Source organism: Erythrolamprus reginae, chromosome 1, assembly GCF_031021105.1.
Source record: "Erythrolamprus reginae isolate rEryReg1 chromosome 1, rEryReg1.hap1, whole genome shotgun sequence".
Lineage (NCBI taxonomy): Eukaryota > Metazoa > Chordata > Lepidosauria > Squamata > Dipsadidae > Erythrolamprus > Erythrolamprus reginae.
Window position 1 is genome coordinate 392,379,761 of NC_091950.1, and position 72,089 is coordinate 392,451,849.

General features: G+C 42.3%; 2 protein-coding genes across 2 annotated transcripts in view; one reads left to right on the plus strand and one right to left on the minus strand.

Moving 5' to 3' along the window:
• CLU (clusterin) overlaps window positions 1–226 on the minus strand; it is a 52,862-nt gene extending 52,636 nt beyond the window's left edge. Inside the window, exon 1 of the mRNA XM_070734908.1 lies at window positions 72–226. The gene's annotated coding sequence lies outside the window, so the exon portion shown is untranslated. The remainder of the gene's footprint in view (window positions 1–71) is intronic.
• Window positions 227–9,399: 9,173 nt separating this feature from the next.
• SCARA3 (scavenger receptor class A member 3) lies at window positions 9,400–45,450 on the plus strand. The gene is made up of 6 exons (XM_070734909.1): window positions 9,400–10,034; window positions 22,727–22,783; window positions 25,488–25,607; window positions 31,535–31,633; window positions 33,996–35,039; window positions 42,904–45,450. Exons 1-6 carry the CDS (start codon window positions 10,028–10,030, stop codon window positions 43,341–43,343), a joined length of 1,767 nt encoding a protein of 588 aa, XP_070591010.1. The 5' UTR covers window positions 9,400–10,027; the 3' UTR covers window positions 43,344–45,450.
• The last annotated feature ends 26,639 nt before the right edge of the window (window positions 45,451–72,089 follow it).

The window sequence follows — 72,089 nt, forward strand, 5'->3', positions numbered from 1 at the left end:
CAGCCTTGGCAAGCTGTCTACCCACTTACTAACTCACCACCCCAACGTTCAGATTACGCCCAGCTACCCACCTTGACTCTGCCGCAGTTCGCCCTGGATAGGCTATGGCGCGGTGACCGCCGAGGGCTTATATAGGCCACCGGCCCCTCCCACCGGTCCTGAGCTCATCAACCGGCAGACACCACCCCGCTCCCCACCACCAACAGCACCCTCCTCCTCCTCCTCCTCCGCGTTTCCCCCCCACCCCTACGACCGGACTGGGAAAACCCGCTGTAAAAGCGCAATTTGCGCAGCCGCCGCTAGGCGACGCCCGCGCCCCACAGTGTCGCATGGGAGTGGAGGGAATAAAGCGCGGCGTTTTCAGCCAGCAGGACGCAGAGCGGGAACGAGGAAAAGAGCAAAACAAAAGCCGCTGTGCGTGTTTTTGTGGCGCGCTTGGGTCTGGCTGCGAAGGATTTAACCCGGGTTGGTTGAAACAGCTGCCCTGCCTGCTGCTTACAGGGCTTCCCTTGCTTTGAATGCAGGCGTGTGGAGGGGTGTGTGTTTGTTTGTGTGTGTGTGATCCGGTCGGGCTCCCGGATCGGAAGGTTGACGTCGAAATAGATCGACTACGCAGCTGTGGTTAGCGGTGGTTTTATTATATCGACCGTGGATAAGCGCATGCGAACGCTGATAGATAGATAGATTAACCGAGTTGGAAGGGACCTTGCAGATCATCTAGTCCAGTGTTTCCCAACCTTGGCAACTTGAAGATATCTGGATTTCAACTCCCAGAATTCCCCAGCCAGCATTCGTTGCCAAGGTTGGGAAACACTGATCTAGTCTAACCCTCTGCCCCAAGTAGGAGACCTTACATCTGCCTCTACCTAGGATAGAACTCACAACCTCCTGATTTAGTACCGCAGTCGAGCGGTTCAGCCCTTTCCCCAACCAGAGTCTGGTTTCCCAGGCATGTAAGAAAAAAAGAGGGTTGCTGTATATATGTATGTACAGTATTTATTTATTTATATATGTATGTATTACCTATTTATTTTTATTTTATTTTTATTGTTTATTTATTTGTTTATTTATTTATTTATTAGAGTCGGAAGGGACCTGGTAGGTTGTCTAGTCCAACCCCATGCTCAGGTAGGAGACACTACACCATTTCTCACAAATGGCAGTCCAATCTCCTCTTGAAAGTCTCAAATGTTGGAGCTTCACTCCTCCACTCGAAACAGAATAGCTTCATTCCTCCACTCGAAACAGAATACCCTACGAGACTAGACTTTCAATCCTGGACCTAGAAAGCCTATAACTAAGACGCCTTAAACAAGTTCTAAGTATTGCCCACAAGATCATATGCTGCAACGTCCTGCCTGTCGGCGACTACTTCAGCTTTAACCACAACAACACAAGAGCACACAACAGATTTAAACTTAATAATAACCGCTCCAAACTTGACTGTAAAACATATGACTTCAGTAATCAAGTTGTCGAAGCGTGGAACTCATTACTGGACTCCATAGTGTCATCCCCAAACCTCCAACAATTTACCCTTAGATTATTTATGGTTGACCTATCCAGATTCCTAAGAGGTCAGTAAGGGGCGAGTACAAGTGCACTAGAGTGCCTTCCGTCCCCTGTCCTATTGCTCTCCTATATCTCCTATACCTTTCTTCTATTCCTATATCTCTTCTTCTATTCTTTCATTGATATGTTCTATTACTACATCTTCTTTTCTATTCTTTCTTAGATATATTTTACTATGAGTATCTCCTCTATAACCTTCATCATGTATTTTACTATGTGTATGTATATATATATATATATATACACCCACTAAAACCCTCATTGTGTATTGGACAAAATAAATAAATAAATAAAATTAATAAGCTCTCACAACCTCCGCAGGCAAGCTGTTCCACCGGTTGATCCGCTCTCACGGTCAAAACGTTCCTCCTTATTTCCAGGTTGAATCTCTCCTTGATCAGCTTCCATCCATCCTTTCTTTCTTTCTTTCTTTCTTTCTTTCTTTCTTTCTTTCATATATAGACTGCCTTTCTTGCAGACTCAGGGCAGCTCACAAGAATAAAAATAGATACAATGATAATAAATACTATTAAAGAATTAAAAATATTAAAAACCCACAATAAAAAAAGACAATCTTATTCCTAGTCTGGCCTTTTAGTGCTTTGGAAAAGAGCCTGACCCCCTCCTCTCTGTGATAGCCCTTCAGGTATTGGAACACTGCTATCATGGCTCCCCTGGTCCTTCTCTTTGTTAGATTAGCCATGCCCTGTTCCTGCAATCTCTTCGTATGTTTTAGTTTTCAGTCCCCTAATCATCCTGGTTGCTCTCTTTCTGCACTATCTCTAGAGTTTCAATATCTTTTTAATAGTATGGTGACCAACACTGAATGCAGTACTCTAGGTGTGGTCTAACTAAGGCTTTATAGAGCGGTGTTAGTACCTCCCTAGTCCTAGATTGTATCCCTCTGTTAATGCAATTTAAGATTGTATTGGCCTTTTTGGCTGCTGCTGCATATTGTTGGCTGCAACTTGAAGACTTGTGGACTTCAACTGCCAGAATTGCTGGCTGGAGAATTCTGGAAGCTGAAATCTACAAGTCTTCAAGTTGCCAAGTTTGAAGACTTCTGCTGGTTGTGCACGCGCGGAAGCAAAAAATTGTGCTGAAACACCGGCGCACCTGTATGTTTGTGCACGATTTTGCTACCCGCCCAGGCGCAGTGGCATAATTGCACTGGACTCCACTAGCATTCAGAGCCACGGAGGTGAGCACACATCACCATTCCACCTTGGCAGCCCACCTCTGTATCCAGCCCACATGGGATTGACTCAACCAAAAAAAATATTTTTTTTTTTGCAGAATAAACAAAACCTTCTGAACCCATTGATTCAGCACTAAAAGCAGCTGAGAAAGAACCTGAAAGTTGAGTCATGGTAACAGGATTTTGCTTTTTGCTTTCATGGGAAATGTTTGGCTGCTTATCTAAGTAGCTTCTTCAGTCTGAGAAGGAAATGATATCACTCCATCATGATTGCCAGAATGACACCAAGATTGGCATGCAACTTTTTTTTAAGGAGGGAAAAAAATCTCTGTTCACTTGTGATATTTTGCCAAATCTCCAGGTTTGTTTGCCCTAACTCAGTGGTTGTGTGTTGGTGTGTGAGTGTAGACACAGGTACCTTCAAATCAGTGACTTGTGAGGATTGCCTGGAGTGTGGACTAATCAAAACTAGAATTCCCAGTCTCACATTTTTCTTACTGTCATGCAGAGTTTAGGACTTAACATATCAGATGGCACTTTTCTAAATAGTCATATAGAAACTAGCTATAGACACATCAATGAATGCTCTCTGGAGTCAATGGGAATCACAATTTGATGTGGGAAATTAGTTAATCCAAAGAAACAGTCTTGTCTGTTGAGTGTTCCTATGTAAAGTTTTGAACCATAAAAATAGACGCTCCTAAATTATAACATAAGATTCCTCCTATATCTAGATCATGATTGCCAGAATGACACCAAGATTGGCATGCAACGTTTTTTTAAGGAGGGAGAAAAATCTCTGTTCACTTGTGATATTTTGCCAAATCAGCAATCTGTTTTCCCTTACTCAGAGACAGTGTTCCCTCTAATTTTGGGGGTGGGTGGGTGGGCGGAAAAGTATAGTGTCTGAGCGGCAGTCCCTTCGGGACTGGGCGGCACAGAAATAATAAATAAATAAATAAATAAATAAATAAATAAAATAAACAAACAAACAAATAAAAAACCCACCCTATTTTGCTTAAGAGAATTTCAAAATAAAATACTGTACTGTGTGTCTATAACAGTGAGCTCATAATAGGGCAACTCTATCAATATCAAAATGCCACTTAAATAGTTGAGCTAGTTTCAAACTAGATTTTGATTTTCTTTCTCTCTTCCTTACTCCCATTCTTTTTCTTTTTCTTTTCCTTCCTCTCTTTTTTCTGTTTCTCTCTCTTCCTCTCTCTCTCTCTCCTTCCCTCTCACTCTTTCCCTCTCGGCTTCTGGGCAGGTTTGGAAAACTCTGAGTTGATGATGATTTTTAAGTGAGCGATTGCTCACTGCTCAGCTTAGAGGGAACTATGCTCAGAGATTGTGTGTTGACAATGACTTGACTAGAACAGTGTTTCCCAACCTTGGCAACTTGAAGATATTTGGACTTCAACTCCCAGAATTCCCCAGCCAGCAAATGCTGGCTGGGGAATTCTGGAAGTTGAAGTCCAAATATCTTCAAGTTGCCAGGGTTGGGAAACACTGGACTAGAGCCTGTCCAATCCACTATTCATTCCAGACTGCCTCTGAATGACTCAGCATTCTTAACAGAGGCCTACCTTCTGTATTAAGACATTACCTCAGGATTTTTAATTCCTGATAAAAACCATGTGTTACTACATGTTGGTAATATGGAATCATTATAATATGTAATAAGTTACAAGACAGTCAGGACGCATCCGACGTCTTTTTAAAATGTTTGTCTATATTTGTTTATGTGTATTTATATCTAAATAAAGAAATTTTCTTAATTAAAAAAAAGAAATAAAGCAAAAAAGACAAAAGCATATTACAATACATATGGAAGACACTTCATTTGTTGAATACATTATTAAGCCTTGGTCATACAGAGTATAATATTGAACAATTTTTTCTATTGTCAATAAAGAGCTAGTTTGTAAGCAGAGAACAAATACTGTATGTACCCATGCAGAACCATAAATCTGTGATGGCACTATCTTTCCACCATAAAAGATTAAACTTTTTTTTTTCAGTACCTCTTATTGAATATGACTAGAATTCTTTATATAATGATTGATCTAAACTTCTGCCGCACGAATCCCAGCGACCTATTAGGTCCCACAGAGTGGGCCTTCTCTGGGTCCCGTCAACTAAACAATGTCGGTTGGCGGGTCCCAGGGGAAGAGCCTTCTCTGTGGCGGCTCCGACTCTCTGGAACCAGCTCCCCCCAGAGATTAGAACTGCCCCTACCCTCCTCGCCTTTCGCAAACTCCTTAAAACCCACCTTTGTCGTCAGGCATGGGGGAACTGAGATATCTCCCCCGGGCCTATACAATTTATGAATGGTGTGCTTGTGTGTATGTCTGTTTAATGATGGGGTTTTTAAATATTTTAAATTGTAAATTATTAGATTTGTTATAAACTGTTTTTATTGTGTTGTGAGCTGCCCTGAGTCTACGGAAAGGGGCGGCATACAAATCTAATAAATAAATAAATAAATAAATAAATAAAATATGATTCATAGTTGCATGCACTTATTTAAATCATAAATCATCTGAAGTCAATTTTGTAATCTTGGGCCAGTCACTAGGAAGGAGGCAGTGGCAAACCATTTCTGAGAAACCTCCTTTCATAATCAGTGAAAAGACTTTTCATTTTCATATATCTTGTGTGTGTGTGTGTGTGTGTGTGTGTATTTCATGTACAGTATATTGATTCATTATATATGTATGTAAGATGCCAGAAACCTGATAATTTGCCAAACTATTGTACCAGTAACTTTTGATATATAATGTTAATTATAATTAAAAAGACAATATGGTATCAGCATAACTTTCTATATTATGTGAATCAGAACCTGTCTATGGTTTTATTTAGAGAACCTTCTTTATGTCAGCAGAGGGCAGCAAGCGCAAACCATCTATCCCTGGTGTGAAAAAGAGAAGAGTGAATGAAAGAAGCTGGTTTATTTAGCATCCTGCATTATCTGTCAGACATCCTTTCTATATGGGAAATTTTCCGTAGAGATACCAAGGAGCCACTAATAGCCCAACTGATGCTTAATAGAGCCACTTTTCATAGACTAGGACTTTTACAGAGCAATTTCTGGCCTGACATTCTACCAAATTAGACAAACAAGGTGACTGTGGCTTCTCTTCCTCTTTCCCACTGAAAGTTCTCTCAACATACTTCAATTCAACCATGTCACTTTATTTGAGTCTTAATGATTTGTCCATTTATCTATTTTGAATAACAATAAGACCACTTTGATCCAAGGTTTCTATGTTATTCCAAAACAAGCTCTAGGGGAGTGGTTCTCAACCTAAGGGTTGGGACCCCTTTGGGGGTCGAACGACCGTTTCACAGGGGTCGCCTAAGACCATGGGAAAAGATAAATTTCCCATGGTGTTAGGAACTAAAGCTTCTATTCTGGCGCCTTGGAACTTATTTTTATAATCCGACCAATCAGGCGTTTATAGTGGGGGTGGCCCTCTAACCTTCCTGCCAATCAATTTAAAGCTCACTTGGGAGAATTGGCAATAGACTTATGGTTGGGGGTCACCACAACACGATGAACTGTATTAAGGGGTCACAGCATTAGAAACCACTGCTCTAAGGGTTGGTGTTCCCACGACACAATATTATTGGAGAACTGGTTGATTTACTCCCAACTCAGCTGAAGTGTAACTCACGGTAGAGCTGGTTTTCTTATATGACATCCCCCTTGGGAGTGAAATCTTGTGTCCCCTGCATGAGTTTAAGGTCATGCAAGAAAAATGTCAGAAAAATAATGGGCAGGAATAAAATTCATATGAGAAGTAGACTATTAAGAGGAGACTACCTTTCCTTAATTGCTTGAAATGTTCTGTTCAGTGCAAGGGAACTGCATGCGAAGTGAAAGGCTATTGGGCTTTTATTTATCTTTCCTATTATTCTGTATAGACTGAAGATAACGGGATGTTACTGCTGCAGAATCCCCACTAGCTTTGAACAGAACAGGTATTTTTACCCCTTTTTCTCAATATTTCAAATACACAGAAGTGAAAAATCTCAAAACGCTTTCAAATTTGAAGCCAATTTTTCCTTAATCTGACAAAAAGTTTGGACATTATATCCTATCGTTCCAAGTCAGCATGGCCTTTGGCTGAAGTTGAACACATCTTGCAAGCATTGGGCCAGAGAAACTTCAACCATCCAGATCAATGTTTCTCAATTTTGGCAGCTTTAAAATGGGTGGATTTCAACTCTTAGAATTCCCCAGGCATTACGTTGGGAGTTGAAATCCACCCATCTTAAAAGTTGCTATGCTTAAGAAACAGTGGCATAAGGTAATTTGAGAACCATTAGTCATTTGCTCCAAGTCCTTTGTTATTGGGCATTCAAATGTCCCTTTTTCTATGGTATATTTTATTTAATTTATTTATTTAGAATGCCTGGGGAATTCTATGAGTTGAAACTCACCCATTTTAAAGCTGACAAAACTGAGAAACATTGATCTGGATGGTTGAAGTTTATATACATGATACTAGTAAGGGAGAAACACTAGGAGAGGGGATGGAAGGCCCGCTGGTGCACTTATGCATACCCCTGGCTTAATAGGGCACAGCACTACAGCCACAGAGGGACCCCTGATGTGCCAAACTGAGCTAGGACATTCTTCTAAACTTTTCCCCACACCCCACAAGCAGATTGGCTTTGTTCACATAACACACTTAAGGACATAAACAAAGATGCTGAGCTTGATTCGTGAGATATATTGTTGGCAGCTAAAGGGATTCCAGGACCTTTGATTACTTCATGCAGTGTTTTTCAAATGCAACTAAGATGTGTGGACTCGGACCAGAATATCTCCGGGATGGCATCGGACCAGAATATCTCCGGGACCGCCTTCTGTCGCACGAATCCCAGCGACCGGTTAGGTCCCACAGAGTTGGCCTTCTCCGGGTCCCGTCGACTAAGCAATGTCGTTTGGCGGGACCCAGGAGAAGAGCCTTCTCTGTGGCGGCCCCGACCCTCTGGAACCAGCTCCCCCCAGATATCAGCGTTGCCCCCCACCCTCCTTGCCTTTCGCAAGATCCTTAAAACCCACCTCTGTTGTCAGGCATGGGGGAATTGAAATTTCCCTTCCCCCTAGGCTTATAGAATTTATACATGGTATGCTTGTATGTATGAGTGGCTCTTTAAATTGGGTTTTTTTAGATTGTTTTAATATTAGATTTGTTTACATTGTCTTTTTATATTGTTGTTAGCCGCCCCGAGTCTTCGGAGAGGGGCGGCATACAAATCTAATAAATACAAAAATACAAATACTTCAACTCCTAGAATTCCCCAACCATTCTGGGAATTGAAGTCCACACATCTTAAAAGTTGCTGAGGTTGAGAAATGTTGGCTTTCTGGTTGGGCCTATTGTGCAACTCAGAAAACAGTGTGTCTATGGAGATTCGCCACTACAGAACACTGCACGCCAAGACAACTAGACACAAGAACAGTTTTTCCCGAACACCATCATTCTGCTAAACAAATAATTCCCTCAATACTGTCAAACTGTCTAGTAAGTCTGCACTACTATTACAATCATTATTTATTTATTTATTTATTTATTATTAGAGTTGGAAGGGACCTTGCAGGTCATCTAGTCCAACCCTCTGGTGGTGCAGGAGATCCTAAATCACAGTAGTCCAATAGCAGTCCAGTCTTTTCTTGAAAGTCTCTGGTGTTGGAGTGTTCACCACCTCTGCAGATGTGAATTAAGTGTTATACCTCATAATTTTTGAGAAATCTGTATTTTCTTTTATGTACACTGAGAGCATATGCACCAAAAAAAAAATCCTTGTGTGTACAATCACACTTGGCCTAAAAAGAATTCTATTATATTCTCAGTCATCCACGTCATGGTTGTTCCAAAGATGCTTCTTTAAAAGGCAACTGGACTTTCTCTTTGTTTTTCCTTGAAGACCTTTTGCTTTCCATCCAAGAAACTCCTTCAGAATGGAATGGAATGGAATAGAATAGAATAGAATTCTTTATTGGCCAAGTGTGATTGGACACACAAGGAATTTGTCTTTGGTGCATATGCCCTCAGTGTACATAAAAGAAAATATACATTTGCAGTGAAGGGCTACCAAAATTTTTACTACCACACTGTGGGCATGACTTATGCATTTCCTTTCAACATCTTTCAGTGCATATTGGGTGTTCAGAGGTGGAGCTCCATTTTTGCTACCCCACTGCCCTCCCTCCGGGCAGTAGCCCACCCCTGTACATGAGATACAACACTTAATGATAGTCAGGGTAGAAATAAGCAACCAATTCATATTAGGAACCAGCCATTATAAATGGCAAGGATACCAGCCACAAAATTACAGCCATACAGTCATTTGTGGGAGGAGGCGAACTGAAGAAGCTTCTTGGATGGGAACTTAAAAGGTCTTCAAGTATAAAACAAAGAAAGTCCAGTTGACTTCTGGGGGGGGGGGGGGGAAACACCTCTGGGACCCGAAAACGGAAGTTCATTCAGCAAGCTGATTAAACCTGCCGGGTGAATCTCTACCCCTCTCCCCAACCCTCCCGGGGGCCGTTCTTGGCCTTCCTCGCTCACCCTTGTCAGTTAAGAGGCCATTTGTTAGCAATTAGAGGTGGGTGGGAGGGAGGGACAGCGCATATTTCGGCAGGGCTCCAAAGCCTCCTTCGCCTCTAACACTCCTTCTTCCCCGGCCCGCCCACCCCCTAGATTTGGGGGCAGCGTCTATGGGGGGAAGAGTAGTGGAAGGCGAGAGACACATAAGAGAGCTTAGGAGGAAGCAGCTTGGCACGTAAGAGTAGCCAGCCGTTTTGTTGGGACATTAGAAGGAAGTTTGTCTGGGCTGCGGCCCAAGGAGCGGAGTAAGAGGAGGACGGAGCGTGGCGGGCAACATGCTCGCTGCGCGCTAAACTTTGCGCCCGGGTGCGCCCGGAGGGATGCTCGTGAGGAGACGGCAAGCCGCCGCGGGGCCTTGAAGGGTGGGCGCCTCGCCCCGCCTTTTCGTTCCCTTCACCCAGAAAAAGCGGCAAGTTTTAGCGACGAGCTCCTTTGGATTTCGAAGGCAGCGGAGCGTCCCAGTCACATCCAAGGAACCGCCGCCCTTGTTTTCGAATGAGACGCCCCCGACCCCGGTTGCCTCCTTTCGGCCTCTGGGGCCTAGTCCCATGAGGTCGAAGCGCCAGCCTCTCGCCGTTTGTTTTCCCAGGCTCGGCTCGGACGGAGCGGGACTTCCGACGGGAGGAGAATGAAAGGTGAGTTCCGGCCTTAGCGGGGCGGGAGAGGACGAAGCAGCTGCCCTATCAATGGGCTTTCCCTTACACACATACACCTCTTCTTCTAGGAAACAACACACAACAACACACGGACACACAACAGATACAAACTAAAAGTAAACCGCTCTATCTATCTATCTATCTATCTATCTATCTATCTATCTATCTATCTATCTATCTATTTGTCAAACAATTATAGGATGATAATTTGTACAAATAAAACATTAGATAAGTAATGATAAAAAGTAATGATAGAAGACAATAGGACAGGGACGGTAGGCACAATGGTGCGCTTATGCACACCCCTTACAGACCTCTTAGAAAGGGGGAGAAGTCAATTGTTTAAACTCGACTGCAGGAAATACTACTTTAATAACTGAGTAGTTGATGCATGGAACTCACTACCAGACTCTAATATCATCACATAACCCACAAAACTTTACCCAATGTTGACCTCTCCCGATTCCTAAGAGGTCAGTAAGGGGCGTGCATAAGTGCACCAGAGTGCCTTCCGTCCCCTGTCCTGTTTCTCTTTTACTAATATCATCTCTATAAATATTGTTATATCTTTGTATACCATCAATACATAGGTGACAAAACAATTTTTTTAAAAAAAAACATCCCCAGTCGCCCCCTTGGACTGCTGTAGGTTAGGCAGAGTTGGGGAAAGGAGGCTGCTGCTGTCTTGGGAAATGTGGGTTATCTTCCCATCTTGAATTTTAACTAGACCAGATTTGAAGTCTTTGTAGAAACTTTACAGATGCTTTGGCACAACGTTTTGAGCATGTTGACAAATGTATCTTTTCTTTTATGTACACTGAGAGCATTTGCATAAAAGACAAATTCCTTGTGTGTCCAATCACACTTATTTATTTTATTTATTTATTTTGTTTTGTGAAGTAGGTATTGGTGGTGTACAAAGATATAACAATATTTATATACATGGTACTAGTAGAAGAGAAACATTAGGACAGGGGACGGAAGGCACGCTTTTGCACTTATGCACACCCCTTAGAATTAATTCTTAGAATAGAATTCTTTATTGCCCCTTGGCTAATAAAAATTCTATTCTGTTCTATTCCACTCTAAATTTGGATAGCTGATTGACAGCAGGAACAGGGATAGTGGAAGGAAAGCCATGTGCACCTATTGCCTGGTAGGCTTTTCAGAAAAAGTAGACTATAAATCAATATTGAATGAATTCCTGATATAATAACCTTGATTAGACTTCTGTGCTTAATATGCACTCAGTTTCGTTTGGTTAGTCGCTGCTTTAATAGGCTGTGTTAAATTCAGAAAATCGAGTCCGTTCTGTGATCAGGTTAAACAGTTGTGCTAATAGCTGAAGACTTAAGGAAGCAAGATAGCAATAGCATTTAGACTTATATACTGCTTCATAGTGCTTTTATAGCCCTTTCTAAGCAGTTTACAGACTCAGCATATTGCCCCCAACAATCTGGGTCCTCACTTTACCCACCTTGGAAGGATGATAAAGTTGAGTCAACCTTGAGCCAGTAGTGAAATTTGAACTGCTGAACTATAGCAATTATTTGAAGTAGCCTGCAGTGCTAAACTCTCTAACCACTGCACCACCCCGGATAGGATCACAATTATCCCAAACTGTGGCCTATAGACAATTGGAGAAAACCAGGGATATTTCTTACCGCACAAGGCCGCCTACTCCTTCAGATTCAAGATGGGTTATGATAAAACATCGAAACATCCTATTACAAAAGATACAATTGAAAATACAGTAGTAGTTGTCCACCAAGTGAAAGTCTTCAAAGTCTTAAATGCTTTATGGAAGACGAGTGTCTGTCAATCTCTTGAAGGATAAAAGGATTGGTATTAATCTGCCCTCATGTGGCCAGTTGTTCTGTCGTGTTGGGACTGTCACTGAAAATGTCACTCTCCAGGTCCCAACCTACTTGAGGGATTGAGTATCTGCAGCAGCCTTTCCCTAGCGTTTGCTGGCTGGGGAATTCTGGGAGTTGAAGTCCAAATATCTTCAATTGGCCAAGGTTGAGAAACACTGCCCTAGACAGAGTAGGATGTACAAATTCTACCTGCTGTATAACAACAGAACCCAGCATCTTGAATTGAGCCCAGATGCCGACTGACAATTAATACAGCAGCCACAAATTAGGCTAGCACTGATCAGCAAGTAGGCAATGACGGTATTCTGTTTCAGCTGTAGCTTCCAACTTATCTTCAGTGGTAGCCTCAATGAGAAAAAATGCTGAAAATCTGATAAGGGCACATATCTTTGTTTTCCCTCTCCTGTTCCAGGAGAGGGCACAATTATCAAACTAGTTGAAGGTATATAAAAAACTTTTCTGGCCCTATCCTCACCTGCTACTCTTAACAGAAACACATGATCTTTTAGGGAAGTGTAAACTCATCCAAAGAGGTAGATGGGTCATCCGTATATTGATGCTCACCAAACTCCAGAATAGTGGATGACCTCTCCCAAAAGCTTCATGGGGGTATTAATATTGGCTAGAGTAGGGGTGTCGAACTTGAGGCCCATGGCCTGGATGCCTCACACTCTGGCCACACCTACGTCCAGTTTAGCGAAGGGAGAAAAGGTCGCAATACAACATGTAACGACACCATGATGATGTGAGTTTGACACCCCTGGGCTAGAGGTGCCTTACACTGATGGACTCGAAGTAGCTATGTTTCCTTCTCTACCAAAAACTGGCTGGAATTACTTAAAACAAGCAGAAGCATTTAAAAACAGTAGATACCTTAGGAGAATTTGTATTTGTAGCGGTGCCCTTGAGATTCACAATCTTATTTACAGTCTTGACATCCTTTGCTGTAGGACAGAGAATATTAATTAATATTAAACCAATAGACGTATTGCCTGGTGATGCGAGTTATCAAATATCTGAAAAGCAATGCAGAGGGTGGGGGAGGAAGAACTGCTCTAGGGATGGCAATTGTATGTACTCCTTAACCTCAACTGAAATGAGAGGGAAATATGTACAGTCACATAAAGTAGTAATAGCCCTGCCAGATTTGACCACAATCCATGTAACCAAGTATTTTTTTCCCCAACATTGGCAATTCCCATATCCCACAAAGAGCAGTTTTCATACATCATAGAGGCAACAGCCGTCCCTTGTGGCCGATACTCTGTCTCTGTACCAAAACAGACTTTTTGTGTGGGAATCTGTTCAGATACCATCACAATAAGATTATTTCACCTCTTCCCCTTTGACATATATAGGATTACACTTCACATGAAAATCTCTTGACCTTCTTCAATGTGACATCCTGATGCCTATGCTCCCAACCCTTTCAGGTACTTTAAAGTGCTCTCAGATCTCTACTCTATTGTCATTTAAAGATAAAGGTTTCCCTGTCAGTCATGTCTGACTCTACTATATAGTGCTCACCTTCATTTCTTGGCTGAATAAGGCAGCGTTGTCCGAAGAGTGAAGGCTATAAATCCCCCAATTTTCGTTTCTTCTGATCAATTCTCCTTACCGTTTTCTGTCCCTCTTCTAGTTTTTATCTTATTTATTATTAGAGTTGGAAGGGATCTACCACTTCTGCTGGAAGTTTGTTCCAAGGATCTACTACTCTTTCAGTGAAATAATATTTTCTCACGTTGCTTTTGATCTTTCCCCCAACTAACTTCATATTGTGTCCCCTTGTTCTTGTGTTCACTTTCCTATTAAAAACACTTCCCTCCTGGACCTTATTTAACCCTTTAATATATTTAAATGTTTCAATCACGTCCCCCCTTTTCCTTCTGTCCTCCAGACTATACAGATTGAGTTCATTAAGTCTTTCCTGATACATTTTATGCTTAAGACCTTCCACCATTCTTGTACCCCATCTTTGGACTGGTTCAATTTTGTCAATATCTTTTTGTAGGTGAGGTCTCCAGAACTGAACACAGTATTCCAAATGTGGTCTCACCAGCACTCTATATAGCGGGATCATAATCTCCCTCTTCCTGCTTGTTATACCTCTAGCTATGCAGCCAAGCATCCTACTTGCTTTCCCTACCGCCTGACTGCACTGTTCACCCATTTTGAGACTGTCTGTCACTACCCCTAAATCCTTTTCTTCTGAAGTTTTTGCTAACACAGAACTGCCAATAGAATACTCAGATTGAGGATTCCTTTTCCCCAAGTGCATTATTTTACATTTGGAAACATTAAACTGCAGTTTCCATTGCTTTGACCATTTATCTAGTAAAGCTAAATCATTTACCATATTACAGATGCCTCCAGGAATATCAACCCTATTGCACACTTTAGAGTCATCGGCAATAGGCAATCCTTCCCTACCAAACCTTCCCCTAAGTCTCTGAGTGCTAGATCTTTCAGAAGGCCCTTGCTCTTTTCTCTTTGTCTGTTAGGCACTATCTTCGGGATCACCTTCTGCCACATAGCTCCCAGCGACCGATAAGAGCCCACAGAATTGGCCTCCTCTAGGTCCCGTCAGCCAAACAATGTCGGCTGGTGGGACCTCAGGGGAAGGGCCTTCTCTGTGGAGGCTCTGGCTCTATGGAACCAACTGCCTCCAGATATCTGTATCCTCCCCACCTTACCAGCCTTACGCAAAGCTGTAAAGACCTGGTGTGGCTATGTGAAGAAGCAAAGTATTTGGACTTAAGGTACCATACTGAATCTTTGTTAAGGAAACATGAGGATATCTCTACCTGGCTTTCAAAATGATAATGGAAGCTTTTGAAGCCTGGGAGAAAGCATGAAATGGCTCCTGGTGTGCAACAAATAGCACTTTCGCTTGGGTTGTGCAATTTGCAAAACATTGCAGAGTAGACCCTGCATTTAACCCCACTCTCCTTTCCTGCCCATGCTGCACAATCCGTCTTTCAAGGTTGATAATAACATTGCAAGAAACCACTCTGTGTTTAAGGTGAGCAGATGTTTTTGAAGTGCCAAAAGAAAAGAGTTGGCTTGTTCTTTAGAAATGGGATGATTGCTAGTTTTAGCCTTCAGGATTGATGAATGGGTAGCACAAACTTTTATTTTCATTTTTTAAAAAAGTAATCACAGAAATCCTGCTAGCAAGCAGAAATTCCCAGGATGCAAAAAGGGGTCAATTTGATACTTGCTAAGATGCTAAGGTAGCTCCTTCTTTGAAGTTCTTTGAAGTTACTACTGTAGCTTTTCTCAACCTGGCTCTTAAATTTCCCAACTTTGCTGGGGATTGTTGACATTCTGGTTCAAGAGACCTGGGCTGGGATATCAAAATGAGGAAGTCTATTCTAAATTCTAGCAAAATTAACAGGAATGATTCCATTTCAGCAAAAGACTAGAAGAGTTGAATTTCCTAAAATAAATGATTAAATTTATAACTATTATAGTGGCATATAAATCCAATAAATAAATAAATAAACTTTTCACTGCAACCATAGGCTTTTATCAGGATTCAGATTATTTTATGTTATATGTGTCTGCTCTTCCATTAACATGGAACATGATCCAATAGTGCATTTGCCTTTTTTAAAAAAAAAAAACACCCCACAGATGCAATCATAAATAAACCTTTCAGCACCAGACTATTTTTATGCAATTCTCAAAGTTGGCATGCTGCCCAGTGACAATTTTCTGTTGACATAAGGCAGTCATTCTCAAAACAGAACTGCTTGCATGCATGAGAAAATTAAATAAATATAGGAAGGCCTAGTCCACTTGATAGTATCCTTCCACTGTTTTTCTCAAGTTGTCTGATTGTGGAGCCATAGTAAGCCAAGTTTTGATCTTCAGAATAAGATCGCTTCAAGACACAATGCTCTCTACCCAGAAATATTTCAAACATCCTGAAGATTTTTTTGAGTCGCTGAGATGAAGAGTATGATACATTTACAAAGGATCATTGATGTTGCCCAGGTTTGCCCGGTGCACCAGTTGCGGCCCTATTTGGACAGGGAGTCATTGCTCACAGTCACTCATGCCCTCATCACCTCGAGGTTCGATTACTGCAACACTCTCTACATGGGGCTACCTTTGAAAAGTGTTCGGAAACTCCAGATCGTGCAGAATGTGACCGCGAGAGCCATTGTGGGGCTTCCCAGATTCGCCCACGTATCTACAACACTCCGTGGCCTGCATTGGCTGCCAATCAATTTTCGGGCACAATTCAAAGTGCTGGTTATGACCTTTAAAGCCCTACATGGCATTGGACCAGAGTACCTCCGGAACCACCTGCTACCGCACGAATCCCAGCGACCAATAAGGTCCCACAGAGTTGGCCTTCTCCGGGTCCCGTTGACTAAACAATGTTGTCTGGCGGGCCCCAGGGGAAGAGCCTTCTCTGTGGCGGCCCCAGCCCTCTGAAATCAACTGCCCCCGGAGATTAGAACTGCTCCCACCCTCCTTGTCTTCCGTAAACTACTCAAGACCCACCTATACCACCAGGCATGGGGGATTTGAGACATCTTTTCCCCAGGCTCCTTATAATTTATGTTTGGTATGTATGTATTGTCTGGTTTTAATTATGATAGGGTTTTAGTTATTTTTAATATTAGATTTGTGCCATTATAATATTGTTTTTATCATTGTTGTGAGCCGCCCCGAATCTTCGGAGAGGGGCGGCATACAAATCTAATAAATTGAATTGAATTGAATTGAATCAGAAATTTAAATTCATTTTTGAGATTCCCTCCCTTATTATCTTCTTCAAACATTGTGATGTAATACTATGGCTAAGAAACCAAGAAACAAAGGGCCAGGTCTGTTCTGAATATTGCCTTCCATTCAGCATAAATTTTGCTTTATTGGGCATGTCACTTCTTGCTGGCCCTCGCCCTATGCCCCATGCAAAGTTTGAAGCACTATCATCATTTAACTTTCCATGGTTATTAAATACATCCATGAGCATTATGTTTTCCAAATTGCCCAAGTTTGGTTTTGACATGACATTCTTCAGTCAAGCTTTCCCCTGCATTGATATCAATGCAGCAATTCTAAAAATACATTTCTTTTTCTTTTGGGTTGAGCTCTTGAGAGTTGAATAAGCATACATATTGACATAATCATTCATTTCAAGAAGGAAAAGACAGTGGTGGAAAACATTTGTTGACCACTATTATAAGGTCAGCAATGCATATACCCAGCAATTTTGAAATAATAAAAAATACCATTAAAAAACTTTAGGATCAGGAAAGACTTAATGAACTCAATCTGTATAGTCTGGAGGACAGAAGGAAAAGGGGGGACATGATTGAAACATTTAAATAAGTTAAAGGGTTAAATAAGGTTCAGGAGGGAAATGTTTTTAATAGGAAAGTGAACACAAGAACAAGGGGAGACAATCTGAAGTTAGTTGGGGGAAAGATCAAAGGCAACGTGAGAAAATATTATTTTACTGAAAGAGTAGTAGATCCTTGGAACAAACTTCCAGCAGACGTGGTTGGTAAATCCACAGTAACTGAATTCAAACATGCCTGGGATAAACATATATCCATTGTAAGATAAAATACAGGAAATAGTATAAGGGCAGACTAGATGGACCATGAGGTCTTTTTCTGCCATCAATCTTCTATGTTTAATTTGGGTAAAACGACTAAGTTACATTTTTTTCAGTTTAATACATTTTAAAAAGTGGAAAGTGTCCCTTTAAACATAGTAAAAAGAATGACTTTGATGTCAGTCCAGCATTGGATATCCTACTATGTATGTAAGATAAGTGGCCCAGGGGATTCCTACCACTGGCAGATTGCTAGCTCCATCAAGTCTTACGTTTTGTCATTTGTCTTTAACTTTGATGGCCAAAGCCACTGCCAAATCTCTGGTTTTTCTGTCAACTTGCCTAGCTTGTGGCTGGCAAAGAAATCCCTGGGGCATCCTAGTCTCTTTGGTTAACCACAGTATACATATAACATTGATTCCTCATCCAGAATAAGAAAACAAAAAGCAGGAAAACTAAAGGAGAGCTCATTCCCCCAAGAATCCTGTTCATTGTTTTTTTTCCAAAACATTTGGCAAGAAACTTCAAGGATATCGGGTCTTGGCAAGATCCTAAAACCACAGATTTAAAAATATGGACAGAATGAACACCCAGAAACCTCTTAGTGACGATAGAATTATTTATAAATGGTAGATCAGGCTCATTTGTTGCCCAAAAGCCTTGCAGAATTGCCCCTCAAAAAAAGAGGGGGGGCCATCTTGAGCTATATCAAGTAACTAGAACAATTTAGGGGGGTACAGGAAATCTTTGTGGTGCACCCCAGCTGTGGGCTTGGGCAGCCCCATAAAAGTTTTTCAAAGCAATGCAGTCCATGTGTACTCAAGTACATCTGCTAATATTTAGCCACACAAACTCTCAAGGAGAATTATATACGATGATAGCCAAAGTCACTGTTAACAGTGGAAAAACAAATAAACGAAACCATAGCAATAAAAAGGAAAAGAGAACCAATAAAATTGTAGATTTAAATATAGGCTAGATAATTTTTTTTGAAATTGGGGCAAAGCAAATCTTGAAAAGCATCTGCATGCGATCGAAGAGTGGTAAGATGCATTTAAGGATCGTAGGGATTGCACTGTCAGAAATTGTCAAAGAAAAAGAATAGCCTACACTTATGTTCAGTCATACCAAGGTACCCTGTTCTGTCCCAGCATCGAGCCCTTCAAAATAAGATGCACACCACCGGATTTAGTACTAAAAGTTTACTACAAATAAAAGTCTCTTCTAAAATAAAGTAAAATCTAATAAAGTCTTCACTATGCTACTAATAATGTCTTAGTAGCTGGCCAGAGTTCCAGGAATAGGCAAACATAACAGTAATTACTAGACTGTAGCAGAGTTCTTTATCATAGACTTACAGAGGTTGGTTAGAAGCCCAGAGCTAATGAATGCAAACAGGAATATGGTTCTTTTAAAATCGCAAGCCAAAGAGATTCATCAAGAATCTGGAAAGAAATGGCATTGTCTTCTGCAACGAAGCATCGTCTGTCACAGCCTTAAATAGCCTGAGGGTGTGGCCCAGTAGTAACCACTCTTGCCCCCTATAGGCCCTACAAGTCCTAGCATCAAGAAGAAGCTCCTCCTCTTTTCCTGAGTCACTCATCTCAGGAGGTGCAGAAGTCCTGGTTGCTCTTCAGCCTCTGACACCATGTCTTCGCTCTTAGACTCTGCTACCAGGAATACAAGCCACTTGTACCATGGCACCACTGCCTCTGGGACCTCTGGATCCATTGCTAGTTGCGCAGGACGCAAATGGGCCACAACATACTCATTGTCCCCCATTGTCCATTTAATCAGCAACCAACTCGATAGCACGTGATAGTTTCCTAACAACAGTACACCATCAACAATAAGGCAATAGCCATTGTCTGCACCCATCAGATACCTCAAGGATGCAGAGATTTAATTTTGCTTCTCAGTTATCCACAGGAAGTGTTATGTACTTAAGAGAAACGTTTAACTTGGTTCTGGGAACCTAACGCACTGGATACGGTCTGCTCTTGTGTATTGCTTAGTCAGCTTTTAGGAGCGGTTCCCAACCATGCATTCATTCCACATGTCTAGGGTGAACAGTGCCAACAGATAATTTCTTATGCGCCAAAAGAAATTATATTCAAGGGAGTGAGAAAGTCTTCCTTGGAAGGAGAGGTGTAAGCCAACAAAACGGGTTAGGGGCTTTGACTCTTTTTAAAGAGATTTACAGAAATATACTCTAGTATTTTTTGGAAAGCGTTCCACCCAAAATGACTTCTTTTTAGCAGCTGCTTTGAATTCTCAAAGGCATTCTCAGTTCCAGTGCATAAGTCTTTCTCTGATGATCCTCAGGAGAGAATAAAGCACAACAGTCAGAAGTAGATGTCCCTGCTATTTATGCAATACATTGAATAGGCAACCAAGCAAAACACTACAATTCAGGCAAGGCTCCTGATACAATAGATGTTAACCATCTAAAAGCATACACAGGATGTTTTCCCAATTAATGTTGCTTCATCCAATTAGATGGTGACCCCGGCTAAGGGAACAGAAGATCGCAGAGCCAGATAAACAATGTGAGAGGAATAAAATGCAGATTCAGCAAGTTAATTCCTCTAAACATTCTTGGGTTGTTGCGTTTATGATTTTTTTCTAGGCTCTGTTGATCGCTGCACGAATCTTCTGCTGCACGAATCCCAGCGACCAGTTAGGTCCCACAGAGTGGGTCTTCTCTGGGTCCCATCAACTAAACAATGCCGCTTGGCGGGACCCAGGGGAAGAGACTTCTCTGTGGCGGCCCCCGCCCTCTGGAACCAACTCCCCCAGAGATTAGAATTGCCCCCACCCTCCTTGCCTTTCGTAAGCTGCTTAAATCCCACCTCTGCCGCCAGGCATGGGGGAATTGAGATACCCTTTCCCCCTAGGCCTTTATAATTTTATGCATGGTATGTCTGTATGTATGTTTGGTTTTTTATTATAATGGGTTTTAATTGTTTTTAGTATTGGATTATTGTTATACGCTGTCTTATTATTGCTGTTAGCCGCCCCGAGTCTTCGGAGAGGGGCGGCATACAAACAAACAAACAAACTAATAAATAAATAAATAAATAAATTGTGCCTTCCCAATGCTCATTGGTGAGGATCTCAAGATAAACTGGTACTTGTGGCGGCTCAGCATCCTCAGTTTATATGAGTATTATTCTGATGTTGCTCTTGGGCTGTCTGGAACCTGGATTTGGCTCATTCTGGTATCGTCCTCACATCCTTGTGATCTTTGCTATTATGTAGATCTAGGGTCCCACCCAGTCTCTATCCATCCATCCATCACCTTGGTGCCTCTGCCGAGCGTTCCAGTAAGCAGCTGACATCATTTTTCCCGCCCGGTTCACCATGTCTCTCCAGACCTTCTTGCTCAATAAACAAATTATATTACAGTTTTTACGATGTACTAAAGTCTAAAGCAAAGTTCAAGTCACAATTTTTGATCCAAAATCTCCATGTTTAATCTATTTGTAATGCCAAGCCATAATTAATACACTGTGCTGATGAATAGGGTTTCTGACGAACATCTTAGAAATGTGTAATTACACACGCACATCACAGGCGTGTTGTCCTGTCCGCCCTGTAAACAGCATCAGGAAATTGTTATTGAGTAAAATGACTTTAGGTGGGGAGAAAGGCTGCACTTCTCCCGACCCACCAGCAAACAAACATCGTCACTGAAAAAGGGGATTACAGGTAAGTATGTAATATGTATTCATGAATAAATGTCTGAGCATGTATTGGTGCAACAATGCAGTAATAACTCTAATGGAAATTGGTAGGTTGCATTGATATATTAAGATATAGTTGCATATTGATAATCCTGAGTAAAATTGAACTGGCTCTACAACAGAAGCCAATAATTGTGCAATAGGAGTGGAGTGGGGCGGCATGTAATCAATCAATATTGTTGTTGTTGTTGTTGTTGTTGTTGTTGTTGTTATTATTATTATTATTATTATTATTATTATTATTATTGGATTTGTATGCCGCCCCTCTCCGCAGACTCGGGGCAGCTAACAACAGTGATAAAAAACAGCATGTAACAATCCAATACTAAACAATTAAAAAAAACCTTATTATAAAACGAAACATACATGCAAACATACCATGCGTAATTTGTAAGAGCCTAGGGGGGAAAGAATATCTCAGTTCCCCCATGCCTGACAGCAGAGGTGGGTTTTAAGAACCTTACAAAAGGCAAGGAGGGTGGGGGCAATTCTAATCTCTGGGGGGAGTTGGTTCCAAAGGGCCGGGGCCACCACAGAGAAGGCTCTTCCCCTGGGTCCCGCTAAATGACATTGTTTAGTTGATGGGGCCCGGAGAAGGCCCACTCTGTGGGACCTAAGTGGTCGCTGGGATTCATGCAGCAGAAGGCGGTCCGTGAGATATTCTGGCCCGGTGCCATGAAGGGCTTTATAGGTCATAACCAACACTTTGAATTGTGACCGGAAACTGATCGGCAACCAATGCAGACTGCGGAGTGTTGGAGTAACATGGGCATATTTAGGAAAGCCCATGATTGCTCTCGCAGCTGCATTCTGCACGATCTGAAGTTTCCGAACACTTTTCAAAGGTAGCCCCATGTAGAGAGCGTTACAGTAGTCGAGCCTCGAGGTGATAAGGGCATGAGTGACTGTGAGCAGTGACTCCCGGTCCAAATAGGGTCGCAACTGGTGCACCAGGTGAACCTGGGCAAACGCCCCCCTCGCCACAGCTGAAAGATGGTTCTCTAATGTTAGCTGTGGATCGAGGAGGACGCCCAAGTTGCGAACCCTCTCTGAGGGGGTCAATGATTCTCCCCCATAACTCTAATGGAAATTGGTAGGTTGCATTGATATATTAAGATATAGTTGCATATTGATAATCCTGGGTCAAATTGACTGGCTCTACAACAGAAGTCAATAATTGTGCAATAGGAGCGGAGTGGGGCGGCATATAAGTCCAATCAATCAATAAATAAATAAATAAATAAATAAATGGAGAAAGTAGGCACTGGCATTATTTACTAAAGCCTCTTTACCCAAAAAACTCAAAAGGACATCCAATAAAAGCCAAATATAAAAGATCTAGACAAAAAGCAGCAATATTATTTTTTTTTGGCAACTATTGATACTTACTCCGAGTCCTCGGAGAGAGGTGGCATACAAATCCAATTAATAAATAAATAAAACTTAAAAAAAAAAACTTTTATATTTCAGAAGACGACCTTACTGGAGAAGACGACGAAATGCCTTCCTTCAGATACAGACCAAATGGTAAGAGCAAGTTAAGCCTGGCTGGGTTGTCTCCTCCCTCATTGCCTTTCGTTTTCCATTTCATTCCAGGGCTGGAAAATACAGTGGTACCTCTACTTACAAACGCCTCTACTTACGAACTTTTCTAGATAAGAACCGGGTGTTCAAGATTTTTTTGCCTCTTCTTAAGAGCCATTTTCTACTTAAGAACCCGAGCCAGGAAAAATTTCCCAGGAAATATGAGAGTGGCACGAAGTTCCAGCCATTTCCTGCCATTCCCCCTTTAATCCCGGCCATCGCAGGCTTTTCTGGGCTGCCAGAGGAGCCTTTCGGTGGCGCTTAAGGAGGCTTTGGCAGTTCAGAGCGAACAAAGCGTTTTCCTTTCTCTGGGCGTTTGGAGAGGGAATAAACCTCTGCCAGCACCCAGAGAAAAGAAACGCTCCTTTCGCTCTGGGCAGCAACTGTCCTCCTCCTCCCACCCAAATTCCAAGCTTTTATTTCTTTCCTAATGGGTTTGCACACATTATTTGCTTTTATATTAATTCCTATGGGAAAAATTGCTTCTACTTACAAACTTTTCTACTTAATAACCTGGTCACGGAATGAATTAAGTTCTTAAGTAGAGGTACCACTGTATTGGAAAACTCTACTGGGTTCTCCAAAAACACCCGTCCAACCTCTGATGACTATGTTCTGTTTTCATGCGGTCTCTGCTGTCCCAATCCGTTCTCTTTGGAGTATATTTCAAAAATCTGAGTCATATTTATTGAGTTATTGAGTTGTTTTACTATGAATTTTAATTAGGGTTTTAGAACTTTGATTGTTTTTTCCTTGACTTCTTTTTATTGTCATTTATAATTTATATTGTTGTAAGCCGCTCTGAGTCCTTCAGGATTGGGCGGCATAGAAGTCAAATTAATTAATTAAATAAATAAATAAAATATGAATGAAGTCAGAAACTGCACTCAGCCCTAAATATACATACTCCATATGTATTTATTTAATTTTTTGGTTGGATTTTTATGCTGCCCTTCTCTGCAAACTCAGGGCAGCTTACAACAAAGGAATACAATACAATATAATGAGTGAAACCCAATGTAACATTAAAACTAATAGTTTAAACCCCAATAGTATAAATAACCGTTCACCAAATAACCATCACACAATCACATCTATGACGGGAGCAAGATGTAAAGCTCAACGGCCCCAAGCCTGCTGACAGAGGTATGTTTTTAAAGCCTTGCAAAAGGCCAGGAGGGTGGGGGCGGTACGGATCTCTGGAGGGAGTTGATTCCAGAGGGCCGGGGCAGCCACAGAGAAGGCCCTTCCCCTAGGCCTCGCCAGTCGGCATTGCTTAGCTCAGCGTTTCCCAACCGGTGTGCCGCGGCACACTAGTGTGCCGCGAGACACAGCCAGGTGTGCCGCCAAGCTCCTAGGGAAAAAGGAGAGCTTAAGGAGAGCCCTGCCCAGCTGGAGATTCCCTGGCAGCACGAGGTAGAAGCCGGCAATGCAGCACCCTTTTCCAGTGCCGCGCAAGGAGCTGGGCGTTGGAGTTTGGGGTGGGGAGCGATGAAAGTGCGGAGGCCGGCGCCGCGGCTGCCCCCACCCCCAGTGCCTCCGTTCCCCTCGCGCCCCTGGCTTCTCGCCGCTGACGCCCTCCCGCTCGATCTGCCCCTTTCTCCAGCTCCTCCGGCGAGCGCTCGGAGAAAACCTCACAGCGGAGGTCGGAGAAGGTTCTTTGGAACGTCGGGGGGGGGTGCACGCGCGCGCCCTATCCCCCAGCCAGCCTACCCGGAAAAGCTTTGCCGGCCTCCGCAGAGAAGGAAGAGAGAGAACAAGAGAGAGAAAGGAAGAGAGAGAAAGAGATAGCAAGAGAGACAGAATGAGAGAGAGAGAGAAAGAAAGAAAGAGACAGCAAGAGGGGGGAAGGAGGGAGAGAGAAAGAGAGCCAAAGAGAGAGGAAGGAAGGATGAGAGAAAGAAAGAGATAGCAAGAGAGACAGAATGAGAGAGAGAGAGAAAGAGAAAGAAAGAAAGAAAGAAAGAGACAGCAAGAGGGGGGGAAGGAGGGAGAGAGAAAGAGCAAAAGAGAGAGGAAGGGAGAAAGAAAGAGATAGCAAGAGAGACAGAATGAGAGAGAGAAAGAAAGGAAAGAAAGAAAGACAGCAAGAGGGGGGAAGGAGGGAGAGAGAAAGAGCAAAAGAGAGAGGAAGGAAGGGAGAAAGAAAGGGATGGAGAGAGAGAGAAAGAGGGAGAGAGAGAAAGAGGGAGGGAGAGAGAAATAGAGCGAAAGGGAGAAAGAGAGATTTTTTTTGTCCAAACTTTTTTGCGCCCCCCCCCCCCTCAATGTTCCCCAGGATTTTGAAAATGTGAATAATGTGCTGCGGCTCAAAAAAGGTTGGGAAACACTGGCTTAGCTGATGAGACCTGGAGAAGGCCAACTCTGTGGGACCTGACTGCCCGCTGGGATACATTAGGCAGAAGACGGTCCCGTAGGTAACCTGGTCCTAAGCCATGCAGGGCTTTATAGGTCATAACCAACACTTTGAATTGCGTCTGGAGACCAATTGGCAACCAGTGCAGCTCATGGAGTGATGGCGCGATGTGCATATGCCTAGAAAGGCCTGTTGTTGCTCGCGCGGCTGTATTTTGCACCAACTGTAGTCTCTGCACGTTCTTTATGTACTTTATCATACATGCGTTCATGTGTATTTTATCCCTTGCAGGCCGGATGAGGACCAACTGCAGCCAGTGTGAGAAAAAGCTAACTCTACAGACATCTGTGAAAGTGTTGTATGTCTTTGTTGTCTTGCTGGTAATGGCGGTGGTGGTGCTGGCAGCTTTAGGTGAGTAAGGAACTACTCATTTTTTGTGTATTAGATTCTAGGACATAATAGACAGGGGAAGAATGAACCCAATAGAAGAAAGGTCAACATCACTGGTGGAAACTTGAGTGTTATTTTAGTTCAGAAACAGCTTGCTTTTCTATTAGAAGAGCCCTGACATACTTTTTGTATATAGTCACACTATATGACTATATATAAGATACACAGAAAGCTCTAACTTTGATTCCATAGTATGTTTGCCAGGTTTTTAAAACTCAGATACAAACCCAGAGAATAACATTCAGGATACCCAGCAGCAACTATAGGAAACTTCAGTCAGACAACATCCATGTGGTATTTGTTCTGTCCCAGCGGTGAATCCCCCAAGAAATAGGTCCACACACACGGATTTGACTAGATTTAAGCATACAATTCTAATAGTTTAGTAGTAAGGAGGTTTAAATGTTTTAAAGGCATCAGCAAAGCAAGAAATAAGTCCGTTCGTCTCAGCTGTTCGTTAGAGTCTCAAGCAGTAAATCAAACTCCCCAAATTTTTGCACTGACTTATTATTTTATTATTATTTATTGGATTTGTATGCCGCCCCTCTCTGTAGACTCGGGGCGGCTAACAACAGTAATAAAAAACATCATGCAAATCCAATACTAAAAACAACTAAAATACCCTTATTATAAAACTAAACATCCATATAACAAACATACCATGCATAAATTATAAAGGCTTAGGGGGAAAGAATGTCTCAATTTCCCCATGCCTGACGACAGAGGTGGGTTTTAAGGAGCTTACGAAAGGCAAGGAGGGTGGGGGCAATTCTAATCTCTGGGGGGAGTTGATTCCAGAGGGTCGGGGCCGCCACAGAGAAGGCTCTTCCCCTGGGCCCCACCAAGCGACATTGTTTTGTTGACGGGACCCAGAGAAGGCCCACTCTGTGGGACCTAACTGGTCGCTGGGATTCATGCGGCAGAAGGCGGTCTCATAGATACCCTGGTCCGGTGCCATGAAGGGCTTTATAGGTAATCACGAAACTCATGAAACTCACCCTTAAATAGCCAAAAGGCGTGGCCAAGTGTTCTAGAGATCTATTCACACAGAGACCTCCTCCTGCTCAGCCATTCATGCTTCTCACACTTCTGCGTACTCTGGCATCAAGAAGAGGCTCCCCATCTTCTCCAGAGTCACTCATGGGCACTTCTGGAGGTGCAACAGGCCCTGGTTGGCTTTCAGCCTCTGACTCCACATTCTCTCCAATCTCCTCGCTATCAGACACGGGTGCCAAGTACAACTGGCCTAGGATACCAACCCACACACCCGTCTCTCGATCTTCAAAATCCGTGTTCAGCTGCACAGGACACGGATGGGCCACAACCGTATTGAAGAAGTGGAGTCTGAGCAAGGGATTTATTTAATTATTTATATCTCATCTTTTAATTTTTACAAATAACTCAAGGCTGCCAACTTATCCAATACACCTTCTTTCTGCTCGGCTTAATCAGATCGGAACAAAAAGAAAATCCACGTGCCGAGATTTCAAATCAAACACTTTTATATGAAAAGCAGGATTTATAACAAGCAAAGCCAGGCGTTTCAATCCATCTTGGAAGCTTTCCTGGTTAAAATTGGCTAAGAGATAAAGGTCTGGGCGAGAATCAAAGCTAATTAACATTCCTCAGTGAGATAATGTTTCTTCAGTCACACACACATTCACAGATCTTCAGGTTTCCCTCAGACAGCTGCATCTTCACTCGATGAATTTAGAAAAATAAGAGCAGTTTTCCAGTGAAGCATTTCTGGAACCCTGAATCTGGGACTTCCACCGTTACAAAACTTTGGAACTCCACGTCCCTTTACCCAGAAATCCTCTTTATATCCTGTCTGGGTGTGGTCAACTGTTTCCTAGAGATATAACTGTCTAGACTTTCTTTCATAGACTCACCTTCTGAACCTTTGTTTCTTTCTTTATTTATTTATTTATTTTAGTTAGTTGGTTGGTTAGTCAGTTAGTTAGTTAGTTAGTTAGTTAGTTAGTTAGTTAGTCCAATACACAATAATACACAATGAAGGTTATAGTGGAAATACTGAAGAAGAATAGAGGAGAAAATATAGGAATAGAATATATCAATGAGATAATAAAAGAAAAGAGATAGGGATAGGAGAGAAGAGATGAAATACGGGGTAGACAATAGGACAGGGGACGGGAGGCACGCTAGTGCGCTTATGCACGCCCCGTACTGACCTCTTAGGAATCTGAAGAGATCAACTGTGGATAGTCTAAGGGTAAAATGTTGGTGGTTAGGGGATGACACCACGGAGTCCGGTAATAAGTTCCACGCTTCGACAACTCAATTACTAAAGTCATATTTTTTACAGTCAAGTGTGGAGTGGTTAATATTAATCTTGAATATGTTGCGTGTTCTTGTGTTGTTGTGGTTGAAGCTGAAGTAGTTGTTGACAGGCAGGGCGTTGCAGCATATGATCTTGTGGGCAATACTTAGGTCATCTTTAAGACATCGTAGTTCTAAGCTTTTCCCATAAAGATATTCCTATCTGCTTTGTGACCTTCTGACCCAGGCATCTAATAGGGGCTCCTGATCCCCTATGTCTCCCTCCTCCTCTGAATCAGACATTACCATCATTGGGGTTTCTACCGTCTCTGTAAGTTCCTCAGGTTCCTATTCTCCCTCACTCTCACTCTCTGGCTCAGCTGCCAAGAACACTGTCCTAGGGTACCAAGATGGCCCAGTTCATCCTCCACAGAATCTGTGATTAACTGACTTGCCATGGACACCTTCCACCTATTATCTCCCACAATTACAATCCTGGGAGTTGGGTTGGGCTGAGGGTGAGTGAGTGAATGGCCCCAAATCACCCAGCTGGCTTTCCGGGCTAAGGCAGGACCCGAACTCATAGTCTCTGACTTTCTAGGCTGGCACTTTAACCACTAGACCAAACACGTTCTGAATTTAGTTGAGTGGATTGAGGTGAAAGTTGTAAACTACTCTTAAGAGCATGGTGTGAGGAGCCAAACCTCCTGCAAGTATGGATCCTTTCAGCTACCATCATAAAGCTGAAGCTGGTCAGTTTCAAATCTTTGTCTATAGATAGACCTGTCCACTAATCCATTCAAACAAGAAAAAAATGGCAGTGGGATCCAGGGTTTCTGCAGCCAAAAAGGCAAGTAAAGAAACGAAGCATCAGATTGAAGGGTATGGCCCTATAACAGTGTTTCCCAACCTTGGCAACTTGAAGATATTTGGACTTCAACTCCCAGAATTCCCCAGCCAGCATTCCCTGGCTGGGGTATTCTGGGAGTTGAAGTCCAAATATCTTCAAGTTGCCAAGGTTGGGAAACACTGCCCTATAACAAGAGAATGAATTGGCTGACTGATTTTAATATATATGGGATTTTAGTAGTATTTTTTTAATTATTTATTTATTTATTTATTACTTAGATTTGTATGCCGCCCCTCTCCGAAGACTCGGGGCGGCTCACAACATGTAGAAACAAATCATAAGCAATCAGACAAATTTAAAATATTTAAATATTTAAAAAACCCCATATGCTAACAAAAATTAATTAAATTTTTGTTGTATACTGTGAGCCGCCCCGAATCTTAAGAGAAGGGCGGCATACAAATCTAATAAATTATTATTGTTATTGTTGTTATTATTATTGTTGTTATTATTATTATTATTATTATTATTATTATTATTATTATTAAACTGCTGCCAGAAAAATTAATTAGGAAATATTCTGGAAATATTTTCACATATATAGATTGAATTTTTAAACAGTCAAGAAATCTGATTTTGATTCTATGAATCTTCAGTTCCTCACTTGTAAAACTTACCCATAAGAAGGAAACCTCAGAGGAGACGTATAGAATGTAAGGATCAGATGAGCAGCTGGCTTGGAAGAACCCCAAGGATTTGGTGAATTGCAAAATAAACATGAGTCAGGAAAACCCTGCAGTGGCCAGGACAAGGGAATGTTTGCGGGAGATGTATGGGTCAGAGAACTTGACATTGTTCCATATTGCTTAGTACTTGGCTGGAGGAAGGAACTCTGCCCTTGAAGAAAAAGGAAATAGTCCCGTCAACTAAACAATGTTGTTTGGCGGGACCCAGGGGAAGAGCCTTCTCTGTGGCAGCCCCGGCCCTCTGGAACCAACTCCCCCCAGAGATTAGAATTGCCCCCACCCTCCTTGCCTTTTGTAAGCTCCTTAAAACCCACCTCTGCCGTCAGGCATGGGGGAACTGAGATATTTTCCCCCCCTAGACCTCTACAATTTATGTATGGTATGTTTGTATGTATGTTTGGTTTTATAATAAGGGGTTTTTAGTTGTTTTAGTATTGGATTGTTACATGCTGTTTTTATCAATGTTGTTAGCCGCCCCGAGTCTACGGAGAGGGGCAGCATACAAATCAGATATATAGATAGATAGATAGATAGATAGATAGATAGATAGATAGATAGATAGATAGATAGATAGATAGATAGATAGATAGAAGTAAGTTGACTGTTCTATCTGTATTGGAGAGGGGAGCAGTTATACACTGTTGCAGAATGGAAGATTAACCAGGTTCCTTAAGCCACCGATTTCCTATCAGTAGATCATTTTGATCTCATTTTAATTGGTTATATCAAAAGATAATCAATGTCTTTTTTGATTTAAATATTTCATTGTTTTTTTCAAATATAAACACACACGACATAAAACGGGTGCTTTGTGATTTGTGCCCACCACCAGACAAACATTCACACCCCACCACCAAATCGAGGGTGTTTCTTGTATAAACCATTTTAACCCAAGAGCAAAATATCTATTTACATATTATAAAGTGATTCCAATTTATTTCTTGTAGCTTGGTCTCGGATTCTACTCGCCATATATCGTCTTGCCTTGTCCCATCGTCCCATTAGTTGTCGCAAATCAGTTTCATTAACCAAATTCATCCTTTTATCCATAATCTCAAATTGAATGTGACCCACCATGTACCGGTACCAATTTTGCACTGTCCATTGTGTTGCATCCTTCCAACCCAAGACTATTACCGTCTGAGCGCTTTCTATCGCTGCTTGTTTTAGTTCTCTAAATTCTCCTATCACATTACTTTTAACTAATACTGCCATTTCCTTAGTAATCAATGTCTTGAAGGAAGGACAGACATCTTTTTTGATAGCTAAGGACTTTTTGTGGGGTTGGAATAGATGGCTTCGAGGGTATTATTTTTAAGCTGAATTAGACTTATTTAGGACTGTCAATTTTCATTATATATCAAGATGACAGAAAAAGACTCTCGTCAGGTATATTGAGAGGAAGGGGAAGACAGATAACCAACCTGTGATTTAAAGGAATATTTCCTCATTTTGGACTACTGCAACATTCATGAGAAAGTCTGGAGGCAAAGTACATACATTATATGGATTTGAGTTCTTTTAATATTTGCAGAGATTTATTAAAAAATGACATACAGCAGTAAACATTCCAATAGACAGCCAAAACTCAGTGCTCTAACATCTGATATGCGGAACAGATTTCCAAATATCTGTTCTTCACATGTGTTATATTACACAAATCCCATAATTTTCCTTCGCCGGAAGATTCTCATTACTGAAGACCATTAATTTGTCACTTTTGTAGCAAAGGAGACACTTGAAAATTCCTAGCCAAGATTGTTAAGATGATTTTGCACATGTTATTTTTGGATTAGCCCTTTCCTGTTTAAATTTGCATCATTGTTTGGCTTAGGGTGCAATGGGAAATGAACAAACACAATTAAAATCTTTTAGATGGAGTTTTCTTTCATCCTGAATATTTTATGCTGCCCAACCTTGTTATTCACCTTGAGTTGATAATGAATTATGAAGTTGTAATCTTGAGTCAAAGACAATCACATGCTAATTCATTTTTCATGCTTTTCTTGCAGTTTTCAAGAAAGTGGGATCAATATCTGATAAATTTAACTCAACTCAGACGTACTGTGAAAAGACGATTGTGTCAGTCCAAAAAAATCTTCAGGAACTAGGTAACAACAATGTTGCTACTTTAATGTTTTCAACCCAAAACAGGAATGTTACATTCTAATTACCCTAACTCCATTTATTTTAAGTTCCCATGCTGATATGGTACAGGAGGATAATCAGAACTGCAGAAAAAACAATTGCTAGCAACTTGCCTTCCATTGAGGACCTGTATACTGCATGAGTCAAAGAGGGCTGTGAAAATATTTACAGCCCCTTGCAACCTGGACACAAACTGTTTCAACTCCTGCCCTCAAAACAATGCTATAGAGCAGTGCACACCAGAATGAATACCTAGGCACAAGAACAGTTTTTCCCGAATGCCATAACTCTGCTAAACAAATAATTCCCTCAACACTGTCAAACTATTTATTAAGTCTGCACTACTATTAATCTTCTCCTTCCACAAATGACTGTATGACTGTAACTTTGTTGCTTGTATCCTTATGATTTATATTGACTGGTTTCTAATATGATTGGATTATTTGTACCCTATGACAATCATTAAGTGTTGTACCTCATGATTCTTGACAAATGTACCTTTTATTTTATGTACACTGAGAGCATAAGCACCAAAGACAAATCCCTTGTGTCCAATCACACTTGGCCAATAAATCTTAAAATATGGGCTGTTTTAAAACAGCTTAAATATATGTTTTGCCTTAAAGAACAGTTTAGAAACATGGTGGTTAGAACTTGGGGGTTTTTTATTCAACAACATTTTGGTAACTGAAGTTCAAATGAGACGATGTCAAAAACCTGTGATCCATTTCTCATTTCTCAGGTATTAGCAGATTACAATGATGGGGGGGAAATCCAGATCAAGGACCTTGTAGTAAGAAATTAAGCAATGCCACCAGTGCCTCCAGCTGTTTGTGTGCTGGGTTCAGCCACCCCCAACTTATTGTTTCCAGCTGTGTTTAAAAATAGCTTACATCATCCTCAGGCAACAGGGACCAAGCTTCCTGGACTGATGTGATTTGCAGATAATCACATTGGGAAGCTATTCGGTATCACTTTAGCTTAAATTTTGCAACAAGTGAAACTGGATTCTATAATATGTATTTATTTTCCTGCAAGCATATTATTTTCCTAACATGTTGTTCGGGCGAGGGTTGCCACTCCCACTGCTACCAATGCGCTGCAGTGCAGCTTTAGGTGTCTGGCATGCGCATGCATGCACATCCCAGCAAGATTTTGCTACTGTGCATGTGCAGGAAGCGTAACCTCGTGAGGGTACATGTGCATGTGTGAGATTTCGCTGATTTTATTTTGCTTCCACACAACCCAAAAATTGCCAAAATCTCTCTCTCACGCACGTCTCCTCACAAAATTTTACTTGCTACACATGCACAGAAGCAAAACCTCACTGGGACATGCACCACGCATGCCGGACACCCAAAGCTGCACACACAGCTCCCATTTTACTACTGATGTGCAGTGTGGCCCATGCCGGATGTTGTGAGTGTTCCTTGTCCACCTTAGGTCATGTTAGATTGTGAGGAGGATGAGCCAGGCCCCTCTGGTTACTCTGGGATGGGGGGGGGGGTGCCAGATGAAGCAGAGAACGACAGGAAAGTGAGGTTATAAAGTGAGGCAGAAAGTGACTTGAGTGAGCCTGAGGAACCGTTAGAGGGGTTGATGTGACAGTGGGGGAGTGGTCCCAGTCAGAGAGTGAGGAAGACATGCGAGTGGAAAGCAATTGGATCAACCCTCACTATAGAAGAATGCTCCGAAGGGAGAGGAGTTACAGAGTAAAAGGTATTAGCTTAAAGCCTTAGCCTCTTTGAGGTGTGATGTGACTTCTAGGCAGTATAAAAGGGAAAGGATTGTGGGAAATGGGGTGTGGAGAATCAACGCCGTTCTATGGAAGAGGCGTGAAACTGGGGTGTGCTTGAACAAAGCTTTAAAACCATGATTTCTGCTTCAAAATTTCTGCTTCAGAAAGACAATCCTTGTTGGACGCTGTGCTGGGGAAAGCTTTGATGAGCAGACACTTATGTTTAAATAAATGAATGGGCTTTATCTCAGGAATGCAGATAAGAATGAGTTTCTGGCGCTCTTCCCAGATATAGATCAGAACTAGCTCTAAAGAGAAAAATAACTGCTTCTATGCTTTTTTAAACCCAGTGTTTCATCATGTATGCTTGATTTAAATAAAGATTGGGATTTTTATCATAAAATAAGTGATTTCTGAGTTGGGATTCACTCTGGAGGCCCGTGCCCAGAACACCGGGTAGAAACCCATACTGATGTTGTTTACAATTTAATCATGGGAAGGAACCAAGTGTAATTGCTTATTGCTTAAACTTCAGCATTAAAGCAGAATTATCAACTAAACTGATATGCTTCTGCTCCTTCGTTCAGATCAGAAATCAGTGGACAACTGCTCCTTGTGTCATGACACAGGGCAACTTGGACAGGAAATCAGCAAATTGAAAAAGGAGCTGGAGGAGATTCAAAAGAAGCTCTTGGCCCAGGATGTATTACTTGATCGAGCCGCACAAGCCCACCAGCAGCTCTCGTCTTCCAGCAGCAAGATCACGGATGACGTAGATAGGTGTTTCTTTGCTGTTCAGCAGGTCAACCAGAGTTTGAGCCTCTTTCTGGCCCAGGTGATGGGCTGGCAGGCTGCCACATCTCAGCTAGGTAGCTCACTCAAGGACCTGACCCAGGAACACTTTGATGTTGAGACTGCTTTGCTGCAGATAAACTTTACCAACAGGCAGACCTCAGACTGGGTCCAGATCATCCAAAGAAAGACCAACGAGGAGACCCTCACGCTACAGAAGATTGTGTCTGAGTGGCAGAACTACACCCGGCTTTTTGGCAGCTTGAAGGTCACCTCTTCCAAAACAGCTGACCTGATTAAGAATATTCAAACCAATTTAGCCATTGCCTCGCAAAGGATCAGCCAGAATTCAGAGAGTATGCACGACCTCATACTCCAAGCAACAGGGCTACAGTTGCAGCTAGACAACATCTCCTCTTTCTTGGATGACCACAAGGAGAACATGCAAGACTTTCAGTACCACACCCAATACATACAGAACCGGACCGCTGAGCATTTTCAGACCTTGGAAGGCCGCATGACGTCCCATGAGATTGAGATCAGCACCATCTTTAGCAACATCAACGCCACGGATAGCCACGTCCACAGCATGCTCAAGTACCTGGACGACGTGCGCCTCTCTTGCACACTGGGCTTCCACACCCACGCTGAGGAGCTTTACTACCTGAACAAATCGGTCAGCCTCGTGACGAGCTTCACAGATGTTCTGCGGGAGCGTTTCAGCCTGCTCAATGCCCAGTTAAACTTCAACATTCGCAACCTTTCGATGGTCATGGAAGAGATGAAAGCTGTTGATATCCGACATGGGGAGGTCCTGAAGAATATCACCATCATACAAGGTAAAGGAATGGCAGGATTGGGTTTCCAAGGAGAATATCTCCCCCCAAGTAAAAGCATCGTAATGTAGAATCATTCCATCCATTTAATGGGGCTGTGAGAATGGGAGGGGGGGAGGGTGTCTATTAATGATTTATTAGAAATATATTTTTCCAAATTAAAAAAAAACTCATAAACTAAAAGATAGGGTATGTTTGAGCTTACCCAGGGATGCTTATATTTATTTATTTTATTTATTTATTTTTGTCCAATACACAATGAGGGTTTTAGTGGGTATATATCTATATACACATAGTAAAATACACGATGAAGGTTATAGAGGAGATACTCATAGTAAAATATATCTAAGAAATAATAGAAAAGAAGATAAAGTAATAGAACATATCAATGAAAGAATAGAAGAAGAGATATAGGAATAGAAGAAAGGTATAGGAGATATAGGAGAGCAATAGGACAGGGGACGGAAGGCACTCTAGTGCACTTGTACTCGCCCCTTACTGACCTCTTAGGAATCTGGATAGGTCAACCGTAGATAATCTAAGGATAAAGTGTTGGGGGTTTGGGGATGACACTATGGAGTCCGGTAATTATAGAATGTCTACAGAAAGCTTTCAGTTTGAAAAGCCAGTAAACAGGGTACACAAAATGATTTTTAAAAATGTCTGTTACTTTTCTAACTGTGTAAATCCCTTTTCACGTAACAATTTACAACTTTGATGGGAATTAGTCAAGAAAGCAGGAGGAAAAGGTTAAAGAGGAACTTATTCAAAATTATTTTTTTTCTCTATCATAAATTTGGACATCCCCCCAAAAAACAACATATGTCCATACACATTATCTGACCACGATTTAACAAACAAATTCTTATGTATGTTTTTGTTTCTATGTAATACTACATCACAATAAGTAGATCCTACAGCTTTATAAATGTGAAGTAGTAAATTATCTTATGGCATAGTGTGATGTCTTCACCCAATTATTATCTCCCTATCAGACTTGACTGCATTTGTTTGCAAGCAAGGTTGGGTTCACACATTGGGTTAAGCCTTAATTCCTCTGGTCTTTTAATTTAGAGCAATGTATGAATACAATATTTCTGATCTGCAAGACACAGTTTATGTCTTAGTACAACAGTACAACAGAGTTAAAACATACTATAGTTTATTGCAATTTGTGAGTCCATCTTTTGTTATTGCTCACAATAGAGCAAATTCTATGCCCTTTTACTTGGAAATAAGCCCCAGAAAACTCAATGGAACATTTCTAAACACGTATGCACAGAACTGGATACTCCCATTGTGTTAATACAGTTGAGAAAGAAAAACTTTGCAGGGAACAAAAAATGTTAACTCATGTTATTTGCCACAAAACTGGTATTAAATTTTGAGCAGAATAGCCACCACTTCCTTTTAGAAGTTAATATAAGAGAAAGAGAGAGAGAGAGAAAATCACCATTCCATTATCTGCCAGCCTGGTGGTTTTCCTCCCTCTCAAGGCTGATCTGATAAGCCCAGGTAGTCAGGTGTGCCTGGATTTTGACAAATAACCTGTTGGTTATGACCTATAAAGCCCTTCATGGCACTGGACCAGAATATCTCCGGGACCGCCTTCTGCCGCACAAATCCCAGTGACCACTTAGGTCTCACAGAGTTGGCCTTCTCCGGATCCCGTCAACTAAACAATGCCATCTGGCGGGACCCAGGGGAAGAGCCTTGGAACCAGCTCCCCCCAGAGATCAGAATTGCCCCCACCCTCCTTGCCTTTCATAAGCTTCTTAAAACTCACCTCTGTCGTCAGGCATGGGGGAATTGAGATGTTTGTTTGTTTGTTTGTTTATTTGATGTGATGTGATTTGATTTGATTTGATTTGAATGCCACCCTTTTCCGTAGACTCGGGGCGTCTCACAACACAATAAAACAGTTCATGACAAATCTAATAATTTACAATTTAAAATAGTTTTTAAAAAAACCATTTTTAAACAGACATACCTACAAACATACCATACATAAATTATATAGGCCCGGGGGAAATATCTCAATTATTCCTTCCCCCCAGTCCTACACAATTTATGCATGGTATGTTTGTGTGTATGTTTGGTTTTTTAATAAGGGTTTTCTTTAACTATTTGAAATATTAGATTTGTTATATGCTGTTTTGATTATTGTTGTTAGCCGCCCCGAGTCTACGGAGAGAGGGGCAGCATACAAGTCTAATAAATAAAATAAATAAATAAACCCAAAAAGGTTCACCATCACTGTCCTAGAATATTTAAAGAAAAGCTCTTGATACTTAAGTTTCTTTAAATCTATGTGAAACTTCTGGTTTTATAACCTACAAAATTATAACCTGCAAAATTACATATACAAGAAAAAATACAACACTGTTGCTTTAGAGCAGGGGTCCCCAAACTTTTTACACAGGGGGCCAGTTTACTGTCCCTCAGACTGTTGGAGGGCCGGACTATAAAAAAAACCCTATGAACAAATCCCTATGCACACTGCACATATCTTATTTAAAGTAAAAAACAAAATGGGAACAAAAACAATATTTAAAATAAGAAGTAATTAAGTAATAAAGTAATTTATACATTTTTATTAACAAGTAAATTTAAACTTAAATCAAGAAACTCCCTCCATTTCTCCTTCCTTCCTTCCCTCCCTCCTCTCTACTTCTCTCTTCCCTCTCTTTTCTTCCTTCTCTCTCGTTTCATTTTCCTCTCCCTCATTTTCTCATTTTTCTCTTTCTCTTTTTCTCTCTCTCTCACTCTTTCCATCTATCCCCCTTTCTGTCTTCCTCTCTCTCTCCCTCTTTCTCTCTGTCCCTCTCTCTTTCTCTCTTCTCTGTCTCTTTCACTCCCTCTTTCTCTCTCCCTCTTTGTATCTCTCCCTCTTCCGCCCTCTTTCTCTTGCTTTCTTTCTCATTCTATTTCTATCTCTCCCTCTCTCCCTCCCTCTCCCTCTTTCTTTCTCTCTCACTCTATTTCTATCTCTCCCTCTTTCTCTCTCCCTCTCTATCTCTCACTATATTTCTATCCTTTCTCTCTCACTCTCTATCTCTCCCTCTTTCTCTCTCTCTCTTGCTTTCTCTTTCTCATACACCACGCTGGCAACAGAGAGAGAAAGAGAGAGCGGAGGGCAGCTTGCCAGTCCACGGCCCCCTGAATGAGCAGTTCTGCATGCCCCAGCACTGGACTTCGCCGTCGCCTCCGCCCCCGTCCGGCTCTCCAGCTAACCCCCTGAATTCACCTGAACGGAGGCGGCGGTGGTTTCAAAGGACCAACATACGGTCCTTCATGGTGCTGCGTTGCTAAAGCCTCCAAACTCCACTGCTGTCCTTGGGCATTGTTACTTCTAAGCTGCGCTGAGAGAGAGAGAGAGAGAGCGGAGAGTACCGGACTTCACCGTCACCTCCGCCCCCGCCCGGCTCTCTAGCTAAGAGGCAGCAATCACGTCCACCCCTTCGCCCTCCACGGTGCCCAGCCCCACACCGCCTCCGCCTCCGGGTAGCGCGCCCGAGCTCTTCCTGCAGGAACGGGTGGTGGGGTGGAAGTGGTTGGACTTATCTACACGCGCGCCTGCTGATTGGGAAGAGAGGGGAAAAAATCTGCGCCTCCAAAGAGGGGAGGGGGGGGAAGAAAGAAAAAAAGAGTTCCAACTTGGCGGAAGGCGGAGGGGAGAACTGAGCGTGCTGCAGCAAGTTTGCTTGGCTTTCTGGGGCTTTTTTTCTCCTCCCCTTCCACCACCCCTGTCTGAATGTCGTTTGCCGCTTAGGAGTGACCCTCTCTCCGGCTTGTTGTGGATGCGGCGTGGATGAGGGGGAAAGCCCGGCTGCCCTGAAAAGCACATTTGGAAAGTCTCTGTGGAGAGCCAAAATCCCAACGAAGCTTCTTTTTTCTTCAGTAGTCGATAAGGAAGCGAAGAAGAGGTTGAACTGGTTTTGCTAATTCGCGCTTACGGCTTTCCCCCTCATCCGCGCCGCATCCACAACAAGCCCGAGAGAGGGTCACTCCTAAGCGGCAAACGACATTCAGACAGGGGTGGTGGAAGGGGAGGAAAAAAAAGCCCCAGAAAGCCAAGCAAACTTGCTGCAGCATGCTCGGTTCTCCCCTCCGCCTTCCGCCAAGTTGGAGCTCTTTTTTTCTTTCTTCCCCCCCCTCCCCTCTTTGGAGGCGCAGATTTTTTCCCCCTCTTCCCAATCAGCAGGCGCGCGTGTAGATAAGTCCAACCACTTCCACCCCACCACCCGTTCCTGCAGGAAGAGCTCGGGTGCGCTACCCGGAGGAGGAGGTGGCGGTGGCCTGGGGCCGGGCGCTGGGAGCCATGGAGGGCAAAGGGGTGGACTCTTTGCTGGAGAGCCGGACGGGGGCAGAGGCGACGGCGAAGTCCGGTGCTGGGGCCATGCGGGGCCGCTCATCCAGGGGGCCGTGGACCGGCAAGCCGCCCACCACGCTCTCTCTCTTTCTCTCTCAGCGCAGCTGAGGTAACAGTGCCCGGGGACAACAGCGGAGCTCGGAGGCTGCAGCAACGCAGCGCCGAGAAGGACCAGGTCCCTTGAAGCCGCCGCCGCTGCCTCCATTCGGGCAAATTCGGGGGTTCCTGAATCTCCCGTCCATTCACCGCGGAGGATGAGGTGAGGAGGAGACAGTGCAGAGGCAAGGGGCGGGGACGAAAGTGGGCCTGCAAGGGGCCAATTGCAGGCCCGCTTTCCTCCCCACCCCTTGCCTCTGCACCGTCTCCTCCTCACCTCATCCTCCGGGGTGAATGGACGGGAGATTCGAGAGCTTATTATATCTATCGATAAAATCTCGTGTGCTCCCTGCGGGCCGGATAAATCGCCTCAGCGGGCCGCATCCGGCCCGCGGCCCGTAGTTTGGGGACCGCTGCTTTAGAGGGAAACAAATACAAAATATGTGCTTTAAGAAGAAAGTGCACAAAATGCATATGGAATGTTGTTATAATTATTACTGGAACATTTGCAGACAGAGGAAAAAAACAAGCCAAAACAAACATCGCAAAAAAAAAATGAGAAGGCAAACAAATCCAAAAAGCTTTGGTGCACTTGATATGCCTTGGGCCTAAGTCAGGCTATTTTATGTCTCAGGCAGGATGAAGTAATGGTGCCGCCACAAAAACAGAGCAGTCCAAAATATGTCCTGAAGTTACAGAGGGTTATAGGATGGCAGAAGGGTTTATTTGAGCCCACCAAGTGCACCACCTCTGTCCATTGCTCATTCATAGAAACATAGAAGACTGACGGCAGAAAAAGACCTCTTGGTCCATCTAGTCTGCCCTTTTACTATTTCCTGTATTTTATCTTACAATGGATATATGTTTATCCCAGGCATTTCCCAACCACGTCTGCTGGAAGTTTGTTCCAAGGATCTACTACTCTTTCAGTAAAATAATATTTTCTCATGTTGCCTTTGATCTTTCCCCCAACTAACTTCAGATTGTGTCCCCTTGTTCTTGTGTTCACTTTCCTGTTAAAAACACTTCCCTCCTGAACCCTATTTAACCCTTTAACATATTTAAATGTTTCGATCATGTCCCCCTTTTCCTTCTGTCTTCCAGACTATACAGATTGAGTTCATTCAGTCTTTCCTGATACGTTTTATACTTAAGACCTTCCACCATTCTTGTAGCCCGTCTTTGGACCTGTTCAATTTTGTCAATATCTTTTTGTAGGTGAGGTCTCCAGAACTGAACACAGTACTCCAAATGTGGTCTCACCAGCGCTCTATATAAGGGGATCACAATCTCCCTCTTCCTGCTTGTTATACCCCTAGCTATGCAGCCAAGCATCCTACTTGCCTTTCCTACCGCCCGACCACACTGTTCACCCATTTTGAGACTGTCAGAAATCACTACCCCTAAATCCTTCTCTTCTGAAGTTTTTGCTAACACAGAACTGCCAATGAAATACTCAGATTTAGGATTCCTTTTCCCCAAGTGCATTATTTTACATTTGGAAACATTAAACTGCAGTTTCCATTGCTTTGACCATTTATCTAGTAACGCTAAATCATTTACCATATTACAGACCCCTCCAGGAATATCAACCCTATTGCACACTTTAGAGTCATCGGCATTCCTTAAGCAAGCTCTAAAGCTGCTGTCCCAATGGTGCCTTTGCAAAAGGCAACTGGACTTTCTTTTTCCTTGAAGACCTTTCACTTCTCATCCAAGAAGCTTCTTCGGTTCTTAAGCTGCTCTTGTAATCAATTCATGTCCATTTGATCATGCCAGGAATTATGCCAGGCACTGCAGGGATGGGGTTGTACACCAAAGTAATTTCCCCCCAAACTCCAAAAGGTTTGGGGGAAGTTGAGAAAGTTTTAAGGGATGCAAGGGGCACGCCTCAAACTCCTTAAAAATCCAGCACCACAAAAATGAAATAAATATTTACCTTGCTCATTGTTGGGGAATTTGAATCCATAAAGGGGCACTGGCAGGGGATATGGAGCCCAGAGTCTGTGCTTGTGGCACCATGGAGCAGGGAAGGGCTGCAAAAAATTTTACTACCACGCTGTGGGTGTGGCTTATTTTGTGGGTGTGGCTTGCCGGCCATGTGACCAGGTGGTAGTGGCTTGACAATCATGTGACTGGGGGTTGGCTTAAAGGTCAAGTGACTGGCTTGAAGCTGGCCAACTTGACATCGGTCACGTCAAAGGTTTGGATTAGGGTTAGGGTGCCTGGCCTCTCCTCGCCTCAAAGAGATACAATTTCCATTACTATTAGTGGACATCCAAAGTATACTCTTTAATTCTATGTACTGTATATATGCCATACATGTGCATACATAGTACACATAGGCATACAAAAACATTCATTATCTACTATATAAACTGTATGTGTACATACATACACACCCACACACATGCACAGCTCTTCTAAAATTATACACCTTCAACCTCATTTACGGTGATAGGAAAAACATACCCAGAGCCCAGAAGGGAAAAAAAAGGAAAAAAAATATCATTTTTTTTCTACCAGTTCTGCATAGCTGACCATACCCATAGGAGCCCATCACTGATCTATAGTATCCTTACTTGAGGATCCTTAGGGGGTCATTAAGGGAGATTGTTTTCGGTGTCATCTTCTACAGTGAATCAGAAGATACCATTTTTTCAGCTATTCTGCTTGTTTCTTGGGCTTTTATCTTTTTTTAAAAAAAATATGTTTATTGGTTATATACATTAAAAACAGGGTACAGAAAAATAAAGGGAATATATATAATGTACATTCTAGCAATTATAGTTTACTTATATAGCATGCGTGATTAGGGAAGGAAAGGGAAAGGGATTTAGATAGAAGGGGGGAAAATACAAGAGGAGGACGAATAGAAAAATAGAGCAAAAGAAGAGTAGTAAAAAGAGTGTGGGGGGCCAGCGTTAGAGCTGGGGCTTCTATGTTTTGCGTCCTGTGGTTTAAACATATAGGTGGTATAGATTTTCCTGAAGTTTTATCCATATGTATTTGACGTAGTTGCTAGTGCCATCATTTATCAGTGATTTATAAATTTATTCATTCAGTTTCTTTGTAGTTCAAAATTTGTGTCGATCGATGTTTACATTTTATCGTTTCAATTTGGTATTATGATTCATGTCGTTGTTTACTGGTTTTACACGTTGTTTTAGTTGGACATGTATAATTTTTAAGTACTGTAATTTCTTTTTTTTAACCAATGGTACCATTTTTATCAAACACCATTATTTAACAGAAATGATTGCATGACGTGTAATAATCTTATTTTGCATACTATTTAGGGATGAGTTTAATAAGAAACAATGTAAATCTTTTATTTAAGAAAACTGGTGTTGCTGCCCGTCCTCTTAGTCTTTCCTTGCCTCTTCTTTCTTTCTTCAGGTGTTCCAGGCCCTCCTGGCCCCAGAGGATTCAGAGGAAGTCTCGGCGTTAAAGGGCCACCTGGAAACAGAGGACTAAAGGGTGACATGGGGAGTTTGGGCCCTCCTGGGCCCCCAGGGTCCTTGGGCCCTCTCGGACCTTCTGGGCCTCAAGGCGAGAGAGGCGCTGTGGGCACAAAGGGCCCCACTGGATTCAAAGGAAGCAAGGGTAGCTTTGGACTAGGGGGCTCCAAGGGGCGGGCGGGCCCCAAAGGGGACCCTGGATCTCCAGGTCCCGAGGGGGTCGTTGGTCCAGCTGGCCCACCTGGCCAACCTGGGTACCCAGGCGTCCCAGGCAAACCCGGGCGCCCTGGTTCTTTAGGGCTGATGGGCCCAAAGGGAGATCCAGGATTACGAGGTCCGCGTGGATTTCCAGGGCCCCCAGGACCTCCAGGAATGTAAATTCTCCCTTTTTTCTTCCACCCACTCAAAAAAAGTGGACATTTTTGTTAAAAAAAAGCTCTTCACTGCAGACAGCTGTCTCTCCAGGAAGGCATCAAGATAATGGGGAATGGATGGCGTCATTTCTTCTGCACTGTCAAATTCCATTTTCAGCAGCTTAGGGGGTAAGCTTGGAAAATCGCTTCAAGTCACTGAGTTTCCTTAATTTTGGGAACTTCAAAGGAAAAGAATTGTAGCTGCAAAGTAAGTAGGAGGAGCAATCACTGTGCCCGCCTCCCAATAAACATCCGAGAAATAAATCAGAGTCCAAGCCTTGGCCTTCTTCCAAGTTCCAATTTATTAGCAGAGCCATGTGGGATAGATACTAACTTTCATTTATATATGACTGACCTAACTCCGCCTTACGGGCCTAAAGTGATCAAACTTCAGGGGTTGGTTCCTCCCATACTTCAGATTGTTCAGAATGCAGCTGCGAGAGCAATCATGGGCTTTCCCAAATATGCCCATGTTACACCAACACTCCGCAGTCTGCATTGGTTGCCGATCAGTTTCCGGTCACAATTCAAAGTGTTGGTTATGACCTATAAAGCCCTTCATGGCACCGGACCAGATTATCTCAGGGACCGCCTTCTGCTGCACGAATCCCAGCAACCAGTTAGGTCCCACAGAGTGGGTCTTCTCCGGGTCCTGTCAACTAAACAATGCCGCTTGGCGGGACCCAGGGGAAGAGCCTTCTCTGTGGCAGCCCTGGCCCTCTGGAACCAACTCCCCCCGGAGATTAGAATTGCCCCCACCCTCCTTGCCTTTCGTAAGCTACTTAAAAGCCACCTCTGCCGCCAGGCATGGGGGAATTGAGATACTCTTTCCCCCTAGGCCTTTACAATTTTATGCAGGGTATGTCTGTATGTATGTTTGGTTTTTTATAATAATGGGTTTTTAATTGTTTTTAGTATTGGATTATTATTATATGCTGTTTTATTATTGCTGTTAGCCGCCCCGAGTCTCCGGAGAGGGGCGGCATACAAATCCAATGAATGAATGAATGAATGAATGAATGAATGAATGAATGAATGAATGAATGAATGAATGAATGAATAAATGCTGTGTCACCGTCCCAATAAATAATAATAATAATTTATTAGATTTGTATGCCGCCCCTCTCCGAGAACTCAGGGCGGCTCACAACAATAATAACAAAGTACAAATCCAATATCTAAAAACACAATTTAAAAACCCTTATTAATAAAATAATCACACAACCCAATCAAACCATACGTATAAAACAGTAGTTAGGGGAGGTGTCAATTTCCCCATGCCTGGCAGCAAAGGTGAGTTTTCAACAACTTACGAAAGGCAAGGAGGGTGGGGGCGGTTCTGATCTATGGGGGGAGTTGGTTCCAGAGGGCCGGGGCCACCACAAAGAAGGCTCTTCCCCTGGGCCCCGCCAGACGGCATTGCTTAGTCAACGGGACCCAGAGAAGGCCAACTCTGTGGGACCTAACCGGCCGCTGGGATTCATGCGGCAGAAGGCGGTCCCGGAGGTATAAACATCCGAGAAATAAATCAGAGTCCAAACCTTGGCCTTCTTCCCAAGTTCAAGTTTATTAACATATGGGATACGTACTGTAGTCAAACAGATACTAACTTTTCCCACAGTACCTCACCCAGGTTAAGGTTCATCCCTCGTCCTCACACCCACAAGTTCATCACGTGGACCACTCCGGTTCTCTCATCGTCTACTTTCCTCCCCTGTACTTCCACTGGTGCTGAACAAAGGATGACCTTGAATCTTCCGGAAGGAATTTGTTGTGGCTAGTATCTTTCCCCTCACACAAGCACCCCTCCCAATTCCCACGGTACTACTCTACTTGTGACAGGCCAAAGTCTCTAACTCAAAACGATGGCTTCGGCCTGACACACTGGTTACTAGAATACATGGTATGCAGGTAAATGGTCCTAAATTCAGTCGCTAACATCTCCATAGATATTACCACTTTATATAGCCCAGTGTCACTTGGTTCAGTGGGTGACTGTAGAAACTGAATAAATATATGAATAAAAATTAGCCTTTCTAAATGAATAAATGGACTAATTCAAACAATAACAATTTCCTGTCTTCGTGTTACACAGCTGCCATGCTTTTTGTATATATGGGTGTGTGCATGCGCAAATGTGTTCATATTGGCTCATATGCTTGTGCATTCCCTCCACAATGCAACTAGATTGTGTCACTGATCACTTCATCTGTAACTCCCTTACACATGTATGGTATAACCTCTACACATATACATCTAAAACAATAAAAAAAATAATGTAAAAGTGAGATGAAATTGCTTGTCTTCTTTGCATGTGGTGGAGCAGAGATAAAGCTTGCAAATTCCAATGTCTCTATTTCTTTGGGCGGTATATTCTTCCTGGCAATCAGTTGGACAACCTGCTATTTTCCTTATGAAAGAAATAGAGTACGTCAGAGATCATCTGTCACTGAGCATTGGGCAGCACACAAGTTTAAACAATTATCAGTAGAAGTAGTAGTCATAGCAGTAGTAATCCACAGTTTGATTCACAGTCAAAGACTGGTAGAAGTTAAATAATAGAATATAGAATAGAATACAGTGATCTCTCGATTAGCGCGGGGGTTACGTTCCAAGACCTCCCGCGCTAACCGATTTCCGCGTTATACTGGATGCGGAAGTAAAACCACCATCTGCGCATGTGCGCCATTTTTTTTCATGGCCGCACATGCGCAGATGGTGGAGTTTGCGTGTGGGCGGCGGGGAAGACCAAGGGAAGATTCCTTCAGCCGCCCAACAGCTGATCTGCTCCGCAGCGCGGAAGCAGCGAGGAGCCGAAGATGGGGTAAAGGCAAAGGGGAAACCCCATCTTCGGCTCCTCGCTGCTGCCGCGCTGCGGAGCGGATCAGGTGTTGGGCGGCTGAAGGAACCTTCCCTTGGTCTTCCCCACTTGCCGCTTGCCGCTTGCCAGTCCACGCCCCCCTGGATGAGCGGCCCCGCATGGCCCCAGCGCCGGACTCCGTTGCCGGAGCGGCAGCGGAACAATCGCTGGCTGTCAACTTTTCTTTTTAAAACTGGGCAGGAGCTGACTTGCCTCCCCAGTGCTAAAAAGAAAAGTTGACAGCCAGCGCTGCGAAACCGCCGAAACCGGAAGGGGCGAGGTGGGGGAGAACGGGAGGCTCAGCATTCCGTCAGCCGCAGCGCTGGCTGTCAACTTTTCTTTTTAGCACTGGGGAGGCAAGTCAGCTCCTGCCCAGTTTTAAAAAGAAAAGTTGACAGCCAGCGATTGTTCCGCTGCCGCCAGCATGGCCTGGCTGGCAGCGGAAGATGTAACCTTCGCAACCTCGGAGAGCTTCCTGGGCATGAAAGCTCACGAAAACCAGGAAGCTCTCTGAGGTTGCGAAGGAGCCCACGATCACTCGGCTGCAAGCGGGAGGAAGGCGAATCCCACGGGGCTGGGCTCGGTTATCCCCTCGGCTCCCCTCCTACCAGCCCCGCCGCGGAAGGCTCCATTCTGTTCCCTGAATGGAGACCGCCGGCCGCTCAATCGGGTGGCAGGAAAGCGAATGTCACGGGGCTGGGCTCGGCTCCCCCAGCCCCGCCGCGGAACGCTCCATTCTGTTCCCTGCCGGCCCGATTGAGCGGCCGGCGGTCTCCATTCAGGGAACAGAATAAAAAAAAAAATATTTTTTAATATATATTTTTTAATTATTTTTTAATATTTTATTTTTTTAAATAATATTTTTTGAAAAACCGCGTTGCAGCGTTTCGCGCTAATCGAGAACGCGCAAGTCGAGGGACCACTGTACAATAGAATTTTTATTGGCCAGGTGTGATTGGACACACAAGGAATTTGTCTTGGTGCATATGCTCTCAGCTTACATAAAAGAAAAGATACATTTGTCAAGAATCATGAGTTACAACACTTAATGATTGTCATAGGGGTCAAATAAGCAATGAAGAAACAATATTAATAAAAACCTTAGGATACAAGCAACAAGTTACAGTCATACAGTCCTAAGTGGGTGGAAACGATGATAGGAATGATGAGAAAAAACTAGTAGAAATCCTAACCAAGGAATGAAGTATTATTAGGTAACAACTGAAGATATTTATTTTATTTATTAGATTTGTATGCCACCCCTCTCCGAAGACTTGAAGCGGCTCACAACAGGAATACAAAATACAAATCCAACGATTAAAAATGCAAAACAGTTAAAAACCCTTGATTAAAAGCACTCATACAACCCAAACAAATCATACATAAGACAGAGTGGCCGAGGGGAATCAATTTCCCCATGCCCCATAACAGATATAGGCTGTTAATATATGCACAGAATATTCCTTGCTTTACCAAGGTTGTGCACACAGAGAAACGTTTTTAATTGAGATCAGTTGTGAATACTCAGCTGTCCCCCGCATCCAGGTAGGAATCCAATACTGATTATGCACCTATGTAACGCTTGCAGTCACTGACTGTCTGGACCAAGGAAAGATCCTGTGGAATCTGTTGTGGATGGCTCACAGCCAGCTCCTCTGGTAACAGATTTTGAACTGGATGAGCTGGGTCCATTGGAGTATCAGAGACTTTTGTGGCTCTCAGAGGGTTCAGACAGTGAGTAGTAAGGAGAGATGGAAGCTGAAGAAGGTGGAGGCCCCTGCAGTGCCTGTGGAACCCTCAGTTAGAACCTCGTCTGGGTCAGATGAGGAGGGGGTGATTAATGACCCCATCCTCAATGTGCGGGTGTGCAGGATTATGAGACGACAGGAGCAGCTGCACAGACGCAGAAGAAGATCCTAGTCACAGCTGGGAGTAATTAGGGAATGCTGCAGCAGGCTTAAAAGGGGAGGTTTTGTGGGAGTGTGCTTTGCAGGAGTTATCGTTCGTGGTTTAACAGAGAAAAAAAGAAACAGACTTGGAGTTTCGTCTCTAAATCAACATCTTGCGTCCTCGTAAAAACCCCAGCTTTTGGACAATTGTGTTTTGAAAGACTAGCTCTTTGCTGCAGCCCGGTTTGGAGGCATTTTTTACAAACCTTGGGGAGATTGAGACATTCGTTATCAGCTTGGCAGATAACCCCAACCTTTGAGTCCTCAACAGACATTCTTCTGCCATCATTGCAGCTCTCAGCCAATTTGTAAAGCAATATATTTTGTGTTTCGGAACCCTCCAGTCTTTGTGTGTGTTTGTCTTTTCTTGCTGCTCATCCAGCCTGTCAGGCAGAACAGAGTCAGGCTACTGTAATGACCTATCTACTCCAGTTTGCTCTGTCACGCAGTGACCAACCACTTTACAAGCACGTGCAGGAAAGCAATATGCCTTCTCCACTATTACTTCCCAGCAAGTGAATGTTTCCTCTGCCGATGAAAACACTGGATTGAAATACTGATGGGAAGCAAGGAAGGTGCTCTTTGTAGTTACTTCCCCTCACTTCAGGCTCTCTGTAGTTCAGCTGCGTCACATTGCTGTCACATGACGTTTTATGACATTTCCCCCATTCGCTTAGCTGGAGTGGGCATGGCCTGTATGCAGTAATGGGCAGCCATTTTGTGGGTATGGCTTAATGGTCATGTGACTGGGTAGGAGTGGCTTGCCAGCCAAGTGACCAGGTGGGAGTGGCTTGAACAAGAATAATTGTTCAAGTGAACTGTTAAGTCCTTGACTTTCACCCTTACCAATGTCACTCGCTGGGGTGACAATTTGCTTCGTGTCCCCCACGTTCTCCTTCCCGGGTTGCCCCTCCTGCATTAGGCTGGGTAGCTAGGTGAATGGGTGCTGCCAGAAGTATAAATGCTGCAAGCGCCACTTCCACCCACGCCTTCTGCTTGCAGCTCAGGCGGGAAGTGGCCGCGTGAAGCTGGATAGAGCAGAGCAGGAGAGAGGGAACGGAGGCCAGGAAGGAAGGAAGAGGGAAAAAGCAAGGAGCGCAGACACAACAGCTGCAGCGGGGGGGGGCGAAAGGAGAGCTGAGCTGAGAACAGTAATCCAGGAAGTGACAGCCGCTGATCAGCTGGAGCTGCGCACGCATCTTCATTTCCACCGGTGGAACTCTCTCCCACCCCGTCCTGCCTGCTGCCCACCCCTGTCTGTGCGTGATATATTCAGCTCACAGGCTGCCAGTTTGACACTCCAGTGGTGTCGTTGCTTTCTCACACTTTCAATTATTTAAAATCTTAGCCATTGACATTTTCCAAACCGTATCTAATCTGTTGTTTTGAGGCAGAAAAGCAAACTCTTTAGAGCCGAGATAAAATCAAGAAGAAGAACCAGGAAGAAAACTTGTCTGCAAACGCTTTCGCAATGCCACATATTTAAACAATCATATAACCAAGCCAGAGAAATGACAAGTTGGGTGAGTGCCTAAGAACGACCTGATTAAAATTGACTCTGATTTCCCTAAATTCCAGCAATGAACTTCACGAGGGGCGGTAGGGGAGAGCAATAATGCTGTCATTCACAATAATGTGAATGATTTCACAATGATGGCATGCGGTTTGTTTGTTTAGCATTTTCTTGATCCTTAAGAGACATGTTAGGCTTTATGGGCAAAAGCTTGTAATGAGGTTCTGTTTGGTCTTTTAGAAAACAATCTGTTTCTTTGAACAGACAGAGAATGATGTGTGGATGGAATGCTTGGCCCTTTCTCCACTACCTTGTTTGACTCAAAGGCACATCTCCCAGTAAGTTTTACATCCTCCCTTTAATTTACAAAAAAAATAAATATCCTGTTGGGAACCACATATACCATATTTTTAAGAGTATAAGACGCACCTTAATTTTGAGGGAGGAAAACAAGGAAAAAAGGCCTCCACCTCCGAGCAATTTGCCAAACAGCAAATAGCACAGATGATATACACTGTTTTCTGTGTATTTCTGTGCATGTGTGCCTGACCCATAGAAATATCAAAGAATTAGAGAAATATACATTATGGCAGTATATTAATTCTAGAAAGTTTTCTTAAATGTAATCCCACTTATCGGTACTCCTCCCAATTATTTAAATAGAACCACCCCAAACATGACTAAGTCAGGTTTTAACTAAGCTGTCTTATCTTAATGCTAATACTTAATACTAAAACAGGACATTTCAGATTATACTGTTACAGATCTTTAAAACTGATGTGGCTTTCTGGAAATGTTCTCTGCTATTTAAAAGAAGATACAATAGCACTGGGCCTCTTCAGATCAAGCATTTATTTTAAAAAGCGTCTTCATTTTGTTAAGTTGTCTAGAGCAATAATAAAGTAGTCTTTAACAGATAAGTCTAATAATTTGAACATTCTATAGTCATTTATAGAGCATTCTATAGGCATTTATCTCTTTGCAGCAAAAAACAAACAGCCAGTTTCAGCCTTTGCCTCTAGGATTTTGGTCTGGAGGAGTGGGATTGGAGAAGAGTGAGATAGAACCCACCATATTTTTCAAAGTATAAGACGCACCGGAATATAAGACGCACCTTAGTTTTTGGGGAGGAAAATAGGGAAAAGAATCTGCTTACTAGGTATTCATCTGGCTAACGCCCTTAGTCTGATCAGCTTCAGCACATTATTTTATCCCCTGGTTAAGGACTTTAAAAATATATTTTGAGAGAGTAACAATGAAAGAGCTTGCAAGCCAGTAAGAGCTGGGAACATCGTTAGCACCTGCTTAGGGCTAGAAAGAAACTTACTCAGAGCAAGTTAGAGTAATTAAAAAAAACCTGCAAAGACTTAAGGTTTGGAATATATTCTTCACTGGGAGAAACAATGAAAGAGCCTGCAAGGTAAGAGCTGGGAAGATCATTAGCAGCTTGTTAGGGCTGAAAAAAAAGCTACATTATCCAAATTATCAGCCTCTTTTAGGGAGGAAAAAGGTGCACACAGAAAAATATGGTAATTCTATTAGGTGGCGCTGTGGTTAGAATGCAGTACTGCAGGCTATTATTGCTGACTGCCAGCTGATTGCAAATTGGCAGCTCGAATCTCACCAGGCTCAAGGTTGACTCAGCCTAAAAGAAAGATTTCTGGTTTTAAGTCTGGCTTTTCTTCCACCATTTTTCCTAAGCATGTTTGTATCTTAGTCCAAAATTTTCTTACTTCTGTACATTTTTTTTAAATTTATTGTTAGAGTTAAAATTGCAGCATCGCAAAAACACGGAAGTCCTCAAAACCCCACCTCCAGACTTCCATGTTTTTGTGATCCTGCGATTTCGCTGAGGCTCCCCTTGCAGGAAACCCCACCTCCGGACTTCCGTTGCCAGTGAAGTGCCCATTTTTGCACTGCTGGGATTCCTCTGCAGCATCGCAAAAACACAGAAGTCCAGAGGTGGTGTTTGCCATGGAGGGGAGCCTAGGGGAATCACAGCAGCGCAAAAAAGGATGCTACACTGGCAACAGAAGTCCGGAGGCGGGGCATCCCAGTGGCGGCGGCTTGGGTTTGTAAGGTGAAAATAGTTTTGAAGAAAAGGCAAAAAAATCTTAAACCCCGGGTTTGTATCTCGAAAAGTTTGTATGACGAGGGGTTTGTAAGACAAGGTATCACTGTTTGTGAATCAGTCTGTCTTAATTCCCTGTTTCTATAGCTCTGTATGACAATAAAAATAAATAAAAAAATTTTAAAGTTTGACTCAGCCTTCTATTCTTCTGAGGTGGGTAAAATGAAGAGCCACATTGTTCCAAGATGGGTAAAATGAGGAGCCACATAGCTGAGGGCAATATGCAGACTCTATTAACCGCTTAGGACCGTGAAGCAATATACTATAAGTCTAAATGCTATTGCAATGCTGTGCTATTAGATCAGTCCTGCAATTGCGACATATCCTCAAATGTTACTGGAGTTTAGGGTGTTTCTAAATATAGCTGAACAAAATACAAAAAACCCCTGTTTTCCTTCTGTGGTTAAATCTCACGTATGCTGCTGATTCTCATTTGCTGAGCCTTCCTTAAAACCATCAGACATTTGCTGATCAACTAGCTCAGTTTGCTTGTTAGCACAAGCTATTCAAATCACAAGGGAGGAAAAATTATCCTTGTCTAAGCATTAAATAAAGTATTCTGTTTTTACTCTCCAAAACAGTCTCAGATATCTAGCTAGCTCTTTTGTCAAGACTGTATTCAATTCATACATTGCAAATAGCAAACCTCAACAACGCAAAGCAAAGTGCAAACGAGGTAAAGCTATTGGTCTTTAGAGGAAGAGGAATGCCATAATTGAAATAACCACCAAATCTAGGAGTTTCTTTATGTGCTGTACAGTAATACCTCGTCTTACGAACTTAATTGGTTCTGGAAGTAAGTTCGTAAGGCGAAAAGTTCATAAGACGAAACATTGTTTCCCATATGAAACAATGTAATAGCGATTAATGCGTGCAAAGGGGGAAAAATCGCAAAATGGCACTCCACTGGGCGTCGCCTCCCGGCTGTCACTTTTTAAAACAGCCGGGAGGCTTCTCAGCATTCTCCTGAACCCGAACCCGAACTTTTCGGGTTTGAGAGGCCACCCGGCTGACACCTTCTGAAACAGCCGGGGGGCTTCTCGCCGTTCTCCCGAACGCCGAACCTGGATGTTCGGGTTCAGGTTCGGGTTCCAGAGGCCGCCGAGAAGCGCCCGGCTGTTTCAGAAGGTTACAGCTGGACGACACCGTCCGGCGGAGCACTGTTTTTGCGATCGGCGGTGGGGGTTTTGGTCGATCTGGAGGCTGGAAAGGAGGTGGGGAATCCCAATAGGGAATTCCATGGGCGGAGCTTTGATGTCACAAAGATGTCCTTCCTGGAGGCCACGTTTTGGGTTCGGGTTCAGGAGAACGCCCAGAAGCCCCCTGGCTGTTTTAAAAGGTGACAGCCGGGCGGCGGTGCCCAGCAGAGCACCATTTTGCGATCTGCGGTGGGTTCGTAAGCCGAAAAAAGTTCGTAAGAGGCAAAAAATTTCCGAACCCCGGGTTCGTATCACGATGGATTCGTATCACGAGGTACCACTGTATATGTGCGTGGGGGGGGAAGGCAAAAATATAGCAGCTGCAACTGGCTGAATTCTGCCTTTTTTTGGTGTGCATCACAGGCCACCTTTGATCACACTGTTTATTTATTTAATTTATTTATTTTGTCCAATACACAATAATACACAATGAAGGTAATAGAGGACACCTTCGAGGAAATAGAATTAGGGAAAGAATAGAAGAGAGAATATAGGATAAAATAAATCAATGCTAGAATAGAAGAAAGATATAGGGATAGAAGAGTATATGGGATATAGGATATAGGAGAGACAATAGGACAGGGGTCGGAAGGCACTATCTCAATTTTTTTTACCACCATTGCTTCACCTCCTGAAGATGCCCAGTCTGACATGGCTGGATTTGATGAGATTGGAAGTGTCTTAAGTTTTAAAACTTTTTTTTAAAAAATCTAAATTTCTGAGTCAACTCTTCTCAATCTGCTGCCCTTCCAAATTAAGGAATACATGTGTTAGATCACATTCCCTCTGACTCATGGTTCCATGATTGGAAATATGCTGATTGTTAATGATGGGAGTTGTAGCATGTATTGTGTTATCCTAGCCTAGGATAATTAAACAAAATAATGACCAGTATATCCTGTACTGGAACAGGGCCAGACAACATATAGCCTACCTGTCACATTCAATCATCTATCTTTAATCTTCAATGTTCTCCAAGATCACAAGAACTATGGATGAATATACGGTAGCATTGCTTCCAGCTGTAGGGATTCAGCTCCAGTGATCTCAGAGGCTGATGTCCTAGAAGAACTTGAACGATAAAAGATAAATAAGGCAATGGGTCCAGATAGCATCCACCCCAGAGTTCTTAAAGAATTCAGATCTGTGATTGCTAACCCCCTGACTGATTTGTTTAACCAATCCCTTTTAACAGGAGATGATCCTGATGACTGGAGAACGACCAGTGTTGTGCCTATTCACAAGAAGGGCAGTAGAGAAGAAGCTGGTAACTACATGCCAGTTAGCTTGACATCTGTTATAGTGGTTGGTAAATCCACAGTAACTGAATCTAAACATGCCTGGGATAAACATATATCCATTCTAAGATAAAATACAGGAAATAGTATAAGGGCAGACTAGATGGACCATGAGGTCTTTTTCTGCCATCAATCTTCTGTTTCTATGTTTCTAAGAACAACTTTTGCTTTTCAAATCTTCCTTCCAGGCCTCCTAAAATTAAAAAAAATTAAAGATAAATGTTTCATATCCATTTTCTCCAGTGTTGATCACTATTAATTACAATTACAAAATTTGTATGCCGCCCTGAGTCTACGGAGAGGGGCGGCATACAAATCTAATAAATAAATAAATAAATAGATAGATAAATAAATAAATAAATAAAATAAATAAATAATAATAAATAATATAATATAATATAATATAATATAATATAATATAATATAATATAATATAATATAATATAATATAATATAATATAACCTTATAGTTATACACCCTTGCTTTCGAGTGAAAACAAAGTTATCGGAAGAATTCCCTTCCCTTCCCTTCCTGGAGTTTCACTTATCTACTTTCTCTCCAAAAATAATTTGAGGGGCAGAAAATGGCTAATTAAACACACATGCACACACACACACACTCCATTCTCAAATCTAGAAAGGAAAATTTCTGAATAAAAGAATTGCTGTAATTGAATCCTCGAGGTAAAATCATAATGTTGGAAAAAGTCATTTAGGTCATCAGGTCTGATCCCTGTTCAGTACAAGGCTCCATATTAAAGCTCTTTAAGAACTACTTGGACACATCTGGCGAAGGAGAGCCAATCACCTCCTGGCTGATTTTGTTATTGAGAAATTCTTGCAGTGAAGAATGTATTTATTCTAATATTCATTTAGAATCTGATTTCCTGCAGCTTATACCCATTATTTTTTGTCTTGTGCTCTGAAATCCTAGAAAAGAGAGCTTTGGTGACATTTTTTGTGGGCTTATCTATTTTGTTTCATTCCTCTTAAAGTTAAATTTGCCTACCTCCTTCTCCATCTCTACACAACACTTTGTTTCTGGCGTCCAGATTTCATGAGAGGTTCCCAGAATTTAGAATTCCATCCTTGTAGGTACAAGAATAAGGTTATTGTTGATCACCAAGGGCAGGATGTTACTGAAGTATTAACAATACTTTTGAACCCAGAAGAAAACGAAGACAATGAAGTTGGAGGGATTTATTTATTTTATTTTATTTATTTATTTTGTCCAATACATAATACACATTGAAGAGAATAGATATGTAATAATATAAATAAAGAAAAGAATACAAGAAAAGATATAAAAGTATAGGTGAACATATTTGAAAGGAAGAAAAGATAAATGAGATAAGGAGAGACAATTGGACAGGGGACAGAAGGCACACTGGTGCACTTATGCACGCCCCTTACTGACCTCTAAGGAACCTGGAGAGGTCAATCGTGGATAGTCTAAGGGAAAAATGTTGGGCATTAGGGGTTGACACTACTGAGTCAGGTAATGAGTTCCATGCTTCGACAACTTGGTTGCTGAAGTCATATTTTTTACAGTCAAGTTTGGAGCGGTTAATATTAAGTTTGAATCTGTTGCATGCTCTTGTGTTGTTGCGATTGAAGCTGAAGCAGTCATTGACAGGTAGAACTTTGCAGCATATGATCTTGTGGGCAATACTTAGATCGTGTTTTAGGCAACGTAGTTCTAAGCTTTCTAGACCAAGGATTGATAGTCTGTTAGCTATTAGAAGCTTGTTTGTTAGCTATTAGAAGCTTGTTTGTTAGCTATTAGAAGCTTGGGGCTATCTGGTAAAATGTACATTTTACCATCAATGGTGGACCTGTTCAAAGGTCAAAAATTATTGGAATAAGGTGGCAGAATGGTTAAAAGAAATAACAAAGGAAGAACTGAAAAAAAAAACCAGAATTATATTTACTGTGTATTCTCAATAAGAGAGTTAAAAAAGAAGTACAATATTTGATTATCCACATTTTGACAGCTGCAAGGATAGTATATACTCAGCAATGGAAATCCAATAAAATACCAGAAGAAGGGACGATGATTAAAAAGCTGATGGATTGTGCTGAGATAGACATGCTGTCAAAAAAATTAGAAGGGAAAGAAGATTCAGAATATTATAAGATATGGGGAACTTTTTATAATTGGCTAGAGGAAAGAAAAAATAAAAAAACCCTCAAGGATAAATATATAAAAATGTAAAAATGCAAAGTAGTATGTTAATATAATAATAATAAAAAAGAAAAAAAAGAAAAAAACTGAAAATTCTAAATGAGCAGGGAAAGTAATTTCCCAAATGTTTGTTTCATGTTTTCTTTTGTTTTGTTTGTCGCAGTACAGTAGTACCTCTAGATACGAGCTGCTCCACATGCGAGTATTCCAAGTTACGAGCTGCGACGCGAGCGAAATTTCTGTTCGACACCCGAGCTCAAATTCGGGATACGAGCCGAGCTTCCACTAGGTGGCGCAAGAATCTCCTTGCTTCCACATCTTGGCGCAAAAAACAAAGTCTAAAGGCATTGGATCGAGATGCGAGTTGATCGACTTACGAGCTCGGGTCTGGAACGAATTAAACTCGTATGTCGAGGTACCACTGTAATGTTTGTGTATGTATAAAAAATTAATAAAAAATAAAAAGAATCTTGGGGCTGTCTGAGTTGCATTTGAAAGCTACTGGCTAGGCACAGAGATAAGTGACTAGAGACTCAGGAACTGAAACTTTGGATGAATGAAGACTACAACAGGAACTGTATGAAGAAGTTTTATTCTTCAGTATATCAAAAATAGATTTCTCTTTCTTTTATATATGACACCACCATTAACTGCAGATCATTGACCACTACAAACTTACCAACAAAACCAACCACAAAACCACTCCCACTGCAAAGGTGCTTCACTATTTGTACTGTTGTAACCCAATCAGTTTGCAGCTTAGTCATTGTGGCTCAGCAGTATGGCTGCTTTGCATACTCACAACTTTTTTTCCATAAAGGGAATATTAACCCAGTACAGTACTGATCCTGACAGGGGACTATCCTTACTTTGCCACATTTGTGAGGTTGCCTGCATCCCATACCTATCTTATCCCTAGTGGGCCAAGGTTAAGTCATTCTTTTCTATAATAACATTGATTAAAATACCATTTCCACCCTTGTTCCTGTTCTGTCGAGCTCTCTGGTAGAATCCTCCCGAAAATTCACAGATACAAATTTCAGACACACACACACGTTTGAAAATTCAAAACAACGTTCTCTATACCAAAAATTCAAATAAACTAAGCACTCTTTTTGTATAGCAAAGAGCACTCGTCTCCAAACAAACTGGTAATTTGTACAAGTCCCTTATCAGTTCTGAGATACTTAGCTTGCAGCTGTGAGGCAATTCACAGTCCTTCTTTCACAAAGTAAAACACACTTTGCTCTGGTTTAGTTTCAAAGCGGGGGGAAAATCAGCACACAAAGGTCAAAGTCAGCAAGGCAGGCACGAAACACAACAATCAGATAATCCTCCACAATGGCCAAACCCACAGGCTGCTATTTATAGCAGCCTCACTAATTACCACAGCCCCACCCAACCACAGGTGGCCTCATTTTCTTTGATAATAATCTCTCAGTTGTTGCTGCCTATGCATCGCTCTCCACGTGCGTGGCTGTATCATTAACTCTTGTTCTGAATCCAAGGAGGAGCTAGATAATTGATCTCCTTCTGAGCTGTCTGCCACACTCCCCTCCTCCCTGTCACTCATGTCTTCTTGGTCAGAGGACCCTTCATCAGCAGATTCCACCGGGAGCAAAACAGGCCTGCGGCATGTGGATGTCTCCCCCACATCCACAGTCCTTGGGGCAGGAGCTGGGCCAGAGCTAACCACAACAGTTCCAATGTTCTAAGCAACTTCAAGATATGTTATAACACCTATTAGACTACATCCCCTCTTATCTCAAAGGGAAACCATGGAATTACAGTCACTTAAAAAGAGGCAGGAAGAGAAGAGGAGCAATTTTCTGCAACTGTGTCTTGATTATTATCAATCTGCAAGGAAATTGAAGAAATTCCAGTAACTCTGGAATTGATCACTCTGCTCCAGTCTCTTTTTACCCTTTGGTTGGTGGAAGTGTGATTGAGTTGTATGTGAATGCACTGATGATAAATGGAAAATGTTTAATGTTTCCGGGTGTTTTTAACTGTTTTAATTAACTTTGATTTCTCTTATTGTTCTGTATTATTATGCTGTGAGCCGCCCTGAGTCTCAGGAAAAGGGCAGCTTAGAAATCAAATAAATAAGTAAGTAAGTGTTCTGCCGGGCTCTTTGGTAGGAGCCTCCTGAAAATTCAAGGGTACAAACTTCAGACACATACATGTTTGAAAATTCAAAACAATGTTCTTTATCCCAAAATTCAAAATAAACTAAGCACTCTTTTTGTTTTGCAAAGAGCACTCGTTCCAAAACAACCAGGTAGTCTGTACAATTAACCTTAAGCAGTCATTAAATACTTAGCTAGCAGCTGTGAAGAAACTTCACACCCCTTCTTCTTCCAACAAAGTGAGACACACACACACACACACACACACACACACATGTTGCTCTGCTTTGTTTTCAAAGGCGTGAAAAATCAACAAAGTCCAGAAGCCAGCAACACAGGATTCCTGACGAACTGCGATCAGATATTCTTCCACAACGGCCAAATCCACATGCTGCTATTTATAGAAGCAGCCCTAATTACTGGAGCCCCACCCAAACACAGGTGGCCGCTCTTATCTCCTGTAATATGTCCTTACTTGGTCTCTTCTATGCATAATTCTGCGCTTGGGTGGATCCAAAACGTCTTCATCCGAATCAATGGAAGATCAGGGAGATTGACTGCCTGGGCTGTGTGCCAAGCCCCCCTCTGCCGAGTCACTCCCACCTTCTTCTTCGTCAGAGGAAACTAAACTCTGAACTGACTCTGTCGGCAATAACACAGGCCTGTGACATGTTGAAGTTTCCCCTGCATCCACCTCCACATTCCCTGGGACAGGAGCTGGGCCAGAGCCAACCACAACAGTAAGTAAGTAAGTAAGTAAGTAAGTAAGTAAGTAAGTAAGTAAGTAAGTAAGTAAGTAAATAAGTAAGTAAATAAATAAGTAAATAAGTAAATAAATACCGTATTTTTCGCTCTATAAGACGCACCTGCTGATAAGACGCACCTAGATTTTAGAGGAGGAAAATAGAAAAAAAATATTTTGAGCCAAAAAGGGGAGAGGAAGAGAGGAAGGAGTGAAAGAAGGGAGTGAGGGAGGGAAGAAGGGAGGAAGGGAGGAAGGAAAAGGAAAGCAAGAAATGGAGGGAGGAAAGGAAGGAAGGAAGGAAAGAAAGAAAGAAAGAAAGAAAGAAAGGGGGAAGGGACAGGAACAGAGGAAGGAAGCAAGGAAACTTATGAAAGGGGAGGGTAAGAGAGGAAGGACTGAAGGGAGGGAGGGAAGAAGGTAGGAAGGAGAAAGAAAAGAAGAAATAGAGGAAGGGAAGGTAAAAGAGAGAAAGAAAAAGAGCAAGAAAGAAAGCAAGAAAGAGAGAAAGAAAGAAAATGAAAGAGAAATAAAAATAGAGAGGGGGAATGAAAGAAATGGAATGAGGGAAGGAAGGAGAGAAAGAAAGCAAGAGAAAGAAAAAAGAATGAAAGAGCAAGAGAGCAAGAGAGAAAAAGAAAGAAAGAAAGAAAGAAAGAAAGAAAGAAAGAAAGAAAGAAAGGCAACTTCAAAGAAAGGCTCACTGAGCATCTCTCACTCTCTCTCTCTTTCTATCCCTCTTTCTTTCTTTCTCTTCCTTTCTCTCTCTCCTCTTTCTTTATCTCCTCTCTCTCTCTCCCTCCCTCTCTCTTTCTCTCCCCCCTCTCTCCCCCTTTCCCTCTCTCTTTCTCTCTCTCTCTTGCTATCTCTCCCCCCTCTCCCTCTCTCTCCCCCCTCTCCCTCTCTCTTTCTCTCTCTCCCTCTCTTGCTATCTCTCCCCCCTCTCCCACTCTCTTTCTCCCTCTCCCTCTCTTTCTCTCTCTCCCCCTCTCTCTTTCTCTCTCTCTCCCCCTCTTTCTCTCTCTTCTTCTCACTTTCTCTCTCTTGTTTCCTTTCTGTCTGGGCAGATGGCTGCCTTCTGCCTTGGGGCGCGATTCGCCCCCTCTCCTCCTCCGCCGCCGCCTTCTGCCTTGGGGCGCGATCCGCCCCCTCTCCTCCTCCGCCACTTCCTGCCTTGGGCGAGCAATCCCAGAGTCCGGGACTGTGTGGCTTTGCGCCATGAAGAGGAAACGGCTCCGGCAGCAGGGAAAAGTCGGCCGTTTTCTCTTCATGGCGTAAAGCCACCCTGTCCCGGACTCCCGGATTGCTCACCCAAGGCAGGGGGCGGCGGAGGAGGAGAGGGGGCGAATCGCGCCCCAAGGCAGAAGGCAGCGACGTTGGAGAGGGGGCAGATTGCGCCCCAAGGCAGGAGGAGGCAGCAGAGGAGAGGAGGCAGATCGCGCCCAAACGCAGGAGGTGGCAGAGGAGGCGGTTCGGGCGGGCAATAGGGCAGCGTGGAGAAGCCAGGGGCGCATTTGGCCGGAGGCACCGTGGGGAGGCAGGGGCGGCCGCGGCTCCCTTTACTCCTATTGCCACACCTCCCCGCCCCCGCCCACCTCCCCGCGGGCTGGCAGGGGGATGGGGAGCACGCGCCCGTGGAAAAGGGCGCTCGGGTGTATTTGGGGGTGCACGCCTGCTCACGGGCGTAGCTTACGGGGAACGGTGGGCCAGGCAGCAGCTAGCCAGCCAGCCGGCGGGATGGCGCTTCCGAATTCGCAGCCTCCCCCCCCCCCTCCCTGCCTGCATCTTCGCTCCATAAGACGAGGCTGATTTTTCATCCTACTTTGGGAGGAAAAAAACTGCGTCTTATGGAGCGAAAAATACGGTAAGTAAATAAGTAAATAAGTAAATAAGTAAGTACACAAACGAACAAATACATAAACAAACGAACAAATACATTAACAAACTAATTAAGTAACTAACTAACTAACACTAAGATGAAGACAAGACTTATTGGGTTATATTTGTTGCATGTTCCCATCTAATATTATTATTATTATTATTATTATTATTATTATTATTTATTAGACTTGTATGCCGCCCCTCTCCGAGGACTCCATGGGTACACAATATCTTCTTATTCTCATCAGCATTAGATTCTTTGGCACCATCTTAAATGAGAATTGTCTCTTTTCAAAGAGAACCACAACACGTTTCATGAAAATGTATTTGGCAAGATTTTGAAGCAGGTCATTTTTTTGGATAGGAGCATGCAAGCTCTCCATCCTTCACTGCGGGAGGCCCCTGAAATGTAATCTCTGCTTTGCGAAAACTATCCCACAATATTTGCCACCCACTCCGGCCTGCTGGGCCAGAGAGACGCCATGAGCGCTGAGGTCTGATCACAGGGTGGAATTAAAACAAAGCCTCTCCTCCCCCCTTTCTCCAAACACACACAAACACCACTGCACTTCCAGATAAAACACCGTGGAAAATAGCTAGGGTGCTGAGTGCTTTCAAATTAAATTAAGGGTTGAATAAAAACCACAAATCCCCTGGGATCTGGAAAAGACACATCAGCCAAGGAAGAGTGGGTGTATTGTTTGCCTTCCACCCTCTGCAATAGGTCAACCAGCTTCACATAAAAGGAGGTTTCCTAAGGCAGAATAGCAAGACTTCATTAAGGAGCCAGGAACATCACACAGGCTGTGGGAGGGCGTTTTGGGCTTCCAGAGAACCTCGGGGGATGGGGGAGGTGTTTTTACCCTCCCCTTTGGAACCTGGGGAGGGCGAAACATGAACCTCCTGGACTCACCAGAAGTTGGGAAACAGGCCGTTTCCGGCCTCCAGAAGGCCTCCAGAGAGTGGGAGAAGCTGTTTTTGCCCTCCCTACGCATTGAATTATGGGTGTGGGTAGTAATGGGCAGCCAAAATTTTTACTGCCACATTATGGGTGTGGCTCATTTTGTTGATGTGGCTTGATGGTCATGTGACTAGGTAGGAGTGGCTTGCCAGACATGTGACCAGGTGGGAGTGGCTTGAATGATCATCATCATTCAAGTGAACTGTTATTGACGCACAATGCCTTTTTATCGAAGCTGTGGGCCAAGTGAGGGCTTCGCGAGGGGAAATAGACCACAGCTCAGACTGCTTCAGCGCAGCGTGGCTCTTCTGGCCATAGGAGGTAGCTGCGTTAGGCTGGAGGGGAGCCAGGCAGGAGAGAGGGAAGCTCGTCCGAGGCCAGGAAGGAAGAAAGAGGAAAAAAGCAAGGAGCGCAGACACAGTAGCAGCAAGGAAAATAGGGAGAACCGAGCTAAGAGCGGTAATCCAGGAAGTTACTGCCGCCGGTCAGCTGGAGCTGTGCATGCAGCTTCATTTCTGCCAGTGGGACTGTGTTCCACCCCATCCTGCTTGCTGTCCACCCCTGGGTGTGGGCATTTGCGCATGTGTGATAATGCACATGCACACTTTTTTGGCACCTGAGGAAAAAAAGGTTTGCCATCACTGGGCTAGACTTACCAGCACAGGTGGACAACATTTTGTTTGTTTGTTTTGTCAAGTATATATTGGAGGTATGTAAAGATATAATAATAATTATATACTGTACATGATACTAGTAAAAAGAAAAATAAGAAAAAACATTAGATATAATAATATTCATATACATGATACTAGTAGTAAATAATATAAAGAAATATTAGGACAGGGGACAGAAGGTACGTTGGTGCACTTATACACATCCCTTACCGGCCTCTTAGGAATCGGGAGAGGTCAACAGTGGATAGTCTAAGGGTAAAGTTTTCGGGGTTAGGTGTTGATACTACAGAGTCTGGTAGTGAGTTCCATGCATCAACTACTCGGTTACTAAAGTCGTACCCATAATCCCTTGCAGGATGGAGTCTGGCCAAGTGGATGGAGCTAGCAGAGTGTTGTAATGGTCAGATGCCTTTCTTGTTGCCAATATCGAGTTTTGTGAGGAGTTCAGAACTTTTTTGGACAGATATTTAAACTAGGTAAAAGGGACAGAGATGTAACCGATGTGGGTGATTTCTGTTCCCGGACGACGAGGATAAATCAGTTTGTTGAAATTTATGAAAAGGGAGCTGTAAATGAAATAGATGTAGTTGTTGAGGATAAGGGACAAACAAATAATGATAATAATGTTCTTCGGGTAATGTCCACAGTATCTGAAAATCCACAGTAACTGAATTTAAACATGCCTAGGATAAACATATATCCATCCTAAGATTAAATATATGTTTTAGTATAAGGGCAGACTAGATGGACCATGAGGTATTTTCTGCCGTCAATCTTCTATGTTTCTGTGTTCAGCGGATATATTCTCAGTGTGCCCTGAGAGAGAGAAATATATGCCTCTATTTATTATTTATTTATCTATCTATCTATCTATCTATCTATCTATCTATCTATCTATCTATTTATTAGATTTGTATGCCGCCCCTCTCCGTAGACTCAGGGCGGCTCACAACACAATAAAACAGTTCATGACAAATCTAATAATTTACAATTTAAAATATTTTTTTAAAAAACCCCATTATTAAGCAGACATACATACAAACATACCATACATAAATTGTATAGGCCCGGGGGAGATATCTCAGTTCTCCCATGCCTGACGACAAAGGTGGGTTTTGAGGAATTTATGAAAGGCAAGGAGGGTAGGGGCAGTCTTAATCTCTGGGGGGAGCTGGTTCCAGAGAGTCGGGGCCGCCACAGAGAAGGCTCTTCCCCTGGGGCCGGCCAACCGACATTGTTTAGTTGATGGGACCCGGAGAAGGCCCACTCTGTGGGACCTAATCGGTCGCTGGGATTCGTGCAGCAGAAGGCGGTCTCGGAGATATTCTGGTCTGATGCCATGAAGGGCTTTATAGGTCACAACCAACACTACCTAGGATTGAACTCACAGCCTCCTGATTGTGAAGCAAGAGCTCCACCTCCAGGCTACCACACCACTCCAGTAGACAACACTGGGTCTAATCTTGTTTTTAAATTTGTTTCTGAGTGTGTTTGTGTCTGTGTATGCTGTGTGTACCCACCCTGTTGATTAATTTTATGTTTGTCCTGCAAACTCTGGACAAATGCATTTATCCAGGGTAATTATGATGAATGCAAACTGCATCCGAAAACTAATGAAAGGAAACTGTTCTAAAAGCTCTCATGTTTTTTGCCGGACATTCATAATCCAATCCAAATTTACATTTTGAAAAAGCCAACTCTGCTAGTTTACAGCAGACATTGGCAGATGTGGCTGATATCATAAATTCTTGGGGTTTTTTTCTTTTTACTTTTCCAGCTTTTTTAAATGTGTTGCCTAACCACAGGAACACTCTGTTTTTATTGATCGGTCAGTCACTCTGGTTGCCTCTCCAGCTGAAGAGCAAGGTATAAACAAATAAAATAAAATTACCGTTTGAAGATCTTGACTAATCAATTTCCAGGAAAACATATCCTTCTTTTGTCTGCTGCCAGATTTTTCTGACTCATATCTAATTATATATTCACCATAACCCACCATAACCCTCCCAGTCAGCTGCTTATCTGACCTTACATTCTAGATCTTATTAACAAATTGAAAGCAAACAAATCTTTGGATTCAGAGAAAACCAGTCCAAGATTACTGAAAGAACTCTCATACGAAATTGCAGATCTTTAAAAAAAATATATACAAAAGAGGACGGCTCTGAAAAATAAACTTCTGTGTCAGAAGACGGGTAAGCATAATGAAATATAATGTTAAATTTTTAAAAAGAAAGCAGGAGAGACTCTTGGAATTGCAGTAATGGGCTATTGTCCCCATGGGGGGTGGGATGCAGTGAAAATAGTAAATTTATGCACTATTTATTTAATACTTAATACCGTAGTTTTTTATTGTGCTTCCTTCTCTAGTACCTTAGTAAGATCCTTAATTACTTTTAAAATAGGAAATAATTAAATAGAATGTTTTTACCCATAAATGCTTTAATCGTTTTAATCATTATCTAGAACTGAACTTTTATAGCAATTAAAGAAAATGGAGCTACCTGACTAATCTGTTATCATGCTGAACTTTGTGGGTTAAAATGTTACTGTGCTCCTCAACAAATAACGCTGTCTATCATTTGACCTTTTTGTGGCTATTCAAATAATGTGACTTAATCAACTGAAAAAGAGTCCAAGCACCTATTTGAAAACTTATCTTGGTCGGTAAGCCACTCACACCCAGTCACATGACCTTTAAGCCACCCCCCAGTCATGTGATTGTTAAGCCACTCACACCTGGTCACATAGCCATCAAGCAACACCCATAAAATAAGCCACGCCCGCAGTGCGGCAGTAAAAATGTTGGCACCCATCACTGAACAAGGGTTGTTCAGTGTAGAGTGTAGAGTAGAACAGAAATCTTTATTGGCCAAGCGTGATTGGACATACAAGGAATTTGTCATTAGTGCCTATGCTCTCAGTGTACATAAAAGAAAAGATACACTTGTCAAGAATAATGAGGTACAACACTTAATGATTGTCATACAGGTCAAATAAGTTGGGTTTGGGTGAAACCTGACTTTGGTCTTCAAATCTGGCAAGTTTAAGACTTGTGGACTTCAACTCCCATTCTTAAGGTAGCATGACTAGTGGATGAATTCTGGGAGTTGAAGTCCACTAGTCTTAAAACTGTCAAGTTTGAAGACCCCTGGGTTAGGGGTTAGGCATGCAAGGGTCTTCAAACCTGGCAAGTTTAAGGTTTGTGGACTTCAACTCCCATTCCTAAGGTAGCATGACTGGTGGAGAAATTCTGGGAGCTGAAGTCCACAAGTCTTGAAACTGTCAAGTTTGAAGTTTGTAATAAGTATACATGGCTGTAAAAAGTATTCTAATACGCTGGAATTTTATTTAAAAATGTTTGGTTCAGAATACTTTTTTCCTTGTTTTCCTCCTCTAAAATCTGGGTGCATCTTATACACCGGTGCCTTTTATACACCGAAAAATACAGTGTGCCTATTGTCCCCTGCCCAATTGTCTTCTCTTATCCCTTATATCATATATATTCTCTCCTTCCCATCTACTTCTTTTCTTTTTTACTTCCTATCTTTTTATATATTACTTAATGTCTATTCTCTTTCATATGTATTGTATAGTGGACAAAGAATAAATAAATAAATAAATAATAAAGTATATATTATATTGGATGAGTGAAGCTTGCCAAGGGATGGCATGAGGCTTCCTCAAAGATCGATTGTGTAGCAATGAACAATTCCCGGGGCAGATTATGCTGATCTTTTCATTCTCACCCTGCTGTAAATCTCTTGCCTTCTTAAAGAGGCCCCAAGGTATGTATGCCAATAATCCAGGCTTTGGCTGGTGCTCCAATTTTGAGGAATATTTTGTTCTCTTGTTGCTTCTTGGCCCCCGGAGAGAGGCCATGTGCCAGAATGGACATTCGACCAGCTTCTCAAATACCAGCTACACCTGAACATTTAAACAAACCTCAAAATATTTTATGGAAAGGCTTCAAGCAACTACATGGTTCCTTTTTGGCTCTCAGTGAATCAATTTAATTTTAATGTAATTGGTGCTCTGTGGATCTTGTGATTCAGTAAACAGATTACAGAAGAGGAGAACAGCATTTGGTGTCTAATCCCAGAATTTAGACGTCTGAAAATTGGAGGGTGGATTCATCAGAGTATTATTCTTGTAATATAGCTGCTTTATTTGTGGAAAACATAGCACACAATACAAGCAATCCTCTTGATACTATTTTCAGTCCAAACCTCATTTTTCTTTTTTATTGAATTTTTTGAAACATAAAGCATAAAGAAACACATGCAAAAAGTAGACATATCATACAATACACCATACACACAATTTACAGAAACTTGTGCATTTTGAAATAAAGTTGTTTTTACGTTGCCTTTTCTACATTGTCCTTTTTTATTTTGTCTGGTTTTTTATTTTTTAAAAAAATGATGTTTATTGATTATATACAAATATATACAAAGAAACAATACAAAACAGTGTTGACGAGACAAGGTGTTCATATCATATGCATCTGATCATTGTTTCCAATAGGGTCGAACAAACCACATTTAACAATAACATTGAACATAAGACAACCCCTTCCCCCCCCACCCCGCTGCCAGTCGGCAGCTATATTTATTTCTTATTTTCCCGGCTATTCAGTCAGCGGAATCGTATTTCTTAAAGTTTGCTTAGTCATTGGTCTAAAGCTTCCTTTTCTAAATAATGTGTTTAGTATTATGATTGTTATAGTTTTAATTTATTTCTATCCTAAAAAGAAAAAAAATTAAATAAAAAAATAAAAAAATAAAAAAATAAAATAAAAATAAAAAATAAAAAATAAAAAGGGTGTCAGCGAGCAAGCAAATAAATCGTCATATTTTGTTCTTCTCCTTCTCTCCCCCTTTCCCGATCTTTTTATAATTTGTTTTATTGTATTTCGTTTCCCTTCCCTTCTTTAGCTCTCTCCCTTTCATTGATCCAGTTATAGAATTTGTCCCATGTGGTTATATTTTTTGTTTCCTTGTTGTCTTTCAGTTTTTGTGATAGGGAGTCATACTCGGCGCAATCGAATATTTTTTTAATCAATTCTCTGTCTGATGTCTGGTTTTTTAATTTCCGTTTTCTCTCTCTATCCATTGGTATAATTTTCCCCATACGGTATAATATTCATTTCCCTGTTTATGCTGCAATTCCATCATCATTTTATTCATTTTTGCGCATTCCAGTATCTTTCTGATTATCATCTGTTCAGTTGGTATATTTTCTTTTTTCCAATTTTGTGCAAAACTCAATCTTGCCGCTGTAACTACATATATATTAGAGAAGTCTGACGGCAGAAAAAGACCTCATGGTCCATCTAGTCTGCCCTTATACTATTTTCTGTATTTTATCTTAGGATGGATATATGTTTATCCCAGGCATGTTTAAATTCAGTTACTGTGGATTTACTAACCATGTCTGCTGGAAGTCTGTTCCAAGCATCTACTATTCTTTCAGTAAAATAATATTTTCTCATGTTGCTTTTGATCTTTCCCCCAACTAACTTCAGATTGTGTCCCCTTGTTCTTGTGTTCACTTTCCTATTAAAAACACTTCCCTCCTGGACCTTATTTAACCCTTTAATATATTTAAATGTTTCGATCATGTCCCCCCTTTTCCTTCTCTCCTCCAGACTATACAGATTGAGTTCATTAAGTCTTTCCTGATACGTTTTATGCTTAAGACCTTCCACCATTCTTGTAGCCCGTCTTTGGACCCGTTCAATTTTGTCAATATCTTTTTGTAGGTGAGGTCTCCAGAACTGAACACAGTATTCCAAATGTGGTCTCACCAGCATTCTATATAGCGGGATCATAATCTCCCTCTTCCTGCTTGTTATACCTCTAGCTATGCAGCCAAGCATCCTACTTGCTTTCCCTACCGCCTGACTGCACTGTTCACCCATTTTGAGACTGTCAGAAATCACTACCCCTAAATCCTTTTCTTCTGAAGTATTTGCTAACACAGAACTGCCGATACAATACTCAGATTGAGGATTCCTTTTCCCCAAGTGCATTATTTTACATTTGGAAACATTAAACTGCAGTTTCCATTGCTTTGACCATTTATCTAGTAAAGCTAAATCATTTACCATATTACACACGCCTCCAGGAATATCAACCCTATTGCACACTTTAGAGTTATCGGCAAATAGGCAAACCTTCCCTACCAAACCTTCCCCTATGTCACTCACAAACATATTAAAAAGAATAGGACCCAGAACAGACCTTTGTGGCACACCGCTTGTAACCTGACTCTGCTCAGAATACTCGCCGTTAACAACAACTCTCTGATGTCTACGCTTCAGCCAGCTGCAAATCCATTGAACTATCCAGGGATTAAGTCCAATCTTCACTAATTTATCTATCATCTCTTTATGTGGAACCGTATCAAAGGCTTTGCTGAAGTCCAGGTAGGCAATATCCACGGCACCACCTTCATCCAACACCTTTGTGACATAGTCAAAGAAATCAATGAGATTAGTCTGACATGATTTGCCTTCAGTAAAGCCATGCTGATTTGGGTCCAATAAGTTATTGTTTTTTAGGTGCTGATTTATCTTCTTTTTGAGTAGAGTCTCCATCATTTTAACTACAACTGATGTCAAGCTAACTGGCCTGTAGTTACCAGCTTCTTCTCTACTGCCCTTCTTGTGGATAGGCACAACACTGGCCATTCTCCAATCCTCAGGAACTTCTCCTGTTAACAAGGATTGGTTATAAGATATAAATTTGCCTTTTTATGATAATACCAAGTAGGTATATTTCCTGTTTTAGTTCAAGTTGATAATTTAGAATTTCTTTCAACCAATTTCTAATCAAGGCCCAAAATTTTACTGCTTCTGGGCATGTCCACCACATATGGTTGTACATGCCATGTGGTGTTATACATTCCCAACATTCACTGACCAAACCCCATTTTTCTTTTCACTGAGCCATGGTGATGCAGTAGTTAGAATGCAGTATTGCAAGCAAATTCTGCTGACTGTCAACAGTTCGATCCTGAACAGCTCATGGTGGACTCAGCCTTCCATCCTTCTGAAGTGGCTAAGATGAAGATCCAGATTGTTGGGGGAGATATGCTGATTCTGTAAACCGCTTAGAGGGGGCTGTAAAGCACTTTGAAAGTCTAAGTGCTATTAATATTACTATACTTCCGATTGCTGTGATAACAGTTTTCTTGTCCTAGCCTGGTTTACTAAGCTGCTGGGTAAAATTTGCTTCAAATCTATAGCTTCATTTGTGAAGACTATGCTGGAGAGAAATGAAATTTGGGGCTTTTAAAGTCATGGGTCTTTTTAAGGTCTCAATTCACAATGGAAAAGAATTGACAATAGAATATCGAAAGAAATAGTAATGGGGAAAAAGACTCTTGTCTTTCAAGAGTGAGCCAGGTGTATCAATGACATGGCAGGAGTTCAAACCCTCTGTGATAAGAGGGAAAGGTGAGAGAAACCAAGGAAGGGCATCGTTTTGCTGCATGTTTCCAAGATCTAATATGGATCCCTGATTCTAACTAGCGCCAAGCACTTCTCCCCAGGGCTGGAGCAGGAAAGGGAGAGGTTTCCGTGATTATTTTGGTTGGGTTTGTGACTTTTCCATTAAGCAAGTCTCTGGCATGAAAAAAAGCTATCCATTCGCTGGGACTGAAGCCCAATCCATTAGAGCACCCAAATGACTCACCAGCATCAGGGGTCATGTTGCAAAATAAGTGGGTTGGGATGGATGGATTATTTTATTTTTATTATTATTATTATTATTATTATTATTATTATTATTATTATTATTATTTAGATTTGTATGCCACCCCTCTCCGTAGACTCGGGGTGGTGTACAGCAATGATAAAAACAATATATAATGACAAATCTAATAGTTAGAATCTAAAATAACAATAATACATTTTAAAATTCTAAAAAAACCAAGAAACCCCAATATATGAAAACATACATACAATCATATCATACACAAAAAACTACATAGGCAGGGGGAGATGTTTCAGTTCCCCCACGCCGGCCGACAGAGGTGGGTTTTAAGGAGTTTACGAAAAGCAAGGAAGGTGGGGGCAGTTCTGATCTCTGGAGGGAGCTGATTCCAGAGGGTCAGAGAAGGCTCTTCCCCTGGGTCCCGCCAAACAACATTGTTTAGTTGACGGGACCCGGAGGAGACCAACTCTGTGGGACCTAACCGGTCGCTGGGGTTCGTGCGGATGGATGGATGGATGGATGAACGGACGGACGGACGGACGGACGGACGGACAGACAGACAGACAGACAGACAGACAGAGTGTTGATTTTCTTAAAGAGAACAGATAAAAATAGAAGATGCACACAAAAGCAAAAGTTCTAAGAACTATTCAAACATGTTTACCCAAACTACATTAAACTTAAATACTGCATTCAGTTTTGGTCACCACGATGCCAAAAAGGATGTTGAGACTCTAGAAATAGTGCAGAGAAGAGCGACAGATGATTAGGTGACTGGAGGTTAAAACATATGAAGAACAGTTGCAGAAACAGGGCATGGCTAGTTTAAGCTTGCTCCCAGAAATCGTGAATTTATTTATTTATTTAGTTAGTTAGTTAGTTAGTTAGTTAGTTAGTTAGTTAGTTAGTTAGTTAGTTATTAGATTTGTATGCCGCCCCTCTCCGTAGACTCGTAGACTTGTAGAATGGTCCAACACTGAAAGTTTTTAAGATGATGTTGGATAATCATCTGTCTGAAATAGTGTATTTTTTTTAATTTGTTTGTTTATTTATTTATTCAATTTTTTTTAATGCCGCCCTTCTCCTTAGACTCAGGGTGGCTTACAACATGTTAGCAATAGCACTTTTTAAAAACAGATCCAGCATATTGCCCCCACAATCCAGGTCCTCATTTTACCCACCTCGGAAGGATGGAAGGCTGAGTCAACCTTGAGTCGGTGATAAGATTTGAACCACTGACCTGCAGATCTACAGTCAGCTTTAGTGGCCTGCAGTACTGCACCTTACCTGCTGCGCCACCTCGGCTCATGGGTTTCCTGCCTAATAAGGAGGGAGTTGGGTTAGAACAGTGTTTCCCAACCTTGGCAACTTGAAGATATCTGGACTTCAACTCCCAGAATTCCCCAGACAGCTTTTGCGGGCTGGGGAATTCTGGGAGTTGAAGTCCAAATATCTTGCAAGTTGCCAA

Coding starts and splice junctions, on each gene's coding strand:
- SCARA3 (XM_070734909.1), top strand. Junction 22,784..25,487: donor CTTCAGATACAGACCAAATG/GTAAGAGCAAGT, acceptor TATCCCTTGCAG/GCCGGATGAGGACCAACTGC. Junction 25,608..31,534: donor GGTGGTGCTGGCAGCTTTAG/GTGAGTAAGGAA, acceptor CTTTTCTTGCAG/TTTTCAAGAAAGTGGGATCA.